Source organism: Astatotilapia calliptera, chromosome 6, assembly GCF_964374335.1.
Source record: "Astatotilapia calliptera chromosome 6, fAstCal68.1, whole genome shotgun sequence".
NCBI lineage: Eukaryota > Metazoa > Chordata > Actinopteri > Cichliformes > Cichlidae > Astatotilapia > Astatotilapia calliptera.
The window spans coordinates 4,085,784-4,154,362 of NC_137427.1; the positions used below are offsets into that span (position 1 = coordinate 4,085,784).

Here is a 68,579-nt window from a genome sequence, read left to right on the forward strand (position 1 = left end):
TTTTGGCAGAGTGGCAGGCAGAGCTCGTTAAGCAGGCAGGTGTGAGCCTGGTTGCTATAGTGACCGCACCCAATGGCTCCATACACACGTACACAGACATGCGCCTCACTTTTGCTGCTTAAAATGAACAGAAAAGTCAGGCCGAAACAAATCGTTCCCAAATGAAAAGTAAAAGTCGTATTGACGAAATTCTTTCACCGTGAGCGACAGCAATGTCTAGTCTACCTAATTCTCAGTTTTCATGCCTGTGGAGTTTATTATATGGACGTGGTGACAGTGGAAAGACACCATGCTCTTCTGATTTTCAAACGAACCTTCTGAGCCATTTTAACATTAGAGTCTATGGAAGAGTTGGAGGGAGGAGGCTGTGCATTGGTGACATTTATGAAAGAACCATAACACCTAGGACAATAGTAAACACATTGGATGAAAGAGGACAGCCATGGCTACGTTTTGAGGGTAAAATCATACCTGTAGAGCAAACGCTGCGGACACAGCAGCAGTTTTAAAAAAGATTTTAAGATTAATTTTTTTGCTCCTCTCACTCTAGCAGTTGAGCTGCCTCACTCTAGCCCCAACATTCCGTCCCATACACACCCATTATAAACTCTGAAACGGGTGAAAAAACATCATGAAACTTAAACTGGAACTGAAGAAAAAGTATAATAGATATTGAAAAGATAAATACAAGTTGAATAGTTGAATGTCTTGTCTTCGTTTTAAAGTTTGAATGGTGGCTCTATGTCAACGTATGTGGAAGTAGTAAGGGTTTAAAAATGAGTGAATTGAATGAGAATTTGAAGGGTCTCTCCATTGAAATACATTATAAATTTTTGTTAAATAAAGTTGAATAAAATTAAAAATATAAATGTTAAAAATGAGAAAAGTAGAAGCATTCATGTCCAAAAGAATAGGAATCTAACGGTGTTTGAATGGTTTTTCTAAGTTGAGCGGTTTTGAAGGAGTGAGATGCCAAAAAACGTACGGAATATATAATAATAATAACTAGAAAGTGCATTTTCTGAAGAAACTGCAGTGTGAATGCTTGAATCTGAATGTATGCACTGAAATGAATTAATTGCTGAATTTTGAGTTAAAAATATTGAATGAGATAAAAAAAAAACAAAAAAAAAAACGAATTTAACCTGAAAACAAAGGTGCTGAACTGCTAAAAGCTGAAGGTTACACAGAAGAAGGAGTTGGAAAAAAACTGAAAATGTTTTAAATGTAAATTAGAAAACCCTAAGAAATGAGAAAAGAACATTTAGAGTCAGAAAACATCTGAATGAATATTAAAAGGTCATATTCTTTGAATCACTGAATGACTCAAATGTGATCCCTCCACTTTGATCCACACAGTTTAAAAAGTTTAAATGCCTGAGCTTTGAAAGATACGGTATTGGAAAGAGAACAATAATGGCGACAATTTGACGGTAAAATGATGGCTGTAACACTGTGGACACAGCAGCAGTTGAAAGAGAAGTGCTTAAGATGAATCTTGGTACAGTGGCAGGCAGAGCTCGTTAAGCAGGCAGGTGTGAGCCTGGTTGCTATAGTGACCGCACCCAATGGCTCCATACACACGTACACAGACATGCACCTCACTTTTGCTGCTTAAAATGAACAGAAAAGTCAGGCCGAAACAAATCGTTCCCAAATGAAAAGTAAAAGTCGTATTGACAAAATTCTTTCACCGTGAGCGACAGCAGCTTCTAGTCTACTGAATTCTCAGTTTTCATGCCTGTGGAGTTTATTATATGGACGTGGTGACAGTGGAAAGACACCATGCTCTTCTGATTTTCAAACGAACCTTCTGAGCCAATTTAACATTAGAGTCTATGGAAGAGTTGGAGGGAGGAGGCTGTGCATTGGTGACATTTATGAAAGAACCATAACACCTAGGACAATAGTAAACACATTGGATGAAAGAGGACAGCCATGGCTACGTTTTGAGGGTAAAATCATACCTGTAGAGCAAACGCTGTGGACACAGCAGCAGTTTTAAAAAAGATTTTAAGATTAATTTTTTTGCTCCTCTCACTCTAGCAGTTGAGCTGCCTCACTCTAGCCCCAACATTCCGTCCCATACACACCCATTATAAACTCTGAAACGGGTGAAAAAACATCATGAAACTTAAACTGGAACTGAAGAAAAAGTATAATAGATATTGAAAAGATAAATACAAGTTGAATAGTTGAATGTCTTGTCTTCGTTTTAAAGTTTGAATGGTGGCTCTATGTCAATGTATGTGGAAGTAGTAAGAGTTTAAAAATGAGTAAGTTGAATGAGGATTTGAAGGGTCTCCCCATTGAAATACATTATAAATTTTTGTTGAATAAAGTTGAATAAAATTAAAAATATAAATGTTAAAAATATGAAAAATAGAAGCAGTGTTGTCCAAAAGAATAGGAATCTAACGGTGTTTGAATGGTTTTTCTAAGTTGAACGGTTTTGAAGGAGTGAGATGCCAAAAAACGTACGGAATATATAATAATAATAATAATAATAAAGATTCGAATAACAATACTGTGAATGCTTTTCAAGCATTCACACTAATAACTAGAAAGTGCATTTTCTGAAGAAACTGCAGTGTGAATGCTTGAATCTGAATGTATGCACTGAAATGAATTAATTGCTGAATTTTGAGTTAAAAATATTGAATGAGATTAAAAAAAAACAAAAAAAAAAAAAAACGAATTTAACCTGAAAACAAAGGTGCTGAACTGCTAAAAGCTGAAGGTTACACAGAAGAAGGAGTTGGAAAAAAACTGAAAATGTTTTAAATGTAAATTAGAAAAACCTAAGAAATGAGAAAAGAACATTTAGAGTCAGAAAACATCTGAATGAATATTAAAAGGTCATATTCTTTGAATCACTGAATGACTCAAATGTGATCCCTCCACTTGGACCCACACAGTTTAAAAAGTTTACATCTCTGAGCTTTGAAAGACAAGATGTTGGAAAAAGAACAACGATGGCGACGTTTTGAGGGTAAAATGATGGCTTTAACACTGTGGACACAGCAGCAGTTGAAAGAGAAGTGTTTAAGATGAATCTTGGCAGAGAGAGAGAGAGAGCTCGTTAAGCAGGCAGGTGTGAGCCTGGTTGCTATAGTGACCGCACCCAATGGCTCCATACACACGTACACAGACATGCGCCTCACTTTTGCTGCTTAAAATGAACAGAAAAGTCAGGCCCAAACAAATCGCTCCCAAATGAAAAGTACATGTCGTATTGACAAAATTCTTTCACTGTGAGCGACAGCCATGTCTAGTCTACCTAATTCTCAGTTTTCATGCCTGTGGAGTTTATTATATGGACGTGGTGACAGTGGAAAGACACCATGCTCTTCTGATTTTCAAACGAACCTTCTGAGCCATTTTAACATTAGAGTCTATGGAAGAGTTGGAGGGAGGAGGCTGTGCATTGGTGACATTTATGAAAGAACCATAACACCTAGTACAATAGTAAACACATTGGATGAAAGAGGACAGCCATGGCTACGTTTTGAGGGTAAAATCATACCTGTAGAGCAAACGCTGCGGACACAGCAGCAGTTTTAAAAAAGATTTTAAGATTAATTTTTTTGCTCCTCTCACTCTAGCAGTTGAGCTGCCTCACTCTAGCCCCAACATTCCGTCCCATACACACCCATTATAAACTCTGAAACGGGTGAAAAAACATCATGAAACTTAAACTGGAACTGAAGAAAAAGTATAATAGATATTGAAAAGATAAATACAAGTTGAATAGTTGAATGTCTTGTCTTCGTTTTAAAGTTTGAATGGTGGCTCTATGTCAATGTATGTGGAAGTAGATACAGTTTAAAGAGGAGGAAGTTGAATGAGAATTTGAAGGGTCTCCCCATTGAAATACATGGGAAATTTTTGTTGAAAAAAGTTGAATAAAATTAAAAATATAAATGTTAAAAATGAGAAAAATAGAAGCAGTCATGTCCAAAAGAATAGGAATCTAATGGTGTTTGAATGGTTTTTCTAAGTTGAACGGTTTTGAAGGAGATAGAGTACAAAAAACGTACGGAATCCATAATAATAAAATAGAACTAGAAAGTGCATTTTCTGAAGAAACTGCAGTGTGAATGCTTGAATCTGAATGTATGCATTGAAATGAAATAATTACTGAATTTAAGTTAAAAATTTTGAATGAGATAAAAAAAAAACCCCGAATTTAACCTGAAAACAAAAGTGCTGAACTGCTAAAAGCTGAAGGTTACACAGAAGAAGAAGTTGGAAAAAAGCTGAAAATGTTTTAATTGTAAATTAGAAAAACCTAAGAAATGAGAAAAGAACATTTAGAGTCAGAAAACATCTGAAAGAATATTAAAAGGTCATATTCTTTGAATCACTGAATGACTCAAATGTGATCCCTCCACTTTGATCCACACAGTTTAAAAAGTTTAAATGCCTGAGCTTTGAAAGACAAGATGTTGGAAAAAGAACAATAATGGCGACAATTTGAGGGTAAAATGATGGCTGTAACACTGTGGACACAGCAGCAGTTGAAAGAGAAGTGCTTAAGATGAATCTTGGTACAGTGGCAGGCAGAGCTCGTTAAGCAGGCAGGTGTGAGCCTGGTTGCTATAGTGACTGCACCCAATGGCTCCATACACACGTACACAGACATGCACCTCACTTTTGCTGCTTAAAATGAACAGAAAAGTCAGGCCGAAACAAATCGTTCCCATATGAAAAGTACAAGTCGTATTGACGAAATTCTTTCACCGTGAGCGACAGCAGCTTCTAGTCTACTGAATTCTCAGTTTTCATGCCTGTGGAGTTTATTATATGGACGTGGTGACAGTGTAAAGACACCATGCTCTTCTGATTTTCAAACGAACCTTCTGAGCCATTTTAACATTAGAGTCTATGGAAGAGTTGGAGGGAGGAGGCTGTGCATTGGTGACATTTATGAAAGAACCATAACACCTAGGCCAATAGTAAACACATTGGATGAAAGAGGACAGCGATGGCTACGTTTTGAGGGTAAAATCATACCTGTAGAGCAAACGCTGCAGACACAGCAGCAGTTTTAAAAAAGATTTTAAGATTAATTTTTTTGCTCCTCTCACTCTAGCAGTTGAGCTGCCTCACTCTAGCCCCAACATTCCGTCCCATACACACCCATTATAAACTCTGAAACGGGTGAAAAAACATCATGAAACTTAAACTGGAACTGAAGAAAAAGTATAATAGATATTGAAAAGATAAATACAAGTTGAATAGTTGAATGTCTTGTCTTCGTTTTAAAGTTTGAATGGTGGCTCTATGTCAATGTATGTGGAAGTAGATACAGTTTAAAGAGGAGGAAGTTGAATGAGAATTTGAAGGGTCTCCCCATTGAAATACATTATAAATTTTTGTTGAAAAAAGTTGAATAAAATTAAAAATATAAATGTTAGAAATGAGAAAAATAGAAGCAGTCATGTCCAAAAGAATAGGAATCTAACGGTGTTTGAATGGTTTTTCTAAGTTGAACGGTTTTGAAGGAGATAGATTACAAAAAACGTACGGAATACAGAATAATAAATAAAATAGAATAAAGATTAGAAGAACAATACTGTGAATGCTTTTCAAGCATTCACACTAATAAAGATTCGAATAACAATACTGTGAATGCTTTTCAAGCATTCACACTAATAATAATAAAGATTCGAATAACAATACTGTGAATGCTTTTCAAGCATTCACACTAATAAAGATTTGAAGAACAATACTGTGAATGCTTTTCAAGCATTCACACTAATAACTAGAAAGTGCATTTTCTGAAGAAACTGCAGTGTGAATGCTTGAATCTGAATGTATGCACTGAAATGAATTAATTGCTGAATTTTGAGTTAAAAATATTGAATGAGATTAAAAAACAACAACAAAAAAAAAAAACGAATTTAACCTGAAAACAAAGGTGCTGAACTGCTAAAAGCTGAAGGTTACACAGAAGAAGGAGTTGGAAAAAAACTGAAAATGTTTTAAATGTAAATTAGAAAACCCTAAGAAATGAGAAAAGAACATTTAGAGTCAGAAAACATCTGAATGAATATTAAAAGGTCATATTCTTTGAATCACTGAATGACTCAAATGTGATCCCTCCACTTTGATCCACACAGTTTAAAAAGTTTAAATGCCTGAGCTTTGAAAGATACGGTGTTGGAAAGAGAACAATAATGGCGACAATTTGAGGGTAAAATGATGGCTGTAACACTGTGGACACAGCAGCAGTTGAAAGAGAAGTGCTTAAGATGAATCTTGGTACAGTGGCAGGCAGAGCTTGTTAAGCAGGCAGGTGTGAGCCTGGTTGCTATAGTGACCGCACCCAATGGCTCCATACACACGTACACAGACATGCGCCTCACTTTTGCTGCTTAAAATGAACAGAAAAGTCAGGCCGAAACAAATCGCTCCCAAATGAAAAGTAAAAGTCGTATTGACAAAATTCTTTCACCGTGAGCGACAGCAATGTCTAGTCTACCTAATTCTCAGTTTTCATGCCTGTGGAGCTTATTATATGGACGTGGTGACAGTGGAAAGACACCATGCTCTTCTGATTTTCAAACCAACCTTCTGAGCCATTTTAACATTAGAGTCTATGGAAGAGTTGGAGGGAGGAGGCTGTGCATTGGTGACATTTATGAAAGAACCATAACACCTAGTACAATAGTAAACACATTGGATGAAAGAGGACAGCCATGGCTACGTTTTGAGGGTAAAATCATACCTGTAGAGCAAACGCTGCGGACACAGCAGCAGTTTTAAAAAAGATTTTAAGATTAATTTTTTTGCTCCTCTCACTCTAGCAGTTGAGCTCTCTCACTCTAGCCCCAACATTCCGTCCCATACACACCCATTATAAACTCTGAAACGGGTGAAAAAACATCATGAAACTTAAACTGGAACTGAAGAAAAAGTATAATAGATATTGAAAAGATAAATACAAGTTGAATAGTTGAATGTCTTGTCTTCGTTTTAAAGTTTGAATGGTGGCTCTATGTCAATGTATGTGGAAGTAGATACAGTTTAAAGAGGAGGAATTTGAATGAGAATTTGAAGGGTCTCTCCATTGAAATACATTATAAATTTTTGTTAAATAAAGTTGAATAAAATAAAAAATATAAATGTTAAAAATGAGAAAAATAGAAGCAGTGTTGTCCAAAAGAATAGGAATCTAACGGTGTTTGAATGGTTTTTCTAAGTTGAACGGTTTTGAAGGAGATAGATTACAAAAAACGTACGGAATACAGAATAATAATAAATAAAAAAATAGAATAAAGATTAGAAGAACAATACTGTGAATGCTTTTCAAGCATTCACACTAACTAGAAAGTGCATTTTCTGAAGAAACTGCAGTGTGAATGCTTGAATCTGAATGTATGCACTGAAATGAATTAATTACTGAATTTAAGTTAAAAATCTTGAATGAGATAAAAAAAAAACCCGAATTTAACCTGAAAACAAAAGTGCTGAACTGCTAAAAGCTGAAGGTTACACAGAAGAAGTTGGAAAAAAGCTGAAAATGTTTTAATTGTAAATTAGAAAAACCTAAGAAATGAGAAAAGAACATTTAGAGTCAGAAAACATCTGAAAGAATATTAAAAGGTCATATTCTTTGAATCACTGAATGACTCAAATGTGATCCCTCCACTTGGACCCACACAGTTTAAAAAGTTTACATCTCTGAGCTTTGAAAGACAAGATGTTGGAAAAAGAACAACGATGGCGACGTTTTGAGGGTAAAATGATGGCTTTAACACTGTGGACACAGCAGCAGTTGAAAGAGAAGTGTTTAAGATGAATTTTGGCAGAGTGGCAGAGAGAGCTCGTTAAGCAGGCAGGTGTGAGCCTGGTTGCTATAGTGACCGCACCCAATGGCTCCATACACACGGACACAGACATGCACCTCACTTTTGCTGCTTAAAATGAACAGAAAAGTCAGGCCGAAACAAATCGTTCCCAAATGAAAAGTAAAAGTCGTACTGACAAAATTCTTTCACTGTGAGCGACAGCAATGTCTAGTCTACCAAATTCTCAGTTTTCATGCCTGTGGAGTTTATTATATGGACGTGGTGACAGTGGAAAGACACCATGCTCTTCTGATTTTCAAACGAACCTTCTGAGACATTTTAACATTAGAGTCTATGGAAGAGTTGGAGGGAGGAGGCTGTGCATTGGTGACATTTACGAAAGAACCATAACACCTAGGACAATAGTAAACACATTGGATGAAAGAGGACAGCCATGGCTACGTTTTGAGGGTAAAATCATACCTGTAGAGCAAACGCTGCGGACACAGCAGCAGTTTTAAAAAAGATTTTAAGATTAATTTTTTTGCTCCTCTCACTCTAGCAGTTGAGCTGTCTCACTCTAGCCCCAACATTCCGTCCCATACACACCCATTATAAACTCTGAAACGGGTGAAAAAACATCATGAAACTTAAACTGGAACTGAAGAAAAAGTATAATAGATATTGAAAAGATAAATACAAGTTGAATAGTTGAATGTCTTGTCTTCGTTTTAAAGTTTGAATGGTGGCTCTATGTCAATGTATGTGGAAGTAGATACAGTTTAAAGAGGAGGAATTTGAATGAGAATTTGAAGGGTCTCCCCATTGAAATACATTATAAATTTTTGTTAAATAAAGTTGAATAAAATAAAAAATATAAATGTTAAAAATGAGAAAAATAGAAGCAGTGTTGTCCAAAAGAATAGGAATCTAACGGTGTTTGAATGGTTTTTCTAAGTTGAACGGTTTTGAAGGAGATAGATTACAAAAAACGTACGGAATACAGAATAATAACTAGAAAGTGCATTTTCTGAAGAAACTGCAGTGTGAATGCTTGAATCTGAATGTATGCACTGAAATGAATTAATTGCTGAATTTTGAGTTAAAAATATTGAATGAGATTAAAAAAAAACAAAAAAAAAAACAAATTTAACCTGAAAACAAAGGTGCTGAACTGCTAAAAGCTGAAGGTTACACAGAAGAAGGAGTTGGAAAAAAACTGAAAATGTTTTAAATGTAAATTAGAAAACCCTAAGAAATGAGAAAAGAACATTTAGAGTCAGAAAACATCTGAATGAATATTAAAAGGTCATATTCTTTGAATCACTGAATGACTCAAATGTGATCCCTCCACTTTGATCCACACAGTTTAAAAAGTTTAAATGCCTGAGCTTTGAAAGATACGGTGTTGGAAAGAGAACAATAATGGCGACAATTTGAGGGTAAAATGATGGCTGTAACACTGTGGACACAGCAGCAGTTGAAAGAGAAGTGCTTAAGATGAATCTTGGTACAGTGGCAGGCAGAGCTCGTTAAGCAGGCAGGTGTGAGCCTGGTTGCTATAGTGACCGCACCCAATGGCTCCATACACACGTACACAGACATGCGCCTCACTTTTGCTGCTTAAAATGAACAGAAAAGTCAGGCCGAAACAAATCGCTCCCAAATGAAAAGTAAAAGTCGTATTGACAAAATTCTTTCACCGTGAGCGACAGCAATGTCTAGTCTACCTAATTCTCAGTTTTCATGCCTGTGGAGCTTATTATATGGACGTGGTGACAGTGGAAAGACACCATGCTCTTCTGATTTTCAAACGAACCTTCTGAGCCATTTTAACATTAGAGTCTATGGAAGAGTTGGAGGGAGGAGGCTGTGCATTGGTGACATTTATGAAAGAACCATAACACCTAGGACAATAGTAAACACATTGGATGAAAGAGGACAGCGATGGCTACGTTTTGAGGGTAAAATCATACCTGTAGAGCAAGCGCTGCGGACACAGCAGCAGTTTTAAAAAAGATTTTAAGATTAATTTTTTTGCTCCTCTCACTCTAGCAGTTGAGCTGCCTCACTCTAGCCCCAACATTCCGTCCCATACACACCCATTATAAACTCTGAAATGGGTGAAAAAACATCATGAAACTTAAACTGGAACTGAAGAAAAAGTATAATAGATATTGAAAAGATAAATACAAGTTGAATAGTTGAATGTCTTGTCTTCGTTTTAAAGTTTGAATGGTGGCTCTATGTCAATGTATGTGGAAGTAGTAAGAGTTTAAAAATGAGTAAGTTGAATGAGGATTTGAAGGGTCTCCCCATTGAAATACATTATAAATTTTTGTTGAATAAAGTTGAATAAAATTAAAAATATAAATGTTAAAAATATGAAAAATAGAAGCAGTGTTGTCCAAAAGAATAGGAATCTAACGGTGTTTGAATGGTTTTTCTAAGTTGAACGGTTTTGAAGTTATAGGATTACAAAAAACGTACGGAATAGATAAAATATAATAATAATAATAACTAGAAAGTGCATTTTCTGAAGAAACTGCAGTGTGAATGCTTGAATCTGAATGTATGCACTGAAATGAATTAATTGCTGAATTTTGAGTTAAAAATATTGAATGAGATTAAAAAAAACCAAAAAAAAAACCGAATTTAACCTGAAAACAAAGGTGCTGAACTGCTAAAAGCTGAACGTTACACAGAAGAAGAAGTTGGAAAAAAACTGAAAATGTTTTAAATGTAAATTAGAAAACCCTAAGAAATGAGAAAAGAACATTTAGAGTCAGAAAACATCTGAATGAATATTAAAAGGTCATATTCTTTGAATCACTGAATGACTCAAATGTGATCCCTCCACTTTGATCCACACAGTTTAAAAAGTTTAAATGCCTGAGCTTTGAAAGATACGGTGTTGGAAAGAGAACAATAATGGCGACAATTTGAGGGTAAAATGGCTGTAACACTGTGGACACAGCAGCAGTTGAAAGAGAAGTGTTTAAGATGAATCTTGGTACAGTGGCAGGCAGAGCTCGTTAAGCAGGCAGGTGTGAGCCTGGTTGCTATAGTGACTGCACCCAAGGGCTCCATACACACGTACACAGACATGCACCTCACTTTTGCTGCTTAAAATGAACAGAAAAGTCAGGCCGAAACAAATCGTTCCCATATGAAAAGTACAAGTCGTATTGACAAAATTCTTTCACCGTGAGCGACAGCAATGTCTAGTCTACTGAATTCTCAGTTTTCATGCCTGTGGAGTTTATTATATGGACGTGGTGACAGTGGAAAGACACCATGCTCTTCTGATTTTCAAACGAACCTTCTGAGCCATTTTAACATTAGAGTCTATGGAAGAGTTGGAGGGAGGAGGCTGTGCATTGGTGACATTTATGAAAGAACCATAACACCTAGGACAATAGTAAACACATTGGATGAAAGAGGACAGCGATGGCTACGTTTTGAGGGTAAAATGGTGGCTGTAGAGCAAACGCTGTGGACACAGCAGCAGTTTTAAAAAATATTTTAAGATTAATTTTTTTGCTCCTCTCACTCTAGCAGTTGAGCTCTCTCACTCTAGCCCCAACATTCCGTCCCATACACACCCATTATAAACTCTGAAACGGGTGAAAAAACATCATGAAACTTAAACTGGAACTGAAGAAAAAGTATAATAGATATTGAAAAGATAAATACAAGTTGAATAGTTGAATGTCTTGTCTTCGTTTTAAAGTTTGAATGGTGGCTCTATGTCAATATATGTGGAAGTAGTAAGAGTTTAAAAATGAGTAAGTTGAATGAGGATTTGAAGGGTCTCCCCATTGAAATACATTATAAATTTTTGTTGAATAAAGTTGAATAAAATTAAAAATATAAATGTTAAAAATATGAAAAATAGAAGCAGTGTTGTCCAAAAGAATAGGAATCTAACGGTGTTTGAATGGTTTTTCTAAGTTGAACGGTTTTGAAGGAGTAGGCTTTCAAAAAACGTACGGAATAGATAATAATAACTAGAAAGTGCATTTTCTGAAGAAACTGCAGTGTGAATGCTTGAATCTGAATGTATGCATTGAAATGAAATAATTACTGAATTTAAGTTAAAAATTTTGAATGAGATAAAAAAAAAAAAAACCCGAATTTAACCTGAAAACAAAAGTGCTGAACTGCTAAAAGCTGAAGGTTACACAGAAGAAGAAGTTGGAAAAAAGCTGAAAATGTTTTAATTGTAAATTAGAAAAACCTAAGAAATGAGAAAAGAACATTTAGAGTCAGAAAACATCTGAAAGAATATTAAAAGGTCATATTCTTTGAATCACTGAATGACTCAAATGTGATCCCTCCACTTTGATCCACACAGTTTAAAAAGTTTAAATGCCTGAGCTTTGAAAGATACGGTGTTGGAAAGAGAACAATAATGGCGACAATTTGAGGGTAAAATGATGGCTGTGACACTGTGGACACAGCAGCAGTTGAAAGAGAAGTGCTTAAGATGAATCTTGGTACAGTGGCAGGCAGAGCTCGTTAAGCAGGCAGGTGTGAGCCTGGTTGCTATAGTGACTGCACCCAATGGTTCCATACACACGTACACAGACATGCGCCTCACTTTTGCTGCTTAAAATGAACAGAAAAGTCAGGCCGAAACAAATCGCTCCCAAATGAAAAGTATAGGTCGTATTGACGAAATTCTTTCACCGTGAGCGGCAGCAATGTCTAGTCTACCTAATTCTCAGTTTTCATGCCTGTGGAGTTTATTATATGGACGTGGTGACAGTGTAAAAACACCATGCTCTTCTGATTTTCAAACCAACCTTCTGAGCCGTTTTAACATTAGAGTCTATGGAAGAGTTGGAGGGAGGAGGCTGTGCATTGGTGACATTTATGAAAGAACCGTAACACCTAGGACAATAGTAAACACATTGGATGAAAGAGGACAGCCATGGCTACGTTTTGAGGGTAAAATCATACCTGTAGAGCAAACGCTGTGGACACAGCAGCAGTTTTAAAAAAGATTTTAAGATTAATTTTTTTGCTCCTCTCACTCTAGCAGTTGAGCTGCCTCACTCTAGCCCCAACATTCCGTCCCATACACACCCATTATAAACTCTGAAACGGGTGAAAAAACATCATGAAACTTAAACTGGAACTGAAGAAAAAGTATAATAGATATTGAAAAGATAAATACAAGTTGAATAGTTGAATGTCTTGTCTTCGTTTTAAAGTTTGAATGGTGGCTCTATGTCAATGTATGTGGAAGTAGATACAGTTTAAAGAGGAGGAAGTTGAATGAGAATTTGAAGGGTCTCCCCATTGAAATACATTATAAATTTTTGTTGAAAAAAGTTGAATAAAATTAAAAATATAAATGTTAAAAATGAGAAAAATAGAAGCAATGTTGTCCAAAAGAATAGGAATCTAATGGTGTTTGAATGGTTTTTCTAAGTTGAACGGTTTTGAAGGAGTAGGCTTTCAAAAAACGTACGGAATAGATAATAATAATAATAAACTAGAAAGTGCATTTTCTGAAGAAACTGCAGTGTGAATGCTTGAATCTGAATGTATGCACTGAAATGAATTAATTGCTGAATTTTGAGTTAAAAATATTGAATGAGATTAAAAAAAAAACAACAAAAAAAACCAAATTTAACCTGAAAACAAAGGTGCTGAACTGCTAAAAGCTGAAGGTTACACAGAAGGAGTTGGAAAAAAACTGAAAATGTTTTAAATGTAAATTAGAAAACCCTAAGAAATGAGAAAAGAACATTTAGAGTCAGAAAACATCTGAATGAATATTAAAAGGTCATATTCTTTGAATCACTGAATGAAGAAAATGTGATCCCTCCACTTTGATCCACACAGTTTAAAAAGTTTAAATGTCTGAGCTTTGAAAGACAAGATGTTGGAAAGAGAACAACGATGGCGACGTTTTGAGGGTAAAATGATGGCTTTAACACTGTGGACACAGCAGCAGTTGAAAGAGAAGTGTTTAAGATGAATCTTGGCAGAGTGGCAGGCAGAGCTCGTTAAGCAGGCAGGTGTGAGCCTGGTTGCTATAGTGACCGCACCCAATGGCTCCATACACACGACACAGACATGCACCTCACTTTTGCTGCTTAAAATGAACAGAAAAGTCAGGCCGAAACAAATCGTTCCCAAATGAAAAGTACATGTCGTATTGACAAAATTCTTTCACCGTGAGCGACAGCCATGTCTAGTCTACCTAATTCTCAGTTTTCATGCCTGTGGAGCTTATTATATGGACGTGGTGACAGTGTAAAGACACCATGCTCTTCTGATTTTCAAACGAACCTTCTGAGCCATTTTAACATTAGAGTCTATGGAAGAGTTGGAGGGAGGAGGCTGTGCATTGGTGACATTTATGAAAGAACCATAACACCTAGGACAATAGTAAACACATTGGATGAAAGAGGACAGCCATGGCTACGTTTTGAGGGTAAAATCATACCTGTAGAGCAAACGCTGCGGACACAGCAGCAGTTTTAAAAAAGATTTTAAGATTAATTTTTTTGCTCCTCTCACTCTAGCAGTTGAGCTGCCTCACTCTAGCCCCAACATTCCGTCCCATACACACCCATTATAAACTCTGAAACGGGTGAAAAAACATCATGAAACTTAAACTGGAACTGAAGAAAAAGTATAATAGATATTGAAAAGATAAATACAAGTTGAATAGTTGAATGTCTTGTCTTCGTTTTAAAGTTTGAATGGTGGCTCTATGTCAATGTATGTGGAAGTAGTAAGAGTTTAAAAATGAATAAGTTGAATGAGAATTTGAAGGGTCTCCCCATTGAAATACATGGGAAATTTTGGGAAATTTTTTTTGAATAAAGTTGAATAAAATTAAAAATATAAATGTTAAAAATATGAAAAATAGAAGCAGTCATGTCCAAAAGAAGAGGAATCTAATGGTGTTTGAATGGTTTTTCTAAGTTGAACGGTTTTGAAGGAGTAGGAGTACAAAAAACGTACGGAATACAGAATAAAATATAATAATAATAATAAAGATTCGAATAACAATACTGTGAATGCTTTTCAAGCATTCACACTAATAACAATACTGTGAATGCTTTTCAAGCATTCACACTAATAACTAGAAAGTGCATTTTCTGAAGAAACTGCAGTGTGAATGCTTGAATCTGAATGTATGCACTGAAATGAATTAATTGCTGAATTTTGAGTTAAAAATATTGAATGAAATTAAAAAAAAAACAAAAAAAACCAACCAAATTTAACCTGAAAACAAAGGTGCTGAACTGCTAAAAGCTGAAGGTTACACAGAAGCAGAAGTTGGAAAAAAGCTGAAAATGTTTTAAATGTAAATTAGAAAACCCTAAGAAATGAGAAAAGAACATTTAGAGTCAGAAAACATCTGAATGAATATTAAAAGGTCATATTCTTTGAATCACTGAATGACTCAAATGTGATCCCTCCACTTTGATCCACACAGTTTAAAAAGTTTAAATGCCTGAGCTTTGAAAGATACGGTGTTGGAAAGAGAACAATAATGGCGACGTTTTGAGGGTAAAATGATGGCTGTAACACTGTGGACACAGCAGCAGTTGAAAGAGAAGTGCTTAAGATGAATCTTGGTACAGTGGCAGGCAGAGCTCGTTAAGCAGGCAGGTGTGAGCCTGGTTGCTATAGTGACCGCACCCAATGGCTCCATACACACGTACACAGACATGCGCCTCACTTTTGCTGCTTAAAATGAACAGAAAAGTCAGGCCGAAACAAATCGTTCCCAAATGAAAAGTAAAAGTCGTATTGACAAAATTCTTTCACCGTGAGCGACAGCAGCTTCTAGTCTACCTAATTCTCAGTTTTCATGTCTGTGGAGTTTATTATATGGACGTGGTGACAGTGGAAAGACACCATGCTCTTCTGATTTTCAAACGAACCTTCTGAGCCATTTTAACATTAGAGTCTATGGAAGAGTTGGAGGGAGGAGGCTGTGCATTGGTGACATTTACGGAAGAACCATAACACCTAGGACAATAGTAAACACATTGGATGAAAGAGGACAGCGATGGCTACGTTTTGAGGGTAAAATCATACCTGTAGAGCAAACGCTGCGGACACAGCAGCAGTTTTAAAAAAGATTTTAAGATTAATTTTTTTGCTCCTCTCACTCTAGCAGTTGAGCTGCCTCACTCTAGCCCCAACATTCCGTCCCATACACACCCATTATAAACTCTGAAACGGGTGAAAAAACATCATGAAACTTAAACTGGAACTGAAGAAAAAGTATAATAGATATTGAAAAGATAAATACAAGTTGAATAGTTGAATGTCGTGTCTTCGTTTTAAAGTTTGAATGGTGGCTCTATGTGAACGTATGTTGAAGTAGTAAGAGTTTAAAAATGAGTAAGTTGAATGAGAATTTGAAGGGTCTCCCCATTGAAATACATGGGAAATTTTTGTTGAATAAAGTTGAATAAAATTAAAAATATAAATGTTAAAAATGAGAAAAATAGAAGCAATGTTGTCCAAAATAATAGGAATCTAACGATGTTTGAATGGTTTTTCTAAGTTGAACGGTTTTGAAGGAGTAGGCTTTCAAAAAACGTACGGAATACAGAATAAAATATAATAATAAAGATTAGAAGAACAATACTGTGAATGCTTTTCAAGCATTCACACTAAAAATATAATAATAAAGATTACAACAACAATACTGTGAATGCTTTTCAAGCATTCACACTAATAAAATAGAATAATAATAAAGATTCGAATAACAATACTGTGAATGCTTTTCAAGCATTCACACTAATAATAAAGATTCGAATAACAATACTGTGAATGCTTTTCAAGCATTCACACTAATAAACTAGAAAGTGCATTTTCTGAAGAAACTGCAGTGTGAATGCTTGAATCTGAATGTATGCACTGAAATGAATTAATTGCTGAATTTTGAGTTAAAAATATTAAATGAAATTTTAAAAAAACAAACAAAAAACCCCCGAATTTAACCTGAAAACAAAGGTGCTGAACTGCTAAAAGCTGAAGGTTACACAGAAGAAGGAGTTGGAAAAAAACTGAAAATGTTTTAAATGTAAATTAGAAAACCCTAAGAAATGAGAAAAGAACATTTAGAGTCAGAAAACATCTGAATGAATATTAAAAGGTCATATTCTTTGAATCACTGAATGACTCAAATGTGATCCCTCCACTTTGATCCACACAGTTTAAAAAGTTTAAATGCCTGAGCTTTGAAAGATACGGTGTTGGAAAGAGAACAATAATGGCGACAATTTGAGGGTAAAATGATGGCTGTAACACTGTGGACACAGCAGCAGTTGAAAGAGAAGTGCTTAAGATGAATCTTGGCACAGTGGCAGGCAGAGCTCGTTAAGCAGGCAGGTGTGAGCCTGGTTGCTATAGTGACCGCACCCAATGGCTCCATACACACGTACACAGACATGCACCTCACTTTTGCTGCTTAAAATGAACAGAAAAGTCAGGCCGAAACAAATCGTTCCCAAATGAAAAGTAAAAGTCGTATTGACAAAATTCTTTCACCGTGAGCGACAGCCATGTCTAGTCTACCTAATTCTCAGTTTTCATGCCTGTGGAGCTTATTATATGGACGTGGTGACAGTGTAAAGACACCATGCTCTTCTGATTTTCAAACGAACCTTCTGAGCCATTTTAACATTAGAGTCTATGGAAGAGTTGGAGGGAGGAGGCTGTGCATTGGTGACATTTATGAAAGAACCACAACACCTAGGACAATAGTAAACACATTGGATGAAAGAGGACAGCCATGGCTACGTTTTGAGGGTAAAATCATACCTGTAGAGCAAACGCTGCGGACACAGCAGCAGTTTTAAAAAAGATTTTAAGATTAATTTTTTTGCTCCTCTCACTCTAGCAGTTGAGCTGCCTCACTCTAGCCCCAACATTCCGTCCCATACACACCCATTATAAACTCTGAAACGGGTGAAAAAACATCATGAAACTTAAACTGGAACTGAAGAAAAAGTATAATAGATATTGAAAAGATAAATACAAGTTGAATAGTTGAATGTCTTGTCTTCGTTTTAAAGTTTGAATGGTGGCTCTATGTCAATGTATGTGGAAGTAGATACAGTTTAAAGAGGAGGAAGTTGAATGAGAATTTGAAGGGTCTCCCCATTGAAATACATGGGAAATTTTTGTTGAAAAAAGTTGAATAAAATTAAAAATATAAATGTTAAAAATGAGAAAAATAGAAGCAGTCATGTCCAAAAGAATAGGAATCTAATGGTGTTTGAATGGTTTTTCTAAGTTGAACGGTTTTGAAGGAGATAGAGTACAAAAAACGTACGGAATCCATAATAATAAAATAGAATAAAGATTCGAATAACAATACTGTGAATGCTTTTCAAGCATTCACACTAATAAAATAGAATAAAGATTAGAAGAACAATACTGTGAATGCTTTTCAAGCATTCACACTAATAATAATAATAAAGATTAGAATAACAATACTGTGAATGCTTTTCAAGCATTCACACTAATAATAAAGATTAGAAGAACAATACTGTGAATGCTTTTCAAGCATTCACACTAATAAACAGTGCATAAAAGTTATAAATTATTTTGCATGTAATTAATTGAAATCATTAAGTGAAAGTATTTGTTCCTGAAGAAAAACATGACTTTGTACTTTACAGAGAAACCTTTGTTGGTAAGCACAGCGGTAAGATTTTTCTCGTAATTTATCACCAGGTTTGCACACAGGAGGGATTTTGGCCCACTTCTCTTTAATGGAAAACTCTCTAATCCTAAAAGATTTAGAGCTATCTTAACAGTCGCATGGCTGTTCCTTCCATAGATTTTTCTATCGGGATTCAGGTCAACAGACTGAATTGGCCATTCAATAACATTAATGTGCTTCCTATTTAGCCGCTCCATTGTTGCCTTGGTGGTATGTTAGGGTCATTGTTATGCTGGAAGATCCATCCACAGTGTTCTTCAGTGTTCTGGCTGAGGGAACTAAATTCCCAAGATTTTGTGTATAGGGCCCTGTCCCAGCTTGATATTACTTTTATCCAACCACAGCAATTTCTTCAAAGTCTTCTCTGAATCATTTAGATGTTTTTTTTTCTTGTCAAAGTTTATAAGTCAAGTGTACAGTTAGCTTTGATTTTGAGGCAGCACAGTATGAAAGAGAAGGTTTACAGATACAGAACATTTAATACCAGAGACAGACGCTGACTAACATGCTACATTTCATCTTTATTATTTTCTAGTTGTGTTAGTGTTGCCATCACAAGTCTTTAGGTCATCCATTGCATCCAACACTGGTCTAAGCAGTGATGTAGAAATCAACAATGGCTTCATAACTTCACACAAAGGATCCATGAGACGTCCAAAATCATCAAAGATAGCTGGAACATAGGCTCTGTCTAAATTATTTTCAGCCTTCCTTCTCGCTGTTTCCTTTTGTGATGTTTCAACATTTCCCTTCAGCTCCTCCAGTTTGTCCTTGTTTATCAGTGCACTTGAAAGATGGAGCAGACACATCAGAGTCAAAATCATAACTAAGCCTTTGGTAGTTGTGACACCACTCATGGTCAACTGTGCTGCTGCCATCAAAGTTTCTGCCAGTCACAAACAAACTGATGAATGCTGACATGAAGGACTGACACACACAAACTCACACACAGAGTGGCCTCTATGACACGGCTCAGCTGTGGGTGGGTCAAAGTACTTTCATTTCAATTCCAAAAAGTCACGTTCTCTGTGGGTTCATACTAGCTGTCTGTCATCCTGGTAACAGGGTAATATTTGTCAAATACAGACAGCTTTTATTTCATTATATAGTGACACGAAAATGGTTTAAAGCAGCTCCACATTTTTAACATTTGTATTTGTGAGTGTATGTTCAGACATTCAGACTGCAGACATTTCTTTTTTTTTCTTTTCTTTTTCTTTTTTTGTGTCCCGTTTGGATCTTTAGTCATCAGAATTGTTGTCTTAAGGCCAAGAAAGATGCCAAGCGGATTTATTTTACCAAGTGGATCATCATGGCCTTGCCATATTGGTCCATTTGATTGACCTTTATTATAATTATGTATTTATTTTATTTTCGGTTGCTACAAATGGGACAGACATGACTGGGGGATAGGACAGGGAGAAAGAATGAAAGAAAGAGAGGGAGAGAAAGAAAGAAAAACAAGCAAAACACCTGGATCACCTGTATGGAGAAAAAAAACAGAAGAGAAAGCAAACAAAAAAAGAGCAACATAATAAAAAACAGCACCATCACAACAAACTAGCTAGCAGTAGATAACAGTAGATACTAAATATTAAACGATATTGTGCAGCACGCAAGATAGACAGCGCACAATGTGCTTTGAGGCAGCAGCCAAGAAAGGTGTAGTCCGCGTCTGTGAACACCTGTGTGCACACCTGTGTGGATCAGCATGCTTGTATTCCAAAGGTTTCTCCATGTAACGATCTGCTAGGGAGTGTGGGGAGCCACAGCCCTGTCCTCCAGGGTATGAGGGTACGGAGCAGAGGCCAGAGGGGGTTGCGGTGGCGTGCCCGCGGGCTCTGCCGGCAGCCAGCTGTGCCAGAGAGGACCGAGCTTCAGGCCCAGAGGCCAGAGGCCTGAGGGCATCCCATCCCCCGGAAGGGGCCCAGCCGGGCCACAGGCGCCAGGCCCCGCCAATCGGCCACCAGGAGTGAGCCGGTACATACATGAGCGCCCAGCCCCAGACGACAAGGACCACCAACACACCAACGTCTGAGGGCATCAGCCACCGGCAGGGAGTGTGGTGAGGGGAGATAGGCCTCCGTACTTTAGAGGGCCTGAGATGTACCCAGAGAGGTTGAGTCTAAGACCCAACCTGACATATAGACACAGACGAACAGGCGTACGCGGACACAGACGTGCATTCCCACCCCATATGCACAACCAAATACTCGGCACTCACCCAACGTGTAGACAGACACAAATAGACACTGCACAGATAGTCGCACTCCCCAAACATACTCTATATCCCAGGTCCAGGTACCCCCGCCCTCAGAGGGGCAAGCCGCACCTAGACCCAGAAGATGTAACCCTTCTCTCCGGGGTGGAGGCAAGCGGACCACCTCCTTATCTGCAGTAGCAGGGAGGCCCCGCATCCCAGACCCCAATCTGACGGCCAGCACCTCCTCCCAGCCCCCCAGCCCTGACGGCTAACAGAACCGGGGTGAGTGAAGACCCCAAACCTCCCTGCGCCCACTCACAAATTGAGCAGGTGGTGAAAGAATTACTTTCAGTGCTGTAGATATAGAATTAAACGTTTGCACCTCACCTGCTGCCATCCGTTCTGTAAAGGGTCCCATTGCTCCAGAGAGGTCCAGAGCAACTGCTTTAGCTTGAACATTGCCGTCAGCTGCTCCAGTGACTCAAATTTGGTCACCTCCATCTTTATTAATTAAAAACAGAGAATGGGAGAGTAAGTTGTTTTCAGGCGGTCAGAAATTTGGCTTTCAAAATTAAAGTAACAACTTTTTTTTAGCACACATTGAAACTGTTATGGCCTGATCTAATTTCTATGAAATATGTTTACATTGAAAGAAGAAATACCTTGAATTTCTTCTGGTAGGCTATGCAGGAGGATGCTTTGGCCTGTAGCTTTTCTATGGAAATCTTGATCTCCCTCAACAGCAGATGCACTTGTGATGAATCAGCATTGATGTCTAGAATTTGTGGATCCTACACATTGAAATCCACAAGTTTTTAATTATACCAAATGTATTTTGTTTTTTTTAATTGTCCATTAGTTAGCATTATTAAAAAGAAAAATAACAACAAAATTAAAAACAAAGTCATCATCTTTTTATACCTGCAATTTAAGCTGGATTTTCATGTCCTCCTGTTTGATTTCCTTTATATCCTTCTGCAAGCAGCTGCAAAACTTTTCCATAGTACCATTCCGCTGTAGCACTGCCTTTAGCATGACAGAGCTTAACGACTCAATAAAGGGTTCCAGTGCGGCAAACTTCACAAGATCTTCTGGTGGTGTGGGAACTGAGTACATGTTGATCAGATCGTACATTTTGGATACTGATTTCTGCTCTTCTTTTATTTCTATAATCTAGCAAAACAAAAAATGGAAATATGGAGTCAAGTAAAGCAGAGAAAGGAAGCTGAGGAAAAAGAAAACAAGCTGCTGTTTTATTGGTTTATCGGATTTAATTATTAAACAGGAGCGTCTCACCCTCTCCTGAATCTCATCCACAAATGTGAGAAAGTCAGCCAGCTGAGCTGTAGTAGAAGGACTGAAACCTAGTTTAACTTCGGCCTCACAAACTTCCGTCACTATGGCGTCTACTTTCCTCTTAGCGAGTTGGGTGAGCATGTGATTGATGACCTTAAATCACATTTTATGGTCAAAAACATTTCCAAATGTTTCCAAAACAATCAAGAGTAAAATTTAGATGAAAAACAAAAAACAAAATAATAATGGGAAAAAAAATACATTTTAGTGGACTAACTTATTGAGTGTATTGCATGCATGTGCAGATAGGCTAATCCTAACCTCCAGATTTCGGAGGGAAGATGACACAAGCTTCTCTTTGAGCTGTCCTTTGTCCACAACCAGTAAACCAAGATGTGTCCTCTGCTGAATACCCGCGGCTTCCTTTTGCTGTGTGGGGTATAACTTGAGCGCTTTTTGAAAGAAGGATAAATCTGTGAGATAAAATCAAGAATTATCAGCAAAAAAGGAAATAACATGTATCTTGTGGTTTCTTTGCTTTTTGTAAACAAACCACAAGAACAATAAGTTAACAAGTAAAACTTATTAACTTATTATTCTTCGTGACTTTATTTTATTTTCTCCTATTCAGAAACATGTCCAATATCCCCATTTTGCTTTTTTAGACCGAACGTTTTCCCAAGAATATTAAAAGCATTTATAATGTAAGGTGGTCTAAAATAAACATAACAACCATCAAACTAAGAATGAAAAAAATGTTTTAAAAAATCAATATAGTATAGGCTACAACAATTGATTGACCCTGTACTGTTACCTAAACCTACAGTGATAAGAAAGATTCCATGTCATATCCATATCATTACGTACACTGACTTTTACTTGTAGACTCTGCCAAACTTGTAAAGAACAATTTAATTTGCTGAGAACAATCAAACTGTGGGGTCTATGATCCAAGCTATGATCTAAGATATAGAGGCTTCAACAGAGAGTGGAATGAATATGCTAAAACAAAATATTGCTGCAAACTGACTGCTGGCTACAAGAAGAGAATAATAATTTTCTTAATGGAGTAGAAATAATAATATGTAATGGTCTCTGAAGGTATGTGAATTTGGTGACAGCTTGAAGTATTAAAAGACAAAATGAAATATGTTTTGTAAGGACACAATTGAAATCACACTGAGTCATATGGATCCTGTCTGGGCAGTAAACTATAAAACATTTCCATAACAAAAAAACGCATTAAAGAAAAGCAGCAGGCCAAGAAAGGACCGAAAGGACCAATGCAAAAGTTAAATAAATATTAAAAAGCATATTATGAGGGAGGACATTTGTCATATTTCAACGATACACCCAGTGACAACACATGAATGTGCTGTTTTTAAGTGTCCAACTATCTGACAAATAAAACCTTTATCTTTTCAAAACAAAGACAAAAAACACAGAAATTTACAGAAAGCTCTAACAGTGTTGATGCTGATGTACTGCACATTACCTTGATCCTGTCCCTGCAGTGCATCCAGATCCAAACTTTCATTCTCCTTGTAGATTCTCAGAAAGTGCTCAAACATGTGTGAGTACACGTTTGCAGCAGCAAATACAATCTGGAATGACCTCTGAAGGAGAAAAATACATCAGCTCAGTTCAAAGCTATCAGGACGCCATGAGACCTTAGGAAAACAACACAGTAAAAACACTGACCTGGATGCTTTGCTTTAAACTTTGCAGGTAGACGTCATTGTTTAGGATAACTTTCAAAGAGGGTGCATTTTCATATTTATTTACCACCTTCCAGAAACATATAAAACATTCAAATAAAATCCCATATTAATTGCAAATTAAAATTCAACATAACCATAATACTTCAATCATATCAAAAAATCTGACAATTTTAAGTATAAATATGAGGCAGGTTGAAAATATGTTGAAATAGATTGAAGAACGTCACTAACCTCACCCCTTTGAGGTTCAATCACTGAATTAAAAATAGGATCTTTAGTAAGATCCTTAACTGACGTCACCATGTTCTCAAAATGCTTGATAAAATCTGCAACAGTCTCCTGTAGGAAATAGAAACATAATGTTGATGGGTATTTTCTGATTAGAAACAAAAAAACTATACAGTGTAAAAACTAATCATACCCAGAAGTTCTCTTCAGAGGGTTTATAAGTCAAGCTGTTTGTGTCCAGGATCAACTCAGACATGAATACAGGATGGAATTGAGGAGCTTCTGACTCAATAGTCTGATGAAGATACATATATTGGCATAAACAAGAATGTGTTCTCTTGACATCTCGATTTCTCATGGCTACAAATGCAATATTTTTACAGTTACTTGTACTGAATAATTCCCCTACCTTTTCATCCATCTCTTTTTCAGTACAGTCAGTGGCAGCGTCTGAGTCAAGGGTCCAGCTTTGAATGATGGCATTGCTGGGTGTCGGACCGGCCTGCACTTGCAGGAGAGTCAGTATTTCATCCACTGCAATCACTGCACAGCTGTGCAAGGTGGTGATAACCAAATAGTCAACAAGTCGAACAAAGCTGGGCAGGTAAGAAACAAAGACATCGTTAGTGTGACAGATGTGCTTGAGCCATGATTATCTGTTCTGTATTTTTGCCATTTTGCTTATTTACTTATGTGAGTGTTTTGTTATTAAAACAAAAAAGTACAGTATGCTTAATATACAAATCAATACAGAAAACATATTACATTTTGGGAAGCAAAGACAGAAATAAAATGCACCCACTGGATGACGTGGTTGAAGAAAAAAGACATGTTGGTCCCTGATGCGTTCTTCTTTTCTTGTTCTGTGACAAACCGAGCATGAACAGGCTTTGAACTTTGTGATCTACATCTGGATATACAAATCAACTTTCTCTATTGTGTCAAGACTATCTCTGCAACCTACATCCCCACAGCGCAGCATGGATACTCTTTAAGTACCTATAATGCGTGTAGTGTGCGTAACATCAGCATGTCTGCTTAAATTGTAAGAAGAGAGCTGGTCACCCCGACCTCTTCAGAGATGGCTGTTGTCTCCCCCTACACAAACTAGTGAAAAGCTTGGGTGCTTCACCAACCTGCTGTCGTAGCCATTTTTGCCACGTGAAATCTGGCCAGTTAGAGGAAAAGTCAGGCTGCTTTCATTCATCCTACCCAACTCACCAGACAGTTACAAAAAAACATTGTGCTGTTGGCAATTGCTACCTGACTCTCAGAGTCACATTTCAACAGTCGCAGCGACAGAAAACTGCATCACACCCATAGTTTTTAGAACCTGTATAACATTAAGTATATGACGTGTGATTGTTACCCAAATTATTAGGGCGATCGTGGCTCAAGAGTTGGGCGTTCGCCTTGTAATCGGAAGGTTGCCGGTTCGAGCCCCGGCTTGGACAGTCTCGGTCGTTGTGTCCTTGGGCAAGACACTTCACCCGTTGCCTACTGGTGGTGGTCAGAGGGCCCGGTGGCGCCAGTGTCCGGCAGCCTCGCCTCTGTCAGTGCGCCCCAGGGTGGCTGTGGCTACAATGTAGCTTACCATCATCAGTGTGTGAATGTGTGTGTGAATGGGTGGATGACTGGATATGTAAAGCGCTTTGGGGTCCTTAGGGACTAGTAAGGCGCTATATAAATACAGGCCATTTACCATTTACTCCAGCACATTTCCCAGACAGAATATGGCTAGCCCAGTGGACGACACCTATTTAAGTTGTGGAATAAATATGCCTATAGAGGGTGGCCATGGTAAGTGTGTGTATTACTTAGGCCCAGACCGTGCCCATGTGGCTAGCAGGGGTCTAGCCTAATGCCTGAACTGCCTGAACAGCTGCATATGCTTGGTTTTCTCATGGTGTCTTACAGAGTCCACTGAAGGAAGTCTTTGAATTATACAGAGTCCATATAAGCCTATGGACACATGGAGTTCATATGGACTCTTACATATGAAATATGTAAGACAGAGAGATGAAAGAGAACAGTTGGTTACATTGTAACCCAGATTCTCAGAGTGAAGAGACTATCTCTCCAGTTCCAACCTGCTCAGAAAGCCAAGGTTAACCTATGTGGCTTATATAGCCACAGTGGCAATTAGTTCGTGGCCACCAGCATGTGTCTTAAACAGTATCCACATCATGTACGCACCAACACGAGCTTTAGCATCCATCAAGTAGCGGCCACAGGTATAAACTGTCTCCTCCTTTACTAGTTCATGAAACCCCTTCAGGTCGCTGTATGCCTGATAATAAGAAAGAAAGCAATAATGTAATAATAACCTTATAACCAATGTAATGAAACAGACAATATCAGTATATACATACACATACACATATATATATGAAAAGTTCTTATACAACTGCACCTCTTGTAGTTGTTTGATCTTACTGTCCTGGAATTCCTGCAGTGTGTATGCATACTTTTTCTTCACGTGACAGAAGCCTGTTTCAATAAGTTGGCAGCACATTTTCCTAATATCCATCAGTGCAGGACTTAGATTCTGATTAACATAGACAAATGTAAAGAACATGATAAAAGAACCACACTTTTATTAAAATCTGTATAATTCAAAGACTTTCTCTCTCTGAAAATATTTAGAGCTCACTAAAAACAGACTTCAGTTTGTACATACACATACCGGGATGACAATAAACAAATTTTTTTGTAGTGACTCCCTGGCCAAAGTCATCTTGTTGGCACGAACATTTCTGTGCCAGACATAGAAAGGTTTCCATAGTCTGTAGCGTGCAAAGAAGGGGATGCATCGCAGCTTGCATACGTTCTTTTCCCAGCGCTTCACAATTAGCAATCCTGCATCATCACCATCAGACTCCGAAATCACAGTTTGACTGTCAGTCAAAACAAAGTCAGTACTGTGGTACTCATTAAGTTGAGATTTGGAAGTATAGTCCCACTGTATATAACTCTTAATGGGAAGCCTTGGGAGAGGGGGGGTTGACATCACACCCTTTAAGGGCTGAGGAAAGAAGAGAGAAGTTAAGTTTTCCAGTTATAGTGGCAATTATGACAGAAAATTGCTTTAGACATATTTTGGAACTACCTATTCACTGTACACTATAGATATTGTTTACTGATGTACTACAGCACTATATTGCTTTTTAATGTAAAATATGCTACCATTATTACAAATTCCTCAAACAAGCTTTATTTGTCACCTACACAATCATACAGAGTACGATACGCAGTGAAATGTTTCGCGTCTGAGCTGCTGACAGGCTGCAGAAGTAGCCACACCATTCCAGGGCTTGGTTTTTAGCATGGGGGGTCTAACCAGGACCCTTACTTAATGGATACTGGGTGGGAATCGAACTTCCGACTCCCACTCCAAAGGTGTGTAGTGTTACCGCTACATTATCAAGCTGCCTGAATATGTCAAGGGACCTCTTTTATGATACAGTATTTACTTTAACTAACTTTAACTTATAAATACTAGACTAGAGTACTTTCTGTACTGTGTGTGCAATGCTTGCGACATCAGACAAGGGCTGGTCACACAATATTTTAAAGGGCAAGCTTTTTTAAAATCATACCTATTGACTTCTCATACCTGTTGGACATTTTTAGTGGATGGCAGAGGAGGTAGGTGGACAGCTTCATGGTGCCTTTGTTTCAGATCTTTTGGTGTGGATGACTGCTCAGAGGCTTTTAAGTGTTGGAGACTCGGTTTCTTAGGTCTCACAAGCCTCTTTGGCACAACCTACATTAAAGGTAAGCAAAAAACTGCATAAGCTCATAACAGTTTGATTCTTTTATGGATGTGAAAAGATTTATAACGATAGCTTGACTAACTTCCTAAAGAAAATGCAGTGTGAATGCTGAAAGCTGAATGGTTTGAGTTGAACTGCTGTAATTATTGAATTATTTAAGGAACATGTTGAAGCTGTTGAAATATACTAAATCATTCCAAAGTGCAGAACTGGTGAAAGCCAAAGTTTGCACACAAAAATGTAGAAGAATGAGTGTTAATATTTCATCTGGATTTGATTAAAAAAACTCAAAGCGTGTACTGCTAAATATATAAACACTGGCAGCCACCAGAATAACCCCTCAGCCTCCTAGTAGATGCAGCTATGACATACATCCTCAGTGACTTCCTTTTCAGTTATTGCATTCACATGATTTCATAAAATAGGGCATGTTTATGCCTTTATTGGATAGCTCAGCAGTGAAAACAAACTGGGGGACAGGAACGTGGGGAGACAGAGGGCGAAGACACCCATCAAAGGCCCAATGGTTGGACTTGTTCTTGCGCCACTACACTCTGGCTATGTGGAATATGGTCACCTGTGGCCCCTTGTGCAGACAATGCAATTCCAAAAAGTGAAGCAATGCATAGTTGGATACAGTTTTAGCCTAGAAACCAGGCAGAATGAATCCCTTAAACCCTTAATCCCAGGTGAATATTTGATAGTTTTGAGACGTTTACATTATCACTGTAAGAGGCACCTTCTAAAAAAAAAACCCCAAACAAACCAAACTAAATAAATTGTACAACACAGTATTAAGCAACAAATTGCCACAAATGCTGATGTAGCAAATATGATACAAATTAAAGCTCATAGTAGGCTTTTTTCATACATATTATCGTCTAATACCTGTTGGTCAGTGGCATCTTTAGAGGATGGCTGAGAAGTTAGGTCGATAACTTCACGGCGCCGTTGCTCCAGACTTTTAGATGACTGTGGCTCTGTGTACCAACCTGGAAAAATCATCTCTTCGCGAGCTTTTAAATGTAGAACACTGGGCTCGTTTCGTTTTACACATCTCTTCAACACACCCTACATTTAAGGAAAGCAAAAGACATGCAAAAGCCCCTATCATTTCATTTATTTTATGGATAAGCAAAAACTCCTATGGATGACACTGGGTATACAGTAAACTGGATCTCATACCATCTACCATTTGAACTTAATAAGCCAAGTCTCACCTGGGGATCTCTGAATGGAGGCTTTGGTGGGTCAGGGGGCTTCTGTAGTTCAGGAAGCTTTTGCAGCAGCTCTGTGACAGTATCAAGTAGAAACCAAACTTATTCCTAACATTTGCAAAAGAGGTTGACTACCCGAGACTTACTGGTTATATGTCACTCACTATAATTTTAAAGACATAAAGGCCTAGATGACCTCTAATTTCCTGTTTCTAAATTCAGATAGAAATCTTAGAAATGGTGTCTAACCAGATTCTTACTCTGGATGGCATTACCTGGGCTCCAGTAACACTGGGAGGAATCTTGAAGTTTTGACCAGGAAATGTCCTTCAATGTGCATATTAAGCAAATATGTAGGACTGCTTTCTTGCATTTACGCAAGATCCCTTTAATTAAAAACATTCTTGCTCAGGGTGATGCTGAAAAATTACTTCATGCATTTATTACTTCTAGGCTGAACTATTGTAATTAATTTGATGCGGAGACTCCCGCAACACTACACAAGCAAAAGTAATGAGAAACAACTTTATTCAGTGACCAACTGATTTTTTAACTACATTTTTCCATCATCTTCCTCTTTTAATGTTCCTGTACTTATATTTACTTTTAAATTTTATCTTTTTTTATTCTTTATATTAACTTATTTGCATCTTTCTGTGTAATTTTGAGTATGTATTACGTTAAGACATGTGGGGATTTTTTCCCTCCCCTTTTAATCTTTAATGGTTTAGTCCAGAATCGAAGGCTGTGACTTGGGCTGTGACTTAACTAAATGACCAATACCACCTCGTTAAATGTCAGTTGGTCAGCTGGTTTATTTGTGAAGGTTTAATTATCCATTTGAAATTGTTTTCTGTTTCCTGGCTTTTACTTAAACACAAACTGTTTTACATTTTACAATGACCCTCATGAAGGCTACAAGCCGAAATGTGTTGGTCACTTAATAAAGTTGTTTCTCATTTTTAAGTGTTGCTGGAGTCTCTGCGTCATTAGATCCTTATCTTCTCCATGCAGTAGGTGTAGTTGTGCCAGAAATATTTGTTACTATTGTAATTCATTAACTAAAAGCTTTGAAACCCCTTCAGTTGATCCAAAATGCTATAGTGAGAGTACTGACAGGCACTAGAGAGATTAAGCATATTTCTCCTGCATTAGCTTCTCTTCATTGGCTCCCTGTTAAATTGAGAATTTAATTTAAACTCCTTCTGATCACATACAAGGTCTTGAATAATCACGCCCCATCTTATCTTAAAGACATCATAGGACCATAGGACTTTGCTGTCAGACTGGTTGTTTACTTGTAGGTTTCTAGGATATTTAAAAGTAAAACAGGAGACTAGCCTTTTAGACCTTTAAGGCTTTTAGACCCTTTTATTATGGAACCAGCTCCCAGTTTGGATTCAGGACACAGACACCCTCTTTACTCTTAAGATTAGACTTAAAAACTGTAATTTATTTTTGCAATGCATATGTTTAGCGCTGGATCATGTGACCCTGAAGCCTGCTTAGTTATACTGCAATAGACCAAGGCTGCTGGGGGCTTCCTACAATGCACTTAGTGTTTCTTCTTCATTCACCTTATTTAAATACACCACTCTGCATTTATTCATTGGTTATTATTGTCTCTCTTCCACAGCCCGTGTTTTGTCCTGTCTCACTCCCCACACTCTCACACTCTTGATGGCTGCCCCTCCCTGAGCCTGGTCATGCCGGAGGTTTCTTCCTGTTAAATGGGGAGTTTACCTTCCTACTGTCCCAAGTGTTTGCGCTCAAGGATTCGTCTGATTGTTGGGGTTTTCTCTGTACAATATACAGCGTCTTGAGGCGACGGTTGTTGTGATTTGGCGCTGTATGAACACAAATGAACAGAATAATGGATGTACCCACCTGGGGAGCCACTAGCACTTCTTTGGGCAGGGAGGATCGGCTGCGCGCCCCTCGCAGTTGAGTCCATATTCTCGTCCCTGAGAGAGTAAAAGGACAAGAGGACAGGAAGTGCAAAAAGCAAGTGCACAGTGTGATGCAACTAGCTAAAGTCACGTACTTAAAACGCTGGAAAACGTCGAAGCGAACTGACAGTTGGCCTGTACTGAACCTACCGTTAAGTTAGAAAACGTTTTCAACTTCGTTGATGCCTGATGACAGTGTTGTGATTGCAGTCACCTTGTATTTAAGCAGGCTATCGAATCAAATATTCAGCACCAGAATATCTTATTGTTCTCTCAAAATAATAATTAAACTGCCTTAGTGTTTAGAGCTTTGTCAAACTAGCTACAAAGCGCTGTACCGTCACCGAATGATGTTTACGGTCTCCTAGCAACAAAATTATTTCCCAGCATGCAACGCAGCCTAACGTCCCTTGTTTGGCATTTTACTACAAACACACCCCTCGAGTGAAAGTGGTCTATATGCAGTTATTGCAAGCATCCGTGTAATTTGTATGAGACTACAGGGTGTCAGCGCTCCACACGTTCATCTTCTTCCACAGCTGAGCAAAACAAAAGAGTTTCATCCCCTTAACAGGCATATAACAGCTAAGAGTTAAATGAAATATACAGTAAAAGGCAGTAAAAACAACGTTTATGTCCCATTATGTCTGGCAAAATTTGGAAAACGGAATTCAACGGAATATAAATATCCTAATTTATTATGCAAAATGTAATTGGAATTGAGGTGTCCTTCTTATCATACTGACATCATGAGACTATTGTACTAGTCCTTTACAGGGATCATCTGCTGGCAGCTTGTCATACTGCATATGTCAGTTAGATATACACTGAGTAAACCACAAATATCTCAGTGTTAAATCTTTTACTTTTTTAAAGCATCTAAAAGTACTAAGGGACATATTGTCACGGTACGGCATGGCACACCGTGGAAGGAGTGGGGAAGGAGGACCCAGGCGCGGTGCTCTACGTATAGACAGTGTTTATTTACAGAGGGTGATACCAAACAACAATAAATCCCCGTGTTTCTCCCCAGACTCCCGTGTCGTGTCCTCCAAGTGCTCTCTGCTCCCGTGTCTGCACTCCCGGTGCTCGCTGCTCCTTAAGCCCTCCACGCTCCTCCTGCGGGAAACAATAGCGGCAGCAGTCAGGACACTGAACAATGGCAGGCATACACTACACGACCAAAACCTAAACTGGGTAACTAACGTGGAGTCCCACGCAATGATCCCGCGTCGGTGGGAGCTCCAAGACTCTCCTAAGTAGCTCCCCCGACGAGCCCTGATCAGCGGCAGGTGTGTGGCTTCGGGTGTGGCCAGTCCTTCCGCAGGGCCACACCCCTCAGGCCTGCAGGTGGCTGAGCTCCATCCTCCAAGCATCCCCGCAGACATAAACACACACACTCACATCTACAATCATGGAGGAGAGCAGCAGCAATACCAAAATACATATAATACTAATAATAATAATAATATAATACATAACTGCTCAGGGATCCTGGGTCGCCCCAGGACCCTGACACATATGGTGGAATTATAATTTTCCATTACCACAAATATAATTATTTTCCCAGACTGTTGTTCATAGATGCAAGCTTTGCATTTCACAATCATCAGTGAATCTTCACAATATCAGTGCAATTCATTCGTTTCTAAACGAACTCAGTTTGTTTCAGTTCTAGGTTCATTCTATACATATTTACTAAGCACAGGACCTATTATTCTTATATATGCATTATGTGAAAAAAAATCATTTAAAAAAATCATAAAATATCATTTTAGAGCTCATATAATCGAAAGCATCTGCCGAACCCTTAAAATAATAGCTGTGCAGTTATTTAAAGTTTGGATCTCGACATAGGAGAAACCAAACAGCCACTCCATCACATTTTACATTACTCAGAAATACTCTCCTTGTTATTCAAACATCCAACTCTTAACTCATAAAACGATATGTTCTACACATCGAAATAAAGACATCATATAATTAATAATTAGGATATCATAAATGCAGCTGACATCACTAATGTGTCCAATGTTTTGGCATTTCCATTGTCTTTAAGGGAACTCAATACAAGGATCTGACACAAATAATATACATTCAAATGATAATGAAATAGCCCTTTAAACTGAACTTTAAGTACAAGATAAGCAGTCACTTACATGGTTTTCTCTGTTCATCAAAAACACTTCATTTTATTAGAAAGAAATATCATTTTCTATTCTCCAAAACAAAAGTTTAAGGTTTTGGAATGGGACTAGGGTTTCAATCATAATCAGTGATGATCTACTTTGGTACACTGGTCCAAGCTTGGTCTCTTGTTTTGTTTTTTTTAAAGACAAAACCCCCCCGCATGGCATAATCACATGGCTTAGTGTAGGAGCTTGAAGGGGAATTTTATCAACTTTGGAAATGGACAATTTTCATTTTCAAAGTTCAGTGGTTCTTTCAATGGTTTTGGGACTGTTTCTCATTGAGCTGTTGCTAGGTAGATTAGAAATTGTTGAGATTTTAAGGAACCAATTAAATGCATTTTCTAGATGTTCAAATTTACTCCTTCACTGTAGTTGTATATTAGAAATATCTGTACTTTCGTTTCCTCCACATTTTCAGTTGCTTTGATGCGTTCTCGTTGTATGTGATATGTGAGTTTTCTCCTCTTGAAGCAGCCCAACTTGAGAGAGACGAAAGAAAAAAAGAATCATTAGACCAGATAGTAAAACCATTATTTCAATATGCTTAATCAAGTTAGACTTAAATTAACATAAAGATAAAAGTCTTTAAGTCTCACCTTAAACAGCACGACCGTGATTACAATCAGGAGCACGAGTCCTAAACTAACTCCAGTTGAAATAATCAGCAGTTTATTTGGAGGGATAATGAAATCAAACTGAACTTCAATCTGTTGCCAGAGAAAACAGAAAAGAAATCTAAGTGCTACCCAACTCTTTTTAATGTTGACCCATCTAGTAGTATTATTTGAATGAGTGAAGACTCCAGGTACCCTTCTCATTGGAAACTGGAACGGCGTAAAATCGTCTTTTTTCTGTGGGTCATAAATATAATAAATTAGGTTTACTGAAAAAGCAATGACAGAAATATGTTGTGGTCAAACTTAGACATACCTTTTGTTTAAGAGATTCCAACACAAACCGATCCTTGTTATAGCCAACATGTATAGAACTTACAAATTTTACATTTCCACTGTCTCCAGTGTATTTTTTGAGAAAAGGAAGATTCTGTAAGTTAAGATCAGATTAACAAGATTTTCTATATTTAATATAAAAATGTATATGTGGAGTATATTTTGTCTGCATATTTAGTTATTACATACGGCTGGCTTCTGTTCAAGGTCTCGGAAATTTGCTTTTCCCAACAGGGTAAACTCAGCGGCTGAATATTTCTCCAAATTGAAACTTTTGCAGACCATGGTTATGCACTTATTTTCTAGCAAGCAATCCTGTAATGGAACCAGAGGTTTAGTTTTTTAAGAGAGACCTATTAGGCTTTTCCTGACTTTCTGTCATACACTCACTGGCCACATTTTTAGTTACATCTGTTCAACTACTTTTTAACACATATATCTAATCAGCCAATCAAATGGCACGCAATACATTGCATTTAGACATGTAAACTTTGTCAAGATTACCTGATTGCGTTCAATTTAGATCCCAAATCTAATGCTTAGGCATTAGATTTGGGATTATTTATGTGATTTGTGTGACTTTAAATAAAATATAAGAGGTATAATAAGATGCAAGCCATCAATCCCAACCATCCTACCTGTCACCGGATACCAAGCTAGATTAAGAGGTGGGCACAGGAGGAGACCGATGGTTTATGACAAATTTTGGCTTTGTATTATGTTCCTGGAACCTTCTGATTATGATAAAAGTTAGCTTAAGTAAGAAAATTAGCTAAAATGGCTTATTTAAGAGAGAGCCTCGATTGAAAGGCTACAGCAAGGTCCACTGTAAGAAAATGATGTCATTATTCTGAACTGTGAACAATGCAGAGTGATTCCAGTAGAGTACAAGCATAAAAACACAGAAACAAACACAACAGGTTACGCTTATGATTTGACAATGTTGTGAAAGTTTAAGCATATAGTCAATATACAAGCAATATTTTTTATGTGAAATCCGTTGTACTTACCTCAGACGTCTGGTTAGTAGTGGCTGTGCACTGCGTTTTGTTCTTAAAGAGACAGAGTATGGTAAGCTTTAAGGCTCTATATTTTCATATCCAGCACCAGTATGACTGAGAAATGTTCTGGCAGACACAAAGTTACCTCCTTGACAAAGACTTCATAGCTTTTTATTTCAAAGTTATGCTCCAGTTCAGTTGGGAAGAACATGGTAACATTGACAGGAAAATCCTTAAAACCAAAGTTATCTATCTGTAAATCGGTAGAGAGAGAATGGTCATTTTAAATACATACATTTTTTGTATATTTTAGTTTATGTATGAATATCAAAATATTGATACCACCCTCCCATCTGCCAGCTACAGTCAGTAAGTGTAGCTTAACATTTACTTGAACCTATCGATATTGTTTTGGGACCACTGTCCAAAGTAAATGTTGGTATTTTTATTGATCCAGTGAAATGATCACTCGGTCCAGCGCAGAAGGCCGCACCAACAACAAGCTGAATTACCTTCTTTCTGCTAATATTTTTTTATCTCTTTATAAACTGCTACTGTCAAGAGAACACATGGCAATCCGGTTGTTCAGTCTGACGTCACTAGCCGTGTCTGGACCTAAACTCCGCTGCAGGTCCATATATCAAACGATCACTATGGCATTACTGAGAGTTGAAAAACTGTCTAAAGTCTTTCATCTTTAATAAAATGATCAGCGTTCTGCTCTACCAGGTGTAACAATTGAGTTTAACATCCAGGCATCCATGAAAACGGAATTTATGACATTTAACTGAGTTAGAAGTTAGCAGGGAGTTAGCTCGCTAGCTTCTATCTAAATACAATATAGCATGTCCTGACTGCGGGGTTTTGGAAACAAATTAAAACGTACAGCTCTGATATCACTTCCAGCATAAATGAAGACAGAAAACTAAACAGCAGTGACGTTTGTAGGGTTACTGAAGTTGGGCTAGCTGGTATATAATGATGTGCTACGTGACCGCTGGCGACACAGCTATGTTAGCATAATATAAACAAGCTAACTTTTTTTCCACTCGATAAAAGTTAACGTGAGTGTTCTCAGTGGTCAGGAACAAATGTAATCGCATGGCAGGATGCTGTAAAAGGACCAAACTTCAGCCAGGAGAACAACTGAGATAATCCATCCACAATACGAGGTTAGTCATTCATATACTGCTGCATGGGCTGGGCTGTAGTTACATCCTAAGGTTTTAAAAACTGAGCTTAAATAAATGATTACCGGTAATAAAAGCCGAGGGAGGTCAACAGTGATCACTGACTGTTTTAGGAGCTTTTTGAGATTAAATAGAAGAAAATACATAACATTAAACATGTTAACAACACAAAAGCCATATTAAATGCAGACTACTTTAGGCCCGGAAGTAGGATTCGTCACGTCATCACTGAACAATCGGATTCAACAATGAAAATGTGAAATTCAGTTCAGTTTGGTTTTTTATCAAACTGAACATGCTCCTGGATAGTGGTCAATAATATATATTAAATAATAAATAAAATATATATTTTTATAAAATAGTGAATGCCCTTTTCAAACTTCAAATGAAAGAAAAAGTATTCATTTTGATCATTGATCATCAGTTCTGTTGAATGGTTTTTTGACAGTGTAATTATGTCTTACCCTGTATGTAATACCCATTTCTTTAGGTGCAGGGTCCTCTGTTGTGAAGTTCAGATAGGTAGCGCTGTCTTGCTTCCTGAAAATATGTTCGCAGCATGCAGCTGAACAAGTATGCAACTACAGACTTGCAGAAATAAATAACATAGAAGCATTCCATAATATTTTGTGTGAATAGTGAAACTTACACTGTTAATATCATTTTAATTTCATATTGTACTGGGATATTTTTGGTCAGTGCACTGGTCCTATTAGAGTCTTGATTATTACTGTAGATGAGAAAGCAATGTCTTTTAATATCAGAAGCAAATTTTTTAAAGATATGGTTTGTATGTTAAGTATTTCCGTACCTATTTGCATCAATTGTCATGGAGATTGTATCATCCCATTCAAAGTCATGCATGACATAGAAAGAAGATTCAAACGTTGCCTTTTTGTGGGAAGAAATTAAAAAGAGGTTAGGCCTGATTCATAGACGAAGAGAAAAATATTTCTCAAAAAGTTTCAGAAAGCTTGTGACAGTTCCCCATTTGTGAAACTTGAGTTCTGTCTCCTGGGAGGATATCTGTGTGTTTTGTGACTCACAGAGGATCTGCTGCGAAACAGAGGAAGGCTCACACCACATATGGTTTTGTCAAGTACTCCTTCTAGATCTGAGCATTTGTGGGGCGTTGATCTTGATGACTGTTTTAAGAAAAAAAAGACTTTTAGAATAGTCTCTGCTGAGACTCTTTAGAATAACAACTTTTTCAGCTACTGTGACAGTTTTTTTGATATTCTGTAAGACTGAGTTTAAAATTTTGAAGATTGTAGACTGTAAGAAAGAGCTCTTTGTACCTACAAACAACTCCAAGTCCCACTAAATAGTTCCTTAAGTCTTCTGTGTTTCATACAAATGTCTCCCTTAAACATAAATTAGAGGTTTTTCTGTTTTTTTATTTGCTATACACCAGCCCCCTGCCAAACACCAGACAGCCAAAATAAGCCACAAACCCATTGGTTTGTACAAAGTGTTGTTGAGGTACAAAGTTAATTGAGTCCCCCGAGCTGTCTGAATTCTAAAATCATCTGAAATGTGTGAATAGTGGGGACAACAATGAGCGAAGTGTTTGCAAAACTCAGCACCCAGACTCAGGTCTGGGTGTTTTCTTAATGGAAATTTGATTAATGTACAAAATAATTCACTTTAAGGTCATTTAGTTCTAGTCTAATTTTCTTTGTTCAAATTGTCTTGTTCATATGGGTGATGTAGCCAACTACTGCCAAGACCAAAGTCAGCCATATTGCTTTAAAGTTGCTGCTGTTTGCTGAATCCTAATATTGACTTAAGCGTTATATCCAGTAATCAGTACTGGTGGATTTAAACTGGTTGTCGATTAAATTTAGTACCGACTTTCCATTCATTAGCATTAGAAAGCATTAAATGGCCTTGCTCTGAAGTACATTAAGGTGGTGGGGAAGGAGCCTGAGTTAGTGCGTGAGGTTAAGAGTTAACTGGAACCACTCTCCTGGTGAGGGGCTGAACTTTGCCTAAGTCTGGAGCTGTCCTTGGTGAGAGGTGGCAGGTTGTGGTGGATATCTTAGTATTCCCTTGGCTTGCTGCCTGTACATTGTGGTTTTTCCCAGTGGACGAGAGGGTTTGTTCTCTGAGCCTTCGGGTAAGGGAACATATCCTGACTGTCGTCTGTGCTTATGCATTGAAAGACTATTGAGAGTACCTGGCCTTCTTGGAGCCCCTGTGCGGGGTGGTGTCTCTGTCATCCTGCTGAGAGACTTCAAAGCTCATGTGGGCAATGACAGTGAGACCTGGAGGGGCATGAATGGGAGGAATGGCCTGCTAGATCTGAACCCGAGTGGTGTTCTATTACTGGACTTCTGTGCAAACTGCATAACAAACACCATGTTTGAACATAAGGGTGTCCATAAGTGCACGTGGCACCAGGACACTTTAGGTCCCAGGTTGATGATCGATTTTGTAATCGTATCATTGGATATGCGGCCATATGTACTGGACACTCGAGTGAAGAGAGGTGCTGAGGTGTCAACTTATCACCACCTGGTGGTGAGTTGGGAAGGTGGCGGTGGATGATGCTGGACAGACCTGGGATGCCTAAACATATAGTGAGGTACACTGGAAATGCTTGTCAGAGGCCCCGGTCCATAAGATCTTCAACTCCCACCTCCAGCAGAGCATCGACAGCATTCAGAGGGAGACTGGAGACATTGAGTCTGAATGGACCATGTTTAGCACCTCCATTGTTGAAGCTGCTACACTGAGGTACGGCCGCAAGGTGGTTGGTCCCTGTCGTGGTTGTAACTGCCTCTACCCCTGAACAATATGGTGGACACCAGAGGTAAAGGGAACCATCAAGATGAAGGAGTCCTATTGGGATTAGTTAGCCTATGGGACTTTGGAGGCAGTTGATAGGTATTGATAGGCCAAGCGGAACGTGGCTCAGGTAGTGGCTGAAGCAAAACCTCAGGAGGAGTTTGGAGATGCCACGGAAAAAATACTTTTGGACTGCCTCTAAGAGATTCTGGCAAACCTATAGGCATATCAGGAGGGGAAAGCAGTACTCTACCTGCACTATGTATAGTGTGGGTGGAGCGCTTTCGACTGAGGACACTGTCGGGCGGTGCAAGGAATACTTCGAAGACCTCCTAAATTCCACTCGCACATCTTCTTGTCTATCTCTGGGGGTGAGACCACTAGTTCCTGAAGGCTATGGATGTTGTAGGGCTTGACTGACACACTTCTACAATGTTGCATGGATATTTTGGCGGTACTTCTTGATTGGCAGACTTAGCTGGGGGTTCTCATCCTCAAGAAGAGGGTGTGCTCCAATACAGAGAGATCACACTCCTCAGCCTCCCTGGGAACGTCTATGCCACTTCACCATATTAATATATAGGACCGGACAAATTCAGTTACTGGTAAATAAGGTTAGTTATTTGCATGGAAACAAGGGTTATGATGCTATTCCACCATTGCAGCCCTCAGGGAGCATGTAAAACGTACTGCCTGCTAGGTCGGAAAACTCTGTGAACAAGCAATCAATTAGGATCCAAACAATGGGAACCCAGATGACCGGGCAGACAGGAAAAAAGGCCTTGGCAGTTTCATGGACAACACTCCCTACAATTAACTGCACGCTTCCAGGAACTGACATATTGAGTATGCAGGGGCAGATGTCATCGACACTGTGCCACTGCCCTTACAATGTGCAGTGAACTCTGACTTGCTTTGGCAGGTGCATTTCCACCATTGTGCTTTATATTAAAATGTGTTTGTTTCTTGCAGCAATCTGTTGATCTGCTAAATAGCAAACATCTACACGACATAACTGACTGCATATTGTTTTCAAAATAATATTATAAATCTGGTTATACGTCTTGCTGTTAGGCTCTTGATAATGGGAAAATGAACTTGGGAGGTTTGAAAATGTCTGTTTAGACACCAAGATTACTAAAAACTAAACAATTGAGAGTTTTTTGGTGGCCGTCTTAAAAAATCCACCATCTTGGATTTTCAAGTGGATAATCAAGTAAACTTTAAATGTGTATTAATCTGAGGAATTGTGCCAGATTTGGTGCTTATATTACTATTTGCACAATTTTTTAAAATTATCTGCTCCACTATTTATTCCTCTCCTTATTTTTCTGTTATTTGTCTTGTTTTTTCCCCACTATTTCTGGATTTTTAATAAATTATATATTTCTTTTTATGAAGCACTTTGTAACTTTTTAACAAAATTTGCTATTATTATTATTATTATTAATAATAATGATAATAATAATAATAATAATAATAATAATATTACTACTACTGTCATGAACCAGCAATTGAGGGAACAACTAATACTCTTCAAAGGTTTGTATACTTTTGACCATTAAGTTGCTCCAAAATCATAGTAACTTTATTTTCATGAAAAGAATTGTTCACTGAAATATTATGTGACAATATTATTTTTCAACTTGTAGTATTTACACCAAATACATTTAGATGCTTTTCTTAATCCCAGCAGAAACATGGAAGAAGTTAAGAGAGCTCAGTTTCTGAACACACTTTTACATATGCATATAGCACACCCCTCATGCACATACAGCAGTGCTCCCCACAACCTGTAAATTTAGTGATGTGTAAAACCATGGCTTGATTCTTTAAATAGCAGTTGTTATTCAAATCTATTTTGGGATTAAATTAGATCATTTAATCAGATTAGATGAGTTTAAAGTCTGAGTTACCTCTATAAGTGTCATTCTACTGAAGGAGAGGCCTGGAGGATAGTGCATCGCTAGCATGGTGTTGTACGAGTCATCACCGTGATTGGCCAGTTTTATAGACACGTTGAAGTACGCATCTTCTGCCACTAATAATTGTGTAGTCCTGAGAGAAACAAAGAACCTTTTACATTAAACATGTGACTTCAGTCTTATAGTTTCTATGCTATGATTGTCACATATACGTACATAAAACTGAAATCCACATCCAGTTCAGCGATACAAGTGTCATTTTTTCTACACGCTTTTTTAAAGGGAACCTGTGAAAAAATAATACATCTGTTTATCTGATGTCAGAGAATTGGTTTGTATCAAAATATAAAGTTCTAAAAAGTTGGAGTAGAACAATTTCGATGTCTTATTGGATCCAAATGATGTTGATGTGACAAACTAAGTTAACTTTTAATTTGGTAAGTATGTTAAAGTCCCGTCAAATGTAAAGAAATTAATATGCTGCCAAAAGCTTTGTAGTTTACAGGCTCTGTTGCCTGTTATCCTCTTATAAGTTTGCCTATGCTTATTATGGGCATGAATGTAATGGTAATTTGGGGCTTTTAAGAATTTCTTTTCTTTCTTGGTATGTATTATTGTGGAATTAGCCACAGTTCACTGAAATATCTTTAATTAATTAAAAAAACAAAAACAAATTGGGTGTACAAGTTTTAATTTATCCAAACAAGGTAAAAACTATACATACCGACCCAAATACATATGTATACCCCACTAATATTTAGTTAGCAAGCTGCAACATAACCAGATGTTTTTGGCAGCCATCAAGAAACTTAGGGCTGAATATTGGATCACTTTTCTTAGCAGAACTTTTAGAGTTCATTTGGTTGCTTTCCTGGCACGCACCTGGCTCCTAAGCTTAGTCCACAAGGTTTCAATAGAGCTGAGGTTTGGGCTTCGGGAAGGCCATTCCAAAAGCTTTATCTATCCCATAAGTTTATTATTTAAGACCTTGTATGTGAGGAGCAGGATTTTAAATTCATTTATATAATTTTAGATCAACTGAAAGTGATTCAGGATGTTTTCAGGACATCCTGATAATAACAAATTACAGTAGTCCAGCCTAGAAGTAATAAATGTATGAAACTAGTTTTTTTAGCATCACTCTGGCGGAGTCTACAGCCTGGTTATGGACATCATCTTTACAAAAGTGAAGGACAAAGGACAAGAATGCGATGGTAAAGTGGAAACTGCATCGAGAACAGAAACAAATGCATGATGTTGCTAACAGAACTTTGGGCCTTTGCAAACACCTGAACAAACCACATGCTAACCCTAAGCAACCCAAGACCCCAGAGTACCGTTAGCCCAGGTAATGCCGCCCCCGGCCCAGTACCCTGACCCTGAAATGCAACTGTCAGTGTTCAGGGTAGAGTAGAAAAGCACTATATAAGTACCGATCCATTTAACATTTAATTTCATTGTATGGTGTTTTGCCACCGTACATACCTCAACAACGGACTGCCGTTTGCTGTCCACATTCAGGGTGGTGGCTGCAGTCTCATTGTCAGCTTGGGAAAAGTTACATTTGATGCTGATAGGTGACAATAATTCACTCACACATTTCTGTAAAGCAAAACCAGAACAAAAGGTTTATCTGTTATATAGAGTTAGAAATTATTTGTTTATCTCTGAAAGTTTGAGTTTAAAAAAAGCTAAAGGACAGGATAACAAAGGATTAGGATCATGGTTAACATTACTGTTATTCTTTTATCTCTTTACCCCTTTGAAAGCCTACTAGGAGTAACTCTTGAAGTAATTAAATGTCATCTTTATGGGGAAAAGTAAAGAAAAGCTAAGTCAAAGATCAGAATGGGAAAGTTTATTATAAACAGATTAAGTATATTTGCAAATATTATTAGCTTCATACATGCATGTAGATGGAGAAGTTAAAACAAGCTGTTTCATCAAGCATCTCATAGGTGGAGGTAAGACTTCTGGCTGTCTTATCAGTTTGACTGAAGAAACCTCGATATTTTTGTCTCATCGGATCCACAGCGACTGTGAATGTGATGTTCAGTCCAGACCTCACAGCCTCTGTAAACCCGAAAAGCAAAATTGAAATGATGCATTCACAGGATGCAATCAGCAGTTTTTAATTGTTTATCTTTACTGGATGTGGTACCTACCTTGTTTGCTCTTTGTTACTTTTACCATTTCAAAACAGGCTGTTAAGGTAACCATAGGTAAATTTTCATCGGCACCCAGACAATCAAATATCTCAGTGTTTATCTCCTTAGGTTGGAAAGTTAGATGAGCCATCACGTCAAAGATGGGCTTGGCCCTGAAAGACATTTATGAACAGGCGTGTCAAAATAGAACGTACTTCCGCATTTCAGTAGTAAGGTTTTATGTGCCAGGACATAATTTTATGGCACAAAATCACAACAACAGTCACCTCAAGGCACTTTGTATTGTAAGGTAAAGACTGTACAAAATCCACAGCATGCTGGTTCTAGTTCTAACTTATCTAAGGGAAGATTCAGGGTCACCAGATCCAGCCTCAACGTTATAATTTATCAAAATGAAACGTTTTAAGCCTAATCTTAAAAGTAGTGATGGTAGCTATCTCCAGAATCTAATGTGGGAGCTGGTTCCAAAAAAAGACGGGCCTGCAAGCTGAAGGCCATCCAGGTCTTTGCCTTTAAGACATTCCCACAGTGTAACTAATTGGTGAGTGTTATGTGGCTATCCATCTGAGGTTGCATTTAAATAACTCCAACTTTATTTTAATTTTGGAAAAAAACACAAAGTATGAGGGTTGCTATTTTGACATAGTAGAGCAGAAGCAGAGCGCTTTGCAAAGGTGCAGACAGCTGGTCAGAACAAGGCTTCTAAGGACGACATGTAGCAGAAGCACAGGAAGTGATCCAAAGGGCAAAATGAGTTAAACTGAGCGGTGGAGAGTAAATTTAAGTCAGGAAAGATTTTTTGTTTTTTATAATTGCATCTTGTATGTAGTTTGGCATCAAGCCTTTGTAAGGTAGATATGTACAATACTTAGCAACATAAATCGTGCACAGAGTTCTGATACCTAAAGACAACAGCAGCACCCTGTGATCCAATCACAATATCTGGGAGTCCGTTCCCTCCAAGGTCAATAGCTCCATCGATGGCCTGTCCAAAGAATTTTATCCCAGGTGTGACTTCTTTTCCTGTGATTCTCTGGAACAAGAGATTTGACAGCTAAAACAATGCTCATCTTGCATGGTGGAGACAAAAGTTGTATTTATACATTTTCCTCTTCACTCTCTCATCGAAGCCTTTTCTGTTTACAGATAGATGGCTGTTTTGTTTGGACAACTGTGCTCCTAGCTGTCTGCAAGGTTTTACCTCAGCTAACTGGAGTCACTGACCTGGAAATGGACAAATAATTTTGCTTGCTGTGAGGAGGGAAATACGATGCTGTGGCAAAGTGTAAATAGAAAATATTGTTATGTGGACAATAGCTAAGGCTAAGTGGACAGAGGAGGATAATGAGACATGAAAATCAAGTCAATGAGATAGAAGGATGGAAATAAACTAAACACAAGGCAAAGGAAACAAATAACTCAGCGGGACGCTATTTATAAACAGCACAGACTTCTACTCTCCACCAGATCGTCTGCTACCCCTTGGTGATAAATTGGCCTCAATGTTTAAGCTTTACCTTGTTACTCCTAGTGTTAACATCAGTCTACCTGCACCTCCAGTTTCCTCTTCCTTGGGTCAGCATTGAAACTTACCTGTTGCTCTACTGGTTCTCTCTGCTGCTAGTCTACTCCTCGATCACTGCTCTGGAAAAAGCAAAAGCTCAAACATCTCACCTGCCTGCCCTCCTTCTCACCATTTACCTCCAGGTCAGTGCAAAGGAGAGAAAAGGTCAGACATCTTGGTTTGCTCAGTTCACCTTAAGCCTGGACACTCACCCAGTTCACTCCCCCTCAGAGCGCACTACTCCCCACTAGGGATGGGTACCGGTAAACGGTAGTAACCAGACCGAAAAGCAGCGCACATTTCGGTGCTTTATTTCGGTGCTTTATTTCGGTGCTATTTTTCCTGAGATGTCGTACACTTTGGATTCTAGCCAATCATTTTACCTTTCCAAGGATAGTAGGCGGGCCCAGGTACGTACGTTCTTTTAGAGCAGAGCTACAGATTAAAAATGCTCAAGGCGAAGCGGTCAAAAGTCTGGCTGTACTTCACAGCAAAAGATGCAAACTCAGCAGCCTGCAACAAGTGCTTTAAGCTGATACTGTGATACTGTCAAAGGAGGTGACACCTCGAATCTGATGAAACACCTGGCAACGCATAGCGTTTTTTTAAAAGCCAAGAAATGCGCCGTATTTGATAGCTTGCTGCAAGAGCTCACACCGAGCACATCTACTGCGGGTGTGGTGCCTGTTATCAGACCCGGAGTTAGCAACATCCCCAAGAACCCGAAGAGGAGAGTCCTGGCCCCTAGCCCTGCCAGTGTAGCAGAAATGATGAGGATGATGATGGCAGCAGCAGCCGTTCTTCTCTGCGTGAGTAGCTTAATGTTGTTCGTGTGTAATTTACGTTGAGTAGGCTAACCACGTTATTACATTAATGCACGTAAGGTGAACTAGCAAACACCATCGTAGTTACATGCGGCTGTCTTCTTGTTTGATGGCAGATACTCCCTTCACCCTGGCCAAAAAGGCTAAAATGACCAAAGAAAAAGTGGAAAAAAGTTAAACATGAGAGGTTTTTGGACAAAGTTGGTGTTTTTCCATTGTTTAAGCACTGCTTCCAGCCAAGAGTGATGCCATATATGCCCCATAGCTGCAAAAAAGGCTAACATTGTTATCTTTTTACAAAAAAACAACTAAACATGAGAGGTTTTTGGACAAAGTTTGTGTTTTCCATTCTTTAAACACCGGTTAAGCACCAGCACTGTTTCAAAAGTACCGGTTTGGCACCAGTATCGGATAAAACCTAAACGATACCCATCCCTACTCCCCACTTTCCAAGTAAGCAGACTCTGAGTCTGTTTTTGGGTCCACTGCACGTAGTAGCCTTTCAGCTATCTGACATGAATAAAGACACCTGAGAATGAGGGAGGAAATACTAAGGGAACAAATATAATATGTTCTATGCAGAAACGTAGATAACAGTAGTATATAACTGACAGCTTTGCTCGTTGACGTAACCCCCTGTCTCCTCCTAGTGGGTGTGTTTTAATTAGGTTTTAATGTTTTATCTGTTTGATTAGGAGTGTATTTCAGTTTTCAGTGTGAATTTATACAAACAGGAATTGTTTTTTTATAGATGGAGGATCCAATTTTTTTTTGCGGCTCCAATGCACGTCCAGGCATCAATTGGTCTTTCCGCCGACTGGCTGGACCTTCAACATCCACATTGGGATTTGCCGCACAACCTTGCACAGACCGGGGGGCAGGGCAAAACTTGAAAGCCCTAATTTGGGTCTTCAGGGCTCCCAGAAAATTAACAATTGAAGAAAGTGATCCAGCACAAAACTCACATCACTCAGTATAGTTTGAAGTGTCCACACCCATGCTCAGTTTCACAAATAGACAAAAAACTAGCCACACTCGTCGTAGTCACAGGAGTGAAAATTGAAAACGTCCCAGAAATTGAAATTGTGGTAAATTAATCACACTAAAGCCAGATCTACGCCATTTTGGAAAGGTCCAGAGCCTTTATACATAGCATATGACAAACAGACTCAGTGGGAGATAAATAACATGTAGCCTAAAATTCAACATCTACGATTTTAAAGAGACACACAGGCCTTCCCTCCCCATCTCCAGCTGCCTCCCTCTTCCCGGTCCACCACAATCGCCCACACATGCAGGGCCTTGGAGTAGGGGTATGTCACCAGGGTGCAGAGGAGGCTACCCCCCCCCCCTCTGTCCCCTTCTGGCTGCCTCTGCCTCAATTTTATCCCACAACTTAGACATTCACATTACTCACACTCTCATTACACATACATATAGGATCTTGGGGGTGGGCACGATACACGGAATCCAAGTTACCATCAGGGTGTACACCTCACCCCTGGCGTCGTTGCCCACCTCTCAATTTTAAATACACGTAGACATTGAGGGCTATCAGGGGGGGCTATGCGCTTACCTGCTGCTCTCTGGCAGGTAGCTCCAAGCCCTCCTGGGTTTTAAATGCACCTTAGAACACACATGCATCAACACTACAATGAGCGGGCGGAGGGAGGTTTGGAGTCTTCTCTCACCCCCGTTCTCTGCTGCCTGCTGGAGCGGGGGGGCCAGGAGGAGGAGTTGGCCGTCCGATTGGGGTCTGGAATGTGGGGCCTCCCTGCTGCTGCGGAGTCGGGGTGGTCTGCCTCCCCCCACCGCAGGGAAAAGGGTAATACCACCTGGGTCTGGGTGCAGTTTCCCCCTCCAGGGGCAAGGGTACCTAGACCTGGGGCTTAGAGTACGCTTGGGGAGTGTGATCGTGTGTACAGCGTCTCTTTATGTCTGTCTCCACGTTGGGTGAGTGTTGAGTAATTGCATATGAGAGCATGAGGGTGGGAATGGATGTTTGTGTCTGTGTGTGCCTGTATTTCTGTGTCTATATGTCAGGTCGGGTATCAGACGCCACCTCTCTGGGGACATCTCAGGCCCTCCAAGGTATGGAGGCCTATCTCCCCCACCACTCCCCCTGCCAGTGGCGGACTCCCTCAGACATCGGTGCGTTGGTGGTTCTTTGTGTCCGGGGATGGGCGTCCAGGTACACACCGGCTCACTCCTTGGCGGCCGCTTATCGGGGCCTGGCGCCTGTGGCTCGCTCGGGCCACTTCGGGGGTGGGGTGCCCTCGGCCTCTCAGCCTGGGGCTCGGTCACTCTGGCACGGCTGGCTGCCGGCGGAGCTCCCGGGCGCGTCACTGCAACCCCCCCTGTCTTCTGCTCCGCGGCTGCTGTGTGACCCCTCATCTGGGGCTCTCCTCAGCTCTTTCTGGGATAGTGGCGCGGCTGCCCCTCTTTTGTTCTTCCTTGGTCTCCTTTGCTCTTGGGGCCTCTGGATGTCTGGAGTCTTGATCTCCTCCATACCTGCTTCATGCCCTGGGGGATAGGGCTGTGGCCCCCCCACACCCTCTAGCAGATCATTACATGAAGGAACCTTTTAAATACAAGCGCGCTCATGCTCACAGGTGTACACACGGGTGATCACACCCACAAACTACACCCTTTTTGGCTGCTACCTCAAAGCACACTGTGTGCTGTCGATCTTACGTGCTGCACAATAATGTTTAATATTTAGTATTTACTGTTATATTCCCATAGATCATCGTGATGATGTTGTTTATTATATATTTTTTTTTCTGCTTGTTTTCTCTTTTTTCTTTCTCAACAGGTGATCCAGGTGATTGATATATGTATTTTTTGTCTGTTTATTTTGTTGGTTTTTGTTTTTTGCCCTTTATCACCGTTACTCTTCCCCGCTGTTTTTCTTTCCCTCTTTCTTTCTCCCCTTTCTTTCCCCCAGTCAAGTCTGTCCCGTATTTAGCAAGTGAAAATAAAATAAACAATAAAAGGTGAATCAAATTGACCATAACAGCAAGTCTGGGATGGTCCATTTGGTAAAGTAAATCCGTTGGGCATCTTTCTTCGCCTTTAAACAATAATTCTGATGGCAAAAGAGCCAAACGGGACAGGCAAAAAAAAGAGACGCATAGTCTTTGAACTCTAGACAGTTCTGGAGGGTAGTTCACGCAAGTTGTCCTGCGTTTTCCCAGATACCTGTGAAAAAGCTGATTTAAGAAAAAAAAAAGATTAACACTGTGTTTTATCAAGTTAAAAACAAATCTGATACGCAAACGCAAGGAAGGCCTTTCTTTAAGGCTTCTCCACAGTGTAAGGATAAAGCAACATTAAATAATTTGATCCTGCATGTTTAAAAAAATAATTCCTTTTTTTATAAAATTCACACTGAAAACCGAAATACTTAGTGTACTACGTATAATTACACTGAATTAAATAATATATGGCCTGTTAATAACACGTCTACGCTTGAAGATGGCACCGAACTCAATACATGGTATTTGTCTTACATTTAGAAATGTCGATCCCTAAAATACTTCATTTACATGGATGAGCAAACGTGTCAGCTGGGTGGGGGTAACTGAGGATACACACCAGGACGCCCTCACATGTCCGTAGGTGTCCAAATTCTCGGGAAACAAATGCTGGCCATCAGACATCAAATGTTTTTGATGAAAGGACATTTCAAAGGTTTGGACTGCGTTTTCTCAGACAGACTACACATGATTTAAACAATACGTCCTCCAACAGGAAAGAGCTATAAAAGGAAAGCAAAACTGGAGGTTGAGCAAGATCGTGTGTTGGTCTAACTGACAATTCGACTTGCAGAGGGTAAGATAACGGGGGTCAAACAAATCCAATAAGGTTGCTTCTAACATCCAAAAAACCAAATAGGTCTTCCACTCCACAATTAGAAATAGTAATACTCTTATAAGGCTTTATTTTCCAAGTTAAAAAACAAATCCAGAAAATGTAGCTTTCAGATTGCTGATTAAAAACAAACAAGTCTTGTTGTAGGGCTTTTCCATAGTGTTAGGATAAAACAACATTAAAAAATTGGATCCTCCATCTATAAAAAAGTAATTCCTGTTTGTATAAATTCACACTGAAAACCGAAATACATCATCAACAGAGAAAACATTAAAACCTAATTAAAACACACCCACTAGGAGGAAACAGGTGCGGGGTTTACGTCAACGAGCAAGCCTGTCAGTTCTGGATAGGGTAGTGCACGCACATGTTCACATGCATGAATGTGAATGTGTGCGTGCACGTACGTGAACGAGCAAACCTATCAGTTATATACTACTGATAAGCAACTGAGAAACCAATATAGAACAATAAAGTCCAATATTTAAACCCCAGGTCCAAGACCAAGAATTTTTATAAAAATAAGGTGTTTTCATATCTGAAGTCATTGGCCCAGTGTCCTGCAGAATGAAGTTTTTAACTTCAAGGGGCTCCTGAGGAATGTAATAACCAGATGAAGATGACACAGTAGCTTTAAATATCTTTTATGTTTATATAGTTTGATAAGCAGGGATTCATAAGAAGGGAAACTGAAATTGCTGATTATTTATGGTCACCTTTTTGCCTCTGTCCGTCTCTCACCTGGCTGAAAGTGCTGCATATTCCTCTCTGCTTGTTGCCATGGTAGATATACACAGCACCTCTGTTATCATCCTCAAGCGGAGCTCCGACAGCAACGTCTCGGAGTTCATCTCCATTCAGGTCTGCGAGGCTGGATATGGTGGTGCCAAATCTACCCATGGATGGTCCCATCACAATCAGTTCACTTTTCAGTTGCAGCTATGAGAAAAGAGGAGATTAGTTCATTGAGTTTGATCATGAAAGCATTGAATGTCACACTGTAATATCACAAAGTGGTGGCTCACCTCATCAGTCAGAGTGTAGATGTAGATCTGACCTTCTTTCTTCTCCTGAAGCTGGTAAAACGTTGGCGCTCCCACCAGCAGGAAATCAGTGTCACCGTCTGAGTTAATATCCACCGAACACAGCTCGGCGCCGAAGTAGGAACCGATCTGACAAGTTAGTTATATCATTAGTTCAGTGTTGTTTTAATTATAGATTTATATCATTTAGGGATATCACTAAAGCACCTTGGTGACTTCTGTCTTCTCTCTCCTTTAGCTTGTGTTTTGTCATGTTTGACATTGGTGGTTTATCTCCATGCTCTTATTTTCTGTCTTATTTTATCTCAACCAGTCTGCTAGAGGTCTGTTCCTGTTACTAGAGTTCAATCAAGTGTTTGATCATGCTGATCGTCTGCTTGTTGTGGTTCTCTAATATTTCACTGTCTTTACTTTATAATATAGAGCACCTTTCTATAATTGTTAATGTGAATCACTGATCTACACATAGAAGTGATTTAAAATAGAAATAACAGTAGATTTGATCAAGAAAATTTGCATTTATTTCAAGGCAACACTACAATCAGGTATCAACAATGACATGGTGACACACAATGACTTCGAAAAACAAACTGAGCCATATGAAGAGTAAAATTACCATATAAGTAACCGACCTGGTCTCCAGTTATTCTTTGTGCTGTGGTCCAGTTGTTGCTGTTTTGTTTGAAAAGTACAACCTGTCCTGTGTGCTGAAACCGGGGTGCACCCGTGAAATACAAAGAAACCCCACCTCTCTCTCCAACAGAGACAGAATATCCTGCAAGAGGCAAATATAACACACAACATGTTTTTATTTGAAAAACTAATGTGTGTATTTGTTGTACCTGGAAGATATTAAAACTGATTTAGACTGGAACCTTCCAAAGTTCATTTGTTCAAGTGTTGAGCCAAATAACGAAATCTTATTTTTAAAAAAGAAACATCAGATAATGTGTAAATAAAGTTTACCCATGTAGGAGTCCATCTCCATTTCTTGATCCTCAATTGTTTCTGTTTTATCTCGACGTTCTTGGAGAGAACCACGCCAGCTGTTTGTTCCCACTGAACCCAGAATCAGTGTATCCTATAAACAGGAATGTGCAGGTGTAATGAAACAGGAATCCCAGGTATGGTTAGAAAAGGAAGCGGAAGATCAACTGTGTCATCTGACCTGCTGCAGCTGGACTCATTTTCCAGTTAGTCAGCAGCAGAAAAGTTTTAAGGATGCTGAAGTGCTAAATTTAGCATGGATAAAGTCCTTCACTCAAACTCCGTATATTGATATGAAGAAATATAATGCAATTTGGCCCTTCACTGTACATTTATGTCTGCACTTGTGTCTGGCCAGAAAGAGAGTACCAATTCGCTTATTTGGTAGGTCAATGAAAGGCTTAAGTTAGTTAAGTGTGAGAAAAAATGTGCATTCATGTTTGCAGTTTTGTCTTGTTATACAATATTTGAAATTTAAAAAACAAACAAACAAAACACTACATTTTGGGAAATATTTGTGGGTGTTTTCTTGTTTGTACTACTGAACACTAAAAGTGGCCCTCACATGAGATGACAGTGCAGGCAGTGACCCACAGCTCATTTAAGTTTGAGACCCCTGCTTTAGTCTGATTTCCAGATGATTCTTTAGGGTGCTCAGATAGATTTTGCTCACCTTGTTGAAAATAGCGCTGAATCCACTCTGAGACATTTCATCAGTCAGGTTTCTTGCTTGAGCCCCTTTGGAACCTAAATATGGACCATCAGGGAGTACACGTTACAGCTGCACATGTGGAAGATGACATGAATTCTTGATTCTTGATTGAAAGAAATTAGACCCCACCTTCCATAACAAAGACATCTTTCTGAAAATTCTCCAGTACTCCTGTGAGTCCATCATAATTCTCAATTTTGAAGGCATTTTTGTCTTTTGGTTCTGAAGCGATGGCCCTAAATTTATCCAGCTTTGCATCCTTGATCTGAAACCAGAACACAGCTTTAAAACATGAAGGAGTTCCAAGTCTGACATCAGCATAAGAAAAAAAACACAATATTAGAATAAAAATTGGAATTTACTTGTTCTGACCCACAACAATAAACTCATATTCATCACATATATTAAAAAGAGCATTGATTGTTATACAGAAGTGAACAGAAGAAACCAAACGTGACAAAAAAGGAGACATGATATATGGCATTACCCCAATAACAAGACGAATTATATTTTTCTCATCATATTTTTTAATTATCCCTTTTCTGTCTGTATCAGAGGGATCTCCGTCTGTGATTAGAATCAGAGCTTTAGTTGCATCAGGAGAGGCGCCTGCAGCTTTGTTGTCAAAGATTTCATCACTGAAACAAAAGTAAAAACAGCTTTTGTAACACAATAAACCAAGCTGTGAACATGAACACATTAACAGTAAATCAACAAACTTAAGATGCAAATAATGTCACAGTTGTGTTGAGCCTTTCTTCTTTTATTATAACTGAACTTACAGAACAAATTCGATGGCTCTGTGTGTGTTGGTGAGACCTTTTAAATGATTTTCTTTCATGAGTTTATCAAGAGCACGTCCGGCTTTATAGTCATTGAAGTCAAACACTTTGTGGACTGTTGAGGAGAACTGAACTGCTGCAAACTGAAAAACCAACATAAATTATTTAGATACGACACTAAACGGTAAATATATCTTAACAAATAAAAGCTGTGAATGCTTAAATGTTGCAGTAGTGAACTGACCTTGATCGACATGTTCTTCAGGCTGTCCATTATCTCCACAATAAAATCGTTATTTCTGTTGAATTCTTCTTCAGTCATACTCGCTGATCCATCAAACAGAAAGACGAGGTCCACTGTCTTTTTGGTGCATTCTGGAAAAATAAAACATATTTAATCATAACTCTTCCAGGCAGTTACAGGTCAAAATTACCATTTGTATTAAATATTGTTGAAAAAAACAGTAGCAGAATAACTTAACTACTTTTTGAAGAAAACAACGTAATGGACCTTTTCCAGTCTGGTTTGAGCAAATTGCATTCCACTGAAACCACTTTACTTACAGTGGGGCAAAAAAGTATTTAGTCAGCCACCGATTGTGCAAGTTCCCCCACCTAAAATGATGACAGAGGTCAGTAATTTGCACCAGAGGTACACTTCAACTGTGAGAGACAGAATGTGAAAGAAAAATCCATGAATCCACATGGTAGGATTTGTAAAGAATTTATTGGTAAATCAGGGTGGAAAATAAGTATTTGGTCAATAACAAAAATACAACTCAATACTTTGTAACATAACCTTTGTTGGCAATAACAGAGGTCAAACGTTTACTATAGGTCTTTACCAGGTTTGCACACACAGTAGCTGGTATTTTGGCCCATTCCTCCATGCAGATCTTCTCGAGAGCAGTGATGTTTTGGGGCTGTCGCCGAGCAACATGGACTTTCAACTCCCGCCACAGATTTTCTATGGGGTTGAGGTCTGGAGACTGGCTAGGCCACTCCAGGACTTTCAAATGCTTCTTACGGAGCCACTCCTTTGTTGCCCGGGCGGTGTGTTTTGGATCATTGTCATGTTGGAAGACCCAGCCGCGTTTCATCTTCAAAGTTCTCACTGATGGAAGGAGGTTTTGGCTCAAAATCTCACGATACATGGCCCCATTCATTCTGTCCTTAACACGGATCAGTCGTCCTGTCCCCTTGGCAGAAAAACAGCCCCATAGCATGATGTTTCCACCCCCATGCTTCACAGTAGGTATGGTGTTCTTGGGATGCAACTCAGTATTCTTCTTCCTCCAAACACGACGAGTTGAGTTTATACCAAAAAGTTCTACTTTGGTTTCATCTGACCACATGACATTCTCCCAATCCTCTGCTGTATCATCCATGTGCTCTCTGGCAAACTTCAGACGGGCCTGGACATGCACTGGCTTCAGCAGCGGAACACGTCTGGCACTGCGGGATTTGATTCCCTGCCGTTGTAGTGTGTTACTGATGGTGACCTTTGTTACTTTGGTCCCAGCTCTCTGCAGGTCATTCACCAGGTCCCCCCGTGTGGTTCTGGGATCTTTGCTCACCGTTCTCATGATCATTTTGACCCTACGGGATGAGATCTTGCGTGGAGCCCCAGATCGAGGGAGATTATCAGTGGTCTTGTATGTCTTCCATTTTCTGATGATTGCTCCCACAGTTGATTTTTTCACACCAAGCTGCTTGCCTATTGTAGATTCACTCTTCCCAGTCTGGTGCAGGTCTACAATACTTTTCCTGGTGTCCTTCGAAAGCTCTTTGGTCTTGGCCATGGCGGAGTTTGGAGTCTGACTGTTTGAGGCTGTGGACAGGTGTCTTTTATACAGATGATGAGTTCAAACAGGTGCCATTCATACAGGTAACGAGTGGGGGACAGAAAAGCTTCTTACAGAAGACGTTACAGGTCTGTGAGAGCCAGAGATTTTCCTTGTTTGAGGTGACCAAATACTTATTTTCCACCCTAATTTACGAATAAATTCTTTACAAATCCTACCATGTGGATTCATGGATTTTTTTTCACATTCTGTCTCTCACAGTTGAAGTGTACCTCTGGTGCAAATTACTGACCTCTGTCATCATTTTAAGTGGGGGAACTTGCACAATCGGTGGCTGACTAAATACTTTTTTGCCCCACTGTAACATGCCTAGTGACATTTTGATCACAGCAGACTTTGGAAAGTAAACAATTCTGGTTCTACTGGATCTCACCTCTGCTTTAATACCATTGATCATGATAAATAGGCTTAAGGGCTTGTTTAGGATTACTGGTGTTGTTTTGAAATGGTTCATGTTGCATATATGTGAAAGATCTTTTACTGTCTGTATGTATCAAATTTTGTCTGAAACATCAGTTCTGCCCTGTGGGGTCCCTCAATGATTTGTTTCGGGTTTGATTCTCTTTTTGCTTTATATAATCCCTCTAGGCCAAATTATCAGACGTTGCAGTAATAGTTCTTATCACCTCTGTGCAGATGACATTCAGTTATATTGTTCTTTCAAAGCTTCTAAGTTTTATAAATGGTCTTGTTTAAATAATTGTCTGTCAGAAATCAAACAATGGTTAATGGCAACTTCCTCCAGTTAAATACAGACAAAATCAAAATAATAATAATATTAATACATTTTTATTTAAGAAAGTGCCTTTAAAAAACACTCGAGGACACTGTACACAAGCTATAACAACAACAAACGTAACAATTTACAAAATAATAAGGATAAAATGTTGAGCAAATATATAAAATAAATTAAAGTAGCAGGATGGAAAGATTTATGTGGAATAGGCTAATGTGAATAGCTGAGTTTTGCGTCTGAACTTAAAAAGAGGGAGGGAAGTGATGTTTCTTATCTCAGGTGGAAGGAGTTCCAAAGACGGGGGGCAGAGCAACAGAAAGCCCTGCGCCCCATGGTGGCTAGCCGGGGGGAAGGGATGGAAAGAGAAAGAGAAGAGGAGGATCTGAGACACCGAGAAGGGATGGTGATTTGAACCAGGTCAGAGAGGTATGAAGGCGAGAGATGATGTATAGCCTTGAATATGTACAAAATTATATTGAAATTGATGTGGTATTTAACCAGAAGCCAGTGAAGCTACTGCAGAGCAGGGGTGATGTGGTGCATAGAAGGGGTCCTGGTGATAATACGAGCAGCAGAGTTCTGGACACGTTGAAGCTTATGGATAGATTTGTGACTAAGACCAAAAAGAAGAGAGTTGCAGTAATCGATCCGGGAAGTGACCAGGCTATAAACAAGAATGGCAGTGGCATGTGGGGAGAGAAAAGGATTATTCTACTTTCATCTCTCTTCAGATTACTGTAACGCTCTGATTACTTGTTTCAGCGAATCATCATTGGATCGCCTTCAGACTGTACAGAATGTACAACATGATGAAACTCCCCAGTATATCTCTGAGCTTTGAGCACCTCTTCCTTCTTCCCGAACTCTTAAGTCTTCAGGTCAGAGGTTACTGTTGGTCCCACATACTAGGTTCAAAGCATGTGGGCTTTTCAGGCAGCGGCACAAAGGTTATATTTATATTTCTGGTTTTATTGTGAAGCACTTTGTCATTTTATCTGTAAAAAGGGCTATATAAATACATTTTACTTACTTACTTTTACTAAAATAAACATGGAGGAACACTTTACCTTGATACGCAGGTTTGAAAGAGGAGATTTTCTGGAGTTGATCAGAGAGCTCATAACAAATACTGTTCAGATAGGAGTTCTCATTGCATTCATGCACCAAACTTGGACTGCAAACCTAAATCAGAGCATAAAAGTTAAATAAAGCTCTGCATATTAATTTGTTTTGCTCACAGTGATGAGGAGAGAGAGTGATTTACTCACAGTGAATCTGGAGCCGGAGGAATCAGCAGCGATCGACAAGCCAAGATGTTTGACTGCTGTTGTGTTTGACTGCAGGTCCTCTGCAACTGAAGCATTTTATTATAAAATACACAAACTTTTACAGTAATGTATTTAGTTGTAAGTTGTAAATTGTGTAATATTCTGTTGATACCAGTAGGTTTGAACCACTTGTTTTGGTGAGGTTGGTAAATTCCTCCAGATCCATTTAGCCTGAGAGGTGCAGTGACGACTATCCTGTGGAAAATGATGACACTAATTAGTTAATGAAGTTTATGCATAAGTTCTATGGGGAGGGTCTGTAATCATCTGCCTGCTTTCCTGGGTCTTCAGCTCCTAGTCTATTCTCTACATTGCTTACATTTTCCCACGCTGTCAAATTCATCCATCCATCCATCCATTCGCTTCCGCTTCTCCTTTTCAGGGTCGCGGGGGGCGCTGGAGCCTATCCCAGCTGTCATAGGGCGAGAGGCAGGGTACATCCTGGACAGTTCGCCAGTCTGTCGCAGGGCCAACACACAAGTGACAGACAACCATTCACACTCACATTCATTCACACCTAGTGGCAATTTGGATTATCCAATTAACCTATCCCCACAAGCTGCATGTCTTTGGACGGTGGGAGGAAGCCGGAGTACCCGGAGGGAACCCACGCAAACACGGGGAGAACATGCAAACTCCACACAGAAAGACCCCGGCCTGATGGTGGAATTGAACTCAGGACCTTCTTGCTGTGCGGCAACAGTGCTAACCACCGTGCCGTGTCAAATTCATACCAACCTCATTATTCTAGTCCAGTCATTTTCTTGCCTGCCTTCTGTGAGCCAATCACTCTCCACTCTGACTGCTTTAAGTTTCAGTACTCATTCACTTGTTTGTAAAACCTGTCTCACCCCCATCCAAGCCTCTGCATCTTCAACACCACCACCAGTGTCTAAACTCCAGGGGGTCCTCTCCTATCCCCTATCACTGCTGGAATTCTGTTCTGCTATGATGGGTCATCAGTGTTTAAGTGCTAAACAGCTAAAGAACCAGTCCATTTACCATCTCTCCTCCCACTTTATTTAGATATTCAGGCTTTGAAGAATAGATGGTTCATTAAATATGAAAGTTTTTAGGATATATTTGTACTCCTTTATATTAATATCCAAACTTACAATAGGAAGAAAACTGAAAAAGGAGATGAGATTAACTTGACATAAGCGGGGGAACAAAACAGACAAACAAACACAGAGAGAAGATTGGAGGAACAGAGTCAGAACACCAAAGGTGATTACACACTTTGTAAAAGGATCAGAATGTGCCTGCTTATGCCTGCTCATTACAGTATTAAAGGACATTTGACTTCAGTTCCTTGAAATTACTGTTAAATGTGGTTCCCTTCATCCATGCAGTATTTCAAATTAGTCAAAAACAATTAGTTTCATGCACTTAAAAAGGAAGAAATGTTACAGAAACTTAAATATTTATTTTAAAAAATAGATTTTTACTAAATTATTACTAAATTTTCTACTAAATCTATGTAATTACGTTGAACGTTGGGTTTGAAGTGCAGCAGAAGAGTTTTAATTAGTGCTTTCAACAGTGTTAGATCACTCACAGGATACAGTATTATACGATGTCTTGAGTCAAACTTACCCTTTGTTATTACTAGACTTGTTCAAGTACTGTAGCACTCGGTATCCAAAGAAATCACCTGGTTCACCCAGAAAGACTTCAGGATTTCTTGTGTCAATATTAAAAGCCAAACAGGCAGGGATGGTTGAAGCTGAGAAAGTGAAAAGCATGAAATTGATACTAACTAAGACTTTAATACCCTAAATGAAACCTGCATCACCAATAAACAAAAAGCACAGCTTATATGGGAAATGGTTTTTGCACTGCTGCAGATGGGAAAGGTGTGCCTGAATCATTTGGGGGCAGTGAGTCGGGTAAGACTGATCACTTTGCATCAGTCAGTCTCTTCCTATTTCAGTATCATGCTGGGGCCTGAAGAAGAGGCAGTACAAAGAGCACATGGTGGAACGGGGTGAGAAGCTAGTGTGAAAAAAGGAATATGAAAAGAGCACGCCCAGAACTGGACTTGATAACAGGGCAGGTCCACTGAATATGATGTACAAAGGTGTAAAAAAATGTTAGCTCCCTTCCTGATTTCGTTTTTTTTGCATGTTTGTCACACTTTCAGATCATCAAACAAATTTAAATATTAGACAAAGATAACACAGGTAAAAACAAAATGCATATTCTAAATGATTGTATTTATGGAGTGAGAAATAATCTAACCCTATATGGCTATGTGCGAAATATAAATTTTTGCCAGAAAACATCTTTTTGATCCCCAAGACTTTCGGGAAAATACTCTGTGGACTGGAGAGACAAAAGTTGACTTTTTGGAAGCTGTGTGTCCCATTATATCTGGCATAAAACTAACTCAGCAACCCTCTGATATGGCTGAATTACAATACTGCAAAGATGAGTGGGCCAAAATTCTTCCACAGAGCTGTAAAGGACTCAATGTCAAACATATAAAATTAGGAAATCAGGAAGGGGGCAAAGCCTTTTCCACAACACTGTATATGTGAGCTGAGATAATGTGTTTGTGAGAGCTGAATGAACTGTTGGTATTCTGTGCTTGGAGGGAATCCATGAGTGAGCCTTGTCACACTCATTATCTATGAACACGTTTTTCTATATATGGTGTTTCTCACACACCGTTTACTTGGGTGGGCTTTCCTGATACATTTCCAGTGACCGATATATTTTACTGTTCAATCGAGATAACAACACAGTCAATAAACTACTGGAAACCCCTGCGCTCTGACTGGGTAGCTGACAACAACTGCAGAAGCTACAGGACCAGGCAGAGCGCCAGACCCAGGCCCTGGAAAATCTGTTTGCTGGGTTCTCTCGAGCTGCGCTGTCGCTCCCCCCAGGCAATTCATTGTTTTCTGAGTGATCAAATAAATATTTCCTCCACTGTATGTGAGCTCTGTGTACTTCATCAGTTAAAAAACCATTCCCTCCATAGTAAAACAATTCCCTCTCTGGTTAGGAGGAGGCCACTTTTTGTTAACTATAATAACACATGTGCAGGAACACATAACACATTCAGGAATTCCAGCTCCTGAATGTGATTACGTATAGTTAGCTAGCTTATCCTAGAGGATCAGAGGAACATTGGATATATTTATTACTCTTTACACATTTGAAATGAGAGTGTCTAAAAATAATACAATAAATTTCGATCTATAACACAGATACTCATACAATCTGCTCTTTTAACGTAACACAAACAATTCCACAAAGGTTTAAGGGAAGATTTCATCAGTTTCAGAGGCGTCCTTTTTGCCACATTACTGTATGGTCTTTACCTTATAATATAATGATTGTTGTTTTAATTTAGTACTATGTAAATAGAACTGAATTGGCTTTGTTTCTAAAAGTGGGAGCATGTGGAAGAAATCACTTGCCTGTTTTTGAAGTGCATACACAAAGTCCATATTCAGAAAAACTCCCACAACTCTTTCCCCAGACAAACAAAGGATCTCTGTCTATTTCAAATGGAGGAAACCTGTTTCAAATCTTACCAACAGCCACTGTACAGATGAGCCAGACTATGTGGTCCTTCATCGTCCTGTGTTGCTCTAGTCCGATCTCTTAGTCTGAAATAGGATTAAGACACAAGCCAGCATTTTAGTGAGCACCAAAAAGGATGCCCGGTTCAAGAACTTGGAGGAAACACAAACAATGGGAGGGTCACTGAAGGAAATTGCCTTCCCGGGTTTCCTCCGTGGCGTGAGCGATAAGCAGAGTTTTGTCCTTTCCTTCTAAGATTCCTAATTATTTAAAGTAACACTCAGGTATGCCGTTCAGCTGGGTTAGTTACAGCGCCGGGAGCAGCTTGGGAGAACAAGGAAACACAGACTGCTTCAGGTTGCCTTCCCAAATCAACTCAAAGGTTTATTTGATACACAGCAGTTTATATAGATGAAAAAAAAAGGTTCGTGTGTCAGCTTTCCCAGTTCAAACCGGTACAGACCAAATAAGGAAACGTCTTCCTGCCTTGTGAGCAAAGAAGTATCCTGTGTGTAGTTTATCAGTTCAGCTATAATTTATGATCATCCCAGCAAAATACACTCCTAGACATAAAATACAGAGTTCTTTCATTAGTGAATTCTGAAACAAACCACCTAGCCTTTAACGAGCCTTTTCCAGGAGATAAAGAAAAAGGGAGGATGGGAGTAAGGAAGTGGTCTCATCTCTGTGGTGTTTTCGACCTTGGGGTACCAGCCTGTGAGTCTTACACATCAATTCTTGGGTCAGAGAGAAAAATAACTAAAACAAAGGGGCCTTATTGAATGACAGAGTTTTCCTGCATAATGTCACTATAAAACAATATCCAGTAAATGCTACCATGGTACTAAAATACCTAACAGTCACACCTCTCATTTATCTGGACACAGGGCCGTGCAGAGATCTTTGAAGGGGCGGGTTCTCAAAGTAAAATCGGCATTTGGTCATATTTGAAATATTAATCGAATATAATCTGTTTTTAATGTATTTTCTTTAAACTACAGTGATTTTATAGCGTAATTATAATAATCCATAATTACGTGGCTATGCATATTAGATAGTTTTCAGTGAAAAATAAGCACCCCAGAAAGGCAGGGGAAAGCCCTGTAACTTACTTTAAAACTAAATATGTCCCTAAAACGGTGGACAGAGCTACAGACCCATGACAGCCTTGCTCGGTTAGCTAGCGGCTAATGACCAGCACTACTTGTGGGGTTATAAAAGGACAGTTGTTGTGTGTCGCAAACACAGCACGCTCATGTGTTTCAATTCGTCAGTTGCCACAAGACAACTTGCCAACGTGTACATAATAAGCTAATACTCCCGTGTGCTGAAGACTGAAGTGTACGTTGTACACCCTGCTTACTGTTTTTTGCGGCATCAGTCTGGTTTAGTGATGGGTCGTTCGCGAACGAAATGGCTCTTAGAGCCGGCTCTTTGACGTGAACGACGAGAGCCGGCTCCTTATCGCGAGCCGTGACGGCTCATGGGGTTTTTTTTTTTTTTTCTTTCTCTCACCCTCTCTCTCTCTCTCGCACTTTTTTTCCGCTTCACTCTGCACGCGAGCCTTGTGCTTTACGCTGGGCAGAGGGGGGAGGGGCGGTAGTTACACTCAGTAGCACAGGAACAGAGCCAGAGGGAGAGAGAGAGAAAGAGAGCCAGGGACAACAACTTCACATTAGAAAGGTATAGTAATCATCCACAACTATTTTCGGTTGCAGATGATAAAGGATTCAGAAAGTGCGGATTCATGCAGGCCCATATGACAGAGAATGTGCATGTTCTTTTTGTTTTCATATTATAATTTATATTTAATTGTGTTTTGCAGTGTTTTGTGTTGTTTTCACTTTAAATTTGTAAAAGGAAACAGGTGAAAATTTAAATAGTTAAAAGTTGAAATGTGAATAGTGTCATGGTCTCCGTGCCTGCCCGGTCGGCCCCACAAGGCTACAATTGCTGTTGCTGTTTTCTCCCTCTCTGCCTGGGCGGAGCTCACTGTGGGCTCCCGCCCTTGGCCCACACACACACCTGACAACACTCACCCATCATCACCGGGAGCACTATTTGAGGCTGGAACACAGATCCTCTCGTCGCTGGATGATTGTACCCCTAACGTTAGTGTTCTCACAGCTCTTGTGCTTCATATCCGTGACTTGTGATTAGTTGGTGACCTGCTTTCTCGTCTGCTTCAGATCTCCCCCCCCCCCCGGACCTGCAACCTCCCTGCTGCGGGAAAGTGTGTGAGTGTGAGCGAAGAAGACGTGAGCGAGTTACCCTGTGATTTCCCCCGGAGTTTTGGATCCCTTCACTGTATATATATTGCACTGCACTGTAAATAAACCACACCTTGGAGATACCTTACCGCTCTGCGTTGAATCCCTGTACCAGATCGTGACAAATAGTTGATTTTTGTATTATATGATTTATTTATTACATTTTATGTGGCGTGAATAAATAAAAATATATTTACAGTGGTCCCTAGAGACAAAGCACATACAAACTTCAAATCACGTACGAACTCTGAAGCATGTACAAACTCCAAAACACGTAAAAACACGTACAAACTCCGAAGCATGTAAAAACTCAGAAGCACATAAAAACTCAAAACACTTACAAAAGACAACAGAAGTGCTCCAGGATGCTGGGCGCAGTGTTGAGCTTTTGTTATCTTGTGGCTACACAATCCAGCAAGTACCAATGACCGGATTTGGTGTGTGATAGTAACAGGTAGATGAACTTTTTTTTAAATTATTTAAATATATTTGAGTGCCTGTGTATAAATACACAAACAATACACACATGCTTTCAATTGTGTAATTTAAGTGATCTAGTAGCTCTGCTTTGGAAGTTCAGTTCATGCTAGAAATGTGTTTTGGAGTTTGTACGTGTTTTGTCTCTAGGGGCCACCGCATATATTTATATATAAACATATATAAATAAAACCACTTTTTTACGTTAGTAATTCCTTTTGTGCATAATTTTATATTATTGTGAATAATAAATTAATTAAAGCAACAAAACAACCTGAAGAGCCGGTTCGGAGCCGAAAGAGCCGGCTCTTTTTAGTGAGTCGAGCCGAAAGAGCCGGCTCTCTAAAAAGAGCCGGAAATCCCATCACTAGTCTGGTTTCCCAGTTCATTTGTGTTTCTCTTACAGCTCCGCACAGTCCAGGAGGAAAACAATGCGCGTGCTCTTTGCGTGCTCGTTCCCGGCTCCTCTGTTGTCAATGGCGAGGATTGGTTAATGGTCATCATGTGACTGATGCGCGCCCGTTCCTTTTATTTACCAAAATTGTGATTAATAGCTAAATGTTATTGCTGAGGGGCACAGGCAGGACTCCACACGCACACACACATTAGAAAAAAGGCTGCACTTGAGTCCTGTCAGTCCGTTTCAGAGGTGTTGTTTTGACTAAAGGCTTAACTTAAAACATGTGCAGTTCAAAAGGTGAGCTTGTACTTGTTGGAGTTCATCCTCATTGGTTACTGCTTCTGACAAACATGACGTTTGTACACAGAAAACGACTTAATGTGACTTTTTCTCTTTCTGCATATACACAGATCTGCCAGGAGGGAGCACTAAAAGATCTTTTTACACTGCACATGACTTCAGCCCACACAAATATTGCCCTTTTTGTGCATTTAAGTCCAAAATAATATTGTTAAAGTTGCTTTTACAAGTTTGTTTATTCAAAGTGAATAAAGCACAGTCTATGTGGGCAGTTTTGTTTTTCTCAGCATTAAGATCTCTCTATCTCTATCTCTCACTCTCTCTCTCTATATATATATATTCACTCCTGTGAAATAAGCTGTAAAAGCCAGTAGTACAAATATTTTATTATATTTGTTCATCCAGTTGAAAATGTCACTGAGATCTAAAATTACCTTTTAAAGACCGAAGTAAACAAAAAGGCAGCCGACTTTGTAACTGTTAAACTCACAGACTCAGATGGGGCTAATTTACATCAGAGTGAACACAACATCAAGATTATATGTGAACTTACATGTAAGCTTTCTTTCTTTTCTCTCCCTCTGAAATAAGCAGCTGAACCTTTAGCTAGCAACACACCGTGTGACAAACTACACACAAACAGGTTGTGTGTTCACAGATGTTTGTTGAGATGATAGAAATGTATTTGAAAATACCTGACAATAAAAAAACATTGCTCTTTTTGTGCTCAACTTTTGTTTGGGCTTATTTTCAAAACACAAGAAGTAGAAAGTACCAATATTTGTTTAAAAATGTAGGGAGTAAAAAATGCTAGAAAAATAACTACTCAAGTAAAGTACAGATACCTGAAAGTTCTTAAATACATTAACAAAGTATCGATACTTTGTTACTTCCCACCTCTGGGTATAATATAAGTGACAGTTTAAGTGCTATAACTACATGTGCAGAAGGCAGGATAACCTGCGCAACTCGTGCTCCCATTCAGACAACATCTTTTTTCAAGGAAGGACTTTCATATTTCAGCAGAACAATGAAAAATCCCATGATGCATCTATTACAACAGCGTGGCTTCAATCCACACCATTCATCAACTGGGGGGGACCTGACCCAGCTACCATAATGTGGGAGTTGGGGTACAGATCACCAGTCTGTCGCGGGAGTAACACAGACAAACAACCATTTGTGCTCACATTCACAACTACAGGCATATTAGAATCACCAGTTAACCTAATCCTGCTAACTAGCTACTAGCTACAGAGCAGGTCACCTACTAACCGGAAGTTGGTGGTTCGTTCCTAGTCTGCTCCAATCTGCATGCTAAATATCCTTTGGCAATATACTAACTCCATCAGAGTATGAATGTTAGTTAGTTAGATAGCACTACAAACTTAGAAAAGTGCTTGTGTGAATGGGTGTGATTGGGTGAATGAACGAGTTGTGTAAAGCGCTTTGAGTGCTCAGAGTAGAAAAGCGCTATATAAGAACCAGTCCATTTACCATTTCCTTGTCTTTGGACTGTGAGAAGAAGCCACACTACCTGGACAGAACCCATGCAGACACAATGAGAACATGCAAACTGCGCATAGACAGGCCTCAGCCAGATGGTGTCACTCACAAGCTGGCAACACTCGGCCTACACCCAACCCTATCCACCCACCACAGGACTTTATGACTGGCAGGCAGCATTAGTACTAACACTGGCGTTCCACAGGGTTGCGTCCTCAGTCCCATCCTCTACACCCTGTACACCCACGACTGTGTTGCATCCAATAGGGATAACACCATACTAAAGTTCGCGGACGATACTGCAGTGATCGGTTGCATCACTGGAGGGGACGAAGCTGCTTACAGGAGAGAGGTGGCCGGTCTGGTGTCATGGTGTGAGGAGAACAATCTCACCCTCAACACTGATAAGACAAAATAGATGATTGTGGACATGAGGAAGAAGAAGAGGCCTCACCAGCTGCTGTTCATCCTGGGGCTTGAAGTGGAGAGGGTGAGCAGCTTTAGGTACCTGGCCGTCTACATGTCTGAGGACCTCACCTGCACACTGAACACCACACAGCTGGTCAAGAAGGCTCAGCAGCAGCTGTATTTCCTGAGGAGGCTGGGGAAATTTGGGGTGTTGGCCAAGATCCTCAGCAGTTTCTACAGCTGGATTGTGGAGAGCACCCTGACCAGCTGCATCACTGCATGGTATGGCAGCACTACTGTTATGGACCACAAATGCCTGCAGAGAGTGATAACAAACGCTGTGAGGATCACCAAGACCCCGCTGCCCTCTCTGCAGAACATCTGCCATCGCAGAGTCCATAGGAGAGCTGCCTCCATCCTCAAAGACCCCACACACCCAACACGGACTGTTCACACTTCTGCCCTCGGAACGAAGGTTTAGAAGTGTGAAATCCAGACTCGACTTGATTTTGTATCTCGACTCAGCAACTCCTTCTTCCCCACTGCTATCAGACTCTTAAACAGCTGACCTATTTTAACAGTATCAATAATTTTTGCACTTCAGGTCATCTCACATATCAACCAGCATATTAAGCTCATAGCTCTTTTGCACATAAATCTATCTATTCAATACTTCAATTTTTCCTTTTTGTCTCCATTTATTTATTCATACTATTTGTATTCTATCTATTGTACATATTAACATCAACACTGAACTGCATAGAAAATTCAGCTGCCAACCTGTTAACTTGTTGGAGACTAAACAAGCATCAAGTCATCTTTTCCTCCCAGAGGGGATGATACATGAGGTTATAAAGACTTCCGATATTGTAGAAGTCTATGGAAGAACACATCTGATCAGGATCAACCTCTGGTTGTGATTGTACATAAATAAATAAATAAATAAATAAATAAAGACATTTTTATTTCTATAGCACCTTTCTAGACAGAATCACAAAGTGCTGCACATAAGATAACAAATAATAAAAGGGTAAAACAGACAATATAAAACAGGCAGAAATTTAACCAAACACAGTTTTAAAAAGGTGAGTTTTGAGTTGTTCTTTTAAAAAAAACTACTGAGTCCACAGTTCTTAATGTTTGGGGGAGAGAGTTCCACAGTCTAGGGGCCACGGTGGCAAAAGCTCTGTCACCATTAGTTCTCATTTTAGCCTGTTTTATAGCAAGTAAGCCCTGATCAGATGACCTCAGGGACCTGCTAGGGACATAGGGCTGTAGCAGATCGGAGATGTAGGGAGGTGCCAGTCCATGCAAGGCTCTAAATGTCAAGACCAGGATCTTAAAATGTACTCTAAGTTCAACAGGAAGCCAGTGTAGCTGAAATAGCAATGGTGTCACATGAGAATACTTGGAGGATTTTGTCAAAAGTCTAGCTGCAGCGTTTTGCACAACCTGCAGACGATCCAGAGAACCTTTGCTTAGACACATAAACAAAGAGTTACAATAGTCCAAGCGTGAGGAAATAAATGCATGTATAGCTATCTCCAGTTCAGGGCGAGATAAAATAGGGCTTAACTTAGCCACATTTCTTAAATGATAAAAACAAGACTGAACCAGAGATTTCACATGCCCATCCAATGTGAGAGTCGAGTCAAAAGTGACACCTAAATTCCTGATAGAGGATTTAACATACACAGAAAGAAGACCAAGGGCTTTCACTATCTGGGATACAAATCTGTCCGGAGCACATATGAGGACTTCAGTTTTCCCCTCGTTGAGTTGGAGGAAATTTACAGCCATCAAACGTTTGATAGAATTTAAGCAGTCATTTAAAAGCTGAAGCTTAGATAAATCCTGGGGCTTAAAGAGATGTACAAACGAATATCATCAGCATAACAGTGATAAGAAATCTCCTCAAAAGAGCCCATTATGTGCTGGAGGGGGAGAAGATATATTAAGAACAATGGTGTGAGTGGTGAGTGGCTCTACTACCACAGAGAAGTTGTGGCAAAAACACCTGTAATAGTCAGCTAGACCTAGAAACCGCCCAAAACAAGAGAGTTCATCTCTTGTCTTGGGTGTAGGGTGGGACAGAATTGCATCCATTTATGCAGTTATGAGACGAATTTGCCCCTGTCCAACCTGCTTACCTAGATATGTCGACAGCTTTCCCAAACTCGCACTTTGCCAGGTTAAGGGTTAAAGAGGCTTGAGCTAAACAAGTAAACGCAGATCACACTTCACTGTTAACAGCATGATTTTACAACTACAGTCTCTTCAAAGAGCCATTATAAAAGCTATAGTTGGAACCAACTGATGAATACATAGCACTAAATCTGACATTCACACACTTTGGTGATGAGTTTATGGGCTCTGTCACTCATTTCATATCACAATGAATAAAACATTGAGCCCACTTTTGGGTAATTTTTGGTCATTCTTAGAGTCAGAAAGAAACATTATCCAGAGTATACTCACTGGTAACGCTCGTGATTTAAATAATAATAATAATATGATGTGGCTTGTTTTGTGTGTCCAACAAGTTTGCAATTTAGTTTTGGCGAAGAAAATTCTAATGATTTATTCATCTTCTCGTCTTTTAGCGCTAACTAGCAGAAAGACATAAAGGTCATCTCTTATGTGGTATCTTTTTCCTGGAGTTGTAGAGCTAAAAATGAGATTGGTCTGTTCCAGTTTCTGTTACCTGTCCAAAGGTAATAAAAGTCACCTCCAGACCCCTCTCACAAAATATAGTGTTAAGTTTCACTTTAGTGGATCACATAAACATCATATTAAAACCCTTCTGTCACGGTCCTGGGTCAGTGACCCAGTGTTTTGATTTTGTATTATC

The 68,579-nt window shown here is 39.2% G+C and overlaps 2 protein-coding genes across 3 annotated transcripts; both read right to left on the minus strand.

Annotated features, from left to right (window-relative positions):
• Positions 1-19,014: 19,014 nt before the first annotated feature.
• Positions 19,015-31,801, minus strand: LOC145429192 (dynein axonemal heavy chain 6-like). 2 transcript variants are annotated; one of them, XM_080302317.1, is made up of 20 exons: positions 31,054-31,801; positions 30,842-30,918; positions 28,958-29,028; positions 28,626-28,808; positions 27,578-27,727; positions 26,648-26,986; positions 26,375-26,509; positions 26,158-26,251; positions 24,764-24,824; positions 24,371-24,557; positions 24,155-24,256; positions 23,965-24,072; positions 23,714-23,800; positions 23,508-23,628; positions 22,334-22,485; positions 22,013-22,165; positions 21,638-21,889; positions 21,379-21,507; positions 21,104-21,217; positions 19,015-19,299 (listed from the first exon to the last, which is right to left on the minus strand). In XM_080302317.1, exons 2-20 carry the CDS (start codon positions 30,906-30,908, stop codon positions 19,252-19,254), a joined length of 2,553 nt encoding a protein of 850 aa, XP_080158443.1. In that variant the 5' UTR covers positions 30,909-30,918; positions 31,054-31,801; the 3' UTR covers positions 19,015-19,251. The 2 variants fall into 2 exon arrangements, with proteins under 2 accessions (XP_080158443.1, XP_080158444.1); XM_080302318.1 differs by lacking the exon at positions 31,054-31,801 and having other exon boundaries at positions 30,842-31,046.
• Positions 31,802-32,578: 777 nt separating this feature from the next.
• Positions 32,579-60,495, minus strand: LOC113023602 (integrin alpha-L-like). The gene is made up of 31 exons (XM_080302319.1): positions 60,379-60,495; positions 58,430-58,559; positions 56,946-57,028; positions 56,774-56,859; positions 56,573-56,687; positions 53,149-53,279; positions 52,905-53,047; positions 52,610-52,760; positions 52,252-52,387; positions 52,084-52,157; positions 51,390-51,504; positions 51,056-51,198; positions 50,406-50,552; positions 50,122-50,319; positions 44,022-44,152; positions 43,117-43,271; positions 42,858-43,024; positions 42,437-42,553; positions 41,168-41,238; positions 40,943-41,084; positions 37,283-37,381; positions 37,048-37,127; positions 36,886-36,966; positions 36,701-36,776; positions 35,192-35,299; positions 35,056-35,097; positions 34,235-34,360; positions 34,026-34,139; positions 33,905-33,946; positions 33,692-33,802; positions 32,579-33,574 (listed from the first exon to the last, which is right to left on the minus strand). Exons 1-31 carry the CDS (start codon positions 60,419-60,421, stop codon positions 33,437-33,439), a joined length of 3,495 nt encoding a protein of 1,164 aa, XP_080158445.1. The 5' UTR covers positions 60,422-60,495; the 3' UTR covers positions 32,579-33,436.
• Positions 60,496-68,579: the final 8,084 nt, after the last annotated feature.

What these genes read in the sequence shown, in the direction of transcription:
- LOC145429192 (XM_080302317.1), bottom strand. Translation starts at nt 30,908, where the DNA reads ATGGACTCAACTGCGAGGGGCGCGCAGCCGATCCTCCCTGCCCAAAGA. An exon ending in ATTTGTTTATTGTCATCCCG is followed by an intron (nt 26,510 to 26,647) that starts GTATGTGTATGT and finishes TATGTTAATCAG; the next exon opens with AATCTAAGTCCTGCACTGAT. An exon ending in TACAGAACGGATGGCAGCAG is followed by an intron (nt 19,300 to 21,103) that starts GTGAGGTGCAAA and finishes CCATCTTTCAAG; the next exon opens with TGCACTGATAAACAAGGACA.
- LOC113023602 (XM_080302319.1), bottom strand. Translation starts at nt 60,421, where the DNA reads ATGAAGGACCACATAGTCTGGCTCATCTGTACAGTGGCTGTTG. An exon ending in TAATTCGTCTTGTTATTGGG is followed by an intron (nt 52,388 to 52,609) that starts GTAATGCCATAT and finishes TTCTGGTTTCAG; the next exon opens with ATCAAGGATGCAAAGCTGGA. An exon ending in AAATGGGTATTACATACAGG is followed by an intron (nt 35,300 to 36,700) that starts GTAAGACATAAT and finishes ACCGATTTACAG; the next exon opens with ATAGATAACTTTGGTTTTAA.